The sequence below is a fragment of the Phaseolus vulgaris genome, chromosome 9, assembly GCF_051622355.1.
Source record: "Phaseolus vulgaris cultivar YP4 chromosome 9, ASM5162235v1, whole genome shotgun sequence".
Lineage (NCBI taxonomy): Eukaryota > Viridiplantae > Streptophyta > Magnoliopsida > Fabales > Fabaceae > Phaseolus > Phaseolus vulgaris.
Window position 1 is genome coordinate 22969144 of NC_143506.1, and position 72089 is coordinate 23041232.

The 72089-nt window shown below is 30.6% G+C and overlaps 7 protein-coding genes across 11 annotated transcripts in view; 4 read left to right on the forward strand and 3 right to left on the reverse strand.

Moving 5' to 3' along the window:
* The first annotated feature begins 10196 nt into the window (after positions 1-10196).
* LOC137821832 (Tetratricopeptide repeat (TPR)-like superfamily protein) lies at positions 10197-14213 on the forward strand. The gene is made up of 4 exons (XM_068626603.2): positions 10197-10981; positions 12197-12343; positions 12508-12588; positions 13751-14213. The coding sequence occupies exons 1-4, from the start codon at positions 10343-10345 to the stop codon at positions 13934-13936; spliced, it is 1053 nt and encodes a 350-aa protein (XP_068482704.1). The 5' UTR covers positions 10197-10342; the 3' UTR covers positions 13937-14213.
* A 5549-nt stretch (positions 14214-19762) lies between these two features.
* On the forward strand, positions 19763-21751 carry LOC137822494 (O-Glycosyl hydrolases family 17 protein). Its single transcript, XM_068627391.1, has 2 exons — positions 19763-20177; positions 20477-21751. Exons 1-2 carry the CDS (start codon positions 19807-19809, stop codon positions 21579-21581), a joined length of 1476 nt encoding a protein of 491 aa, XP_068483492.1. The 5' UTR covers positions 19763-19806; the 3' UTR covers positions 21582-21751.
* A 5881-nt stretch (positions 21752-27632) lies between these two features.
* Positions 27633-30138, forward strand: WRKY51 (WRKY DNA-binding protein 51). Its single transcript, XM_068627404.2, has 3 exons — positions 27633-27978; positions 28080-28225; positions 29796-30138. Exons 1-3 carry the CDS (start codon positions 27742-27744, stop codon positions 29992-29994), a joined length of 582 nt encoding a protein of 193 aa, XP_068483505.1. The 5' UTR covers positions 27633-27741; the 3' UTR covers positions 29995-30138.
* An 11448-nt stretch (positions 30139-41586) lies between these two features.
* Positions 41587-44360, reverse strand: LOC137821711 (programmed cell death 2 C-terminal domain-containing protein). 2 transcript variants are annotated; one of them, XM_068626437.2, is made up of 5 exons: positions 44165-44360; positions 43601-44018; positions 43269-43506; positions 42526-42727; positions 41587-41991 (listed from the first exon to the last, which is right to left on the reverse strand). In XM_068626437.2, the coding sequence occupies exons 1-5, from the start codon at positions 44258-44260 to the stop codon at positions 41875-41877; spliced, it is 1071 nt and encodes a 356-aa protein (XP_068482538.1). In that variant the 5' UTR covers positions 44261-44360; the 3' UTR covers positions 41587-41874. The 2 variants fall into 2 exon arrangements, with proteins under 2 accessions (XP_068482538.1, XP_090151669.1); XM_090295543.1 differs by having other exon boundaries at positions 43601-44039; positions 44165-44359.
* A 1769-nt stretch (positions 44361-46129) lies between these two features.
* Positions 46130-51725, reverse strand: ABCF5 (general control non-repressible 5). 2 transcript variants are annotated; one of them, XM_068625608.1, is made up of 9 exons: positions 50406-51725; positions 49365-49706; positions 48825-48965; positions 48542-48721; positions 48259-48414; positions 47743-47844; positions 47529-47657; positions 46479-46583; positions 46130-46366 (listed from the first exon to the last, which is right to left on the reverse strand). In XM_068625608.1, exons 1-9 carry the CDS (start codon positions 51258-51260, stop codon positions 46271-46273), a joined length of 2106 nt encoding a protein of 701 aa, XP_068481709.1. In that variant the 5' UTR covers positions 51261-51725; the 3' UTR covers positions 46130-46270. The 2 variants fall into 2 exon arrangements, with proteins under 2 accessions (XP_068481709.1, XP_090151556.1); XM_090295430.1 differs by lacking the exon at positions 50406-51725 and adding an exon at positions 49811-49876 and having other exon boundaries at positions 49365-49726.
* Positions 51726-54391: 2666 nt separating this feature from the next.
* Positions 54392-57617, forward strand: LOC137823169 (sorbin/SH3 domain protein). Of its 2 annotated transcripts, XR_011083074.2 has the most exons (4): positions 54607-54727; positions 55680-55922; positions 57030-57111; positions 57263-57617. XR_011083074.2 is itself a non-coding variant. In XM_068628320.1 (3 exons), the coding sequence occupies exons 1-3, from the start codon at positions 54710-54712 to the stop codon at positions 57308-57310; spliced, it is 309 nt and encodes a 102-aa protein (XP_068484421.1). In that variant the 5' UTR covers positions 54392-54709; the 3' UTR covers positions 57311-57617. The 2 variants fall into 2 exon arrangements, 1 of the variants encoding a protein (XP_068484421.1); XM_068628320.1 differs by lacking the exon at positions 57030-57111 and having other exon boundaries at positions 54392-54727.
* Positions 57618-68738: 11121 nt separating this feature from the next.
* Positions 68739-72089, reverse strand: part of LOC137820557 (GTP-binding protein-like protein) — a 9666-nt gene continuing 6315 nt past the window's right edge. The window contains exons 7-10 of one of the 2 annotated variants that reach the window (XM_068624698.1): positions 70341-70640; positions 69544-69735; positions 69284-69335; positions 68739-69162 (exon numbers count right to left, since the gene is read on the reverse strand). In XM_068624698.1, the coding sequence (XP_068480799.1) occupies positions 69112-69162; positions 69284-69335; positions 69544-69735; positions 70341-70640 (595 nt within the window). In that variant the 3' untranslated portion in view covers positions 68739-69111. Of the gene's footprint in view, positions 69194-69276; positions 69336-69543; positions 69736-70340; positions 70641-72089 lie in introns of both variants that reach the window. The other variant, XM_090295024.1, reaches the window with a different exon arrangement.

Here is a 72089-nt window from a genome sequence, read left to right on the forward strand (position 1 = left end):
ATAATGTATGGAAAATTGAAAAATAAAAAGCATGAAAGCATGAAGGATAATGAATATTTAAAGACTTATGACATTCATAGTAAAAGTCATTATAACAATGTAGAGTTAAGATAAAATTATCAATTGTAGAGGATAAATGTTTACAAGTTTCCGCCCATTTAAGATCTTTTATCTGTAAATTTCAGTTTTAGAGTATAATAAGGATTGCAATAGTTTATCATATAAAATCGGACAAAACATACAAACTTGCCACTCATATCAAAGAAGTAATCAAATGGGTTTCAAACAAGATTTTGATAATTTTATTTCAGCCACCATTTCAATTTCTATTCACATTTCACCACTACCATCGTTTGCTTTATTATTCTAAAGAGACAAGCTTGTCTTTTATATTATCAGTCGATTGTTTTCTTTTAATTCTTTTTATTTTATTTCGGAAAGTTCTTTATTCTTTATTGTTTTATCTACTATTTAGTTCTTATAATATCGTTTTTTTTTTCAGTTGATGCAAACTTAGTTTATATCTTTTTATTCAATTTCAATAGTTTTAGTTTTATCTTATTTACTTACCTTTTTCAATTTTTCCCTTCTTTTACAATTTATAAGATCTTTTGATCAGTTTTTAAACTTGATGATTTTCTTTTATTAAAAAGTGAATTTTAAACTTAATTTAATTTTATAAAATCAATTTATAAGATAAAATTTACATTTATTTATATATTATAAAATATTTCAATTTTCTGAAGTTTCCTAACACAGAGAAAAATCCTTTACTTTCTTTCCTTTTAATAGATATGCATAATATATGTGAAGACACAAAACACGTAAATTTTCAGTAGTGATTTTTTTCCTTGAATTGAGATCTGAAATCTGAATTATCATTTAAACTTAAAACGTAGTCAACCATGTTAAAATATATGATCCTTTAATTAAACTCTGCTTTTTTGAATTCGATCTCTAATGACATGAAAAGAAAAATACGTTGGTTGAGTTTCTAGTTTAATGGCTTTCTGTATTTTGGGAGATTAATAGGTAGTCTTTCAGTTGGGGGACAAAGGATACTTTGAAAATAACATAAACTAATATTTAATTAAAAACGCAATAGGAGTCATAATTACTTCTTTTAACTTTTACGTTAGTTAATTTTGCCTATGGGATTCGTTTGCCTATAAAGTGACATCCTAATGAAACAATGGTTTTCTATAGTATAATAGCTCCCTTTATAATGCTTCTATAAGTCTATGTGTATAAAACAGCCTCATAGTGTGAAATCTTCTATTCCTCCTCTTTCAGGGTATTAATTAAATGCTAGGTGAAAAGGTCCCTAAGGGAGGATTATTATCCCTTAAAGTCTTTGTTATTATTACCTTATTTTTATGATTGCAAGCTACCAGTTTTAAATTTTCTGACTAATCAATTACATTACATAATAAGCTTTGACATTATACACAAAAGCAGAATAATATTATACCTGAACAAATGACAAGCAGACAAAATCTCAATTCTTTTCCTTATCAGAATAAACAGTGAATATGCATATATATATATATATATATATATAATGTATTCCCAAACTTCGTTAATCTGTTGATTCATGATGCTCATAACGATAACTACGTATCTTTCTCTTACTTTACTCATTTTGAAAAGTCTTGCATATTTTATATCAAAAATTTAGTAATATATTTTTTAACAGATAATTTATTTATAAAATTAGTAATATAATTTATATATATAATTAGTAATATATTTTTAACCGATAATTTGTTATCATGAACTCTACCCAATTATTACTCCTTATCCTTGATGAAAAAAATGCAATCGGTGATGTGTGCATATGAGAGTTTTGTTTGATTATAATGAGTTATGGGATATTGTTGAGAGTGGAGTGTTTGCATTAGCTGTTAATGCAAATGAGGCACAACGCATCGTGATCAGAAGAAGAAGAAGAAGAAGAAGAAGGATAATAAGACTTTGTATCTCATCCATCAAGGGATGAATGACGAGACGTTTGAGCAAATAGAAGAAGCAACAACTGCAAGTGATGCTTGGACCATTTTGTCAACCAATTATAAAGGTGATGACAAGATCAAGAAGGTGCGTCTTCAAACCCTAAGACGCCAATATGAACTGCTATAGATGGAAACCACATAGACGGTTGATGTCTATATAAATAAAGTTCTTGCCTTGGCAAATTAGATGAATACCATGGAGGCGCTGAGCAAAACAACATTGGTTCCAATCACATTCCAAGTTCAAATAACTCTTGGCGGCGCGAAAAACGTGGTCGCGGAGGACGAGGAGGCATTTATAATAAATCAAATGTGGAGTGTTATAACTGCCATAAACGCGACCATTATGCAAATGAGTGCAGATCAAAAGGTGATAATCATGCTGCCAATTGTGCTCAAGAAGATAGTAATCACGTACAAGATGAAGAGGATCATGCAGTACAAATGACAACCACATCAAATGAAACACCAAACAATCAGACTTGGTATTTTGATACAGGTTGCACGAATCATATGTGTGGTCAGAAGGAGCTGTTTGCAGATTTTTGGATGACTCATTTCGCACACAAGTGAAATTCGGCGATGGCAGGTTCGTTTCGGTGACTGGAAAAGGGCGAATTCTTATCACACTGAATAACAGTGCATCTATAATGTTTTCTATGTACCTGATATGAAAAGTAATCTATTAAGTATGGGATAGCTGACCAAAAAGGGTTACGTGTGATGCACATAGTTGAAAATAAATTCTCAATTTTTGATAAAAAAAAGGTAGTTTGATTCTTAAAACCTTTTTTATCAAAAAACCGCATGTTTCTAGTAGATATTCATATGGGTGATTTCAAGTGTTTGAATGCAATAGTGAATAATAAATCGTATGGCATTTACGCTTTGGGCACTTAAATTTTCAGAGTTTGAAAAATCTCTCCAAACGAAATTTAGTGAATGATTTACCCCATATTCATCACCCTAATCAATTGTGTGAGACTTGCATTTTTGGAAAGAATCACAAGATACCATTTGTTAAGGAGTTTTGGCATGCAAAATTTTCTTTGGAGCTTGTTCATACAGATGTTTGTGTGGCCCGATGAACATATCATCAATTGGATGTAATAAGTATTTTTTAACCTTTATTGATGATTTTTCAAGGAAAACCTGGATTTATCTATTGAAAAGCAAGGATGAGGTATTTCAATGCTTTAAAAGATTTAAAACATTTGTTGAAAGACAGAGTGGTAGAAAAATTAAGATGGTGCGTAGTGATGGAGGAGGTGAGTACAAGTCTAATGAGTTGAAGAGGCACTGTGATGAACTTGGGTTGCAGCATAACATAATATGTCCCTACTCATCTCAACACAACGGAGTTGACGAGAGAAAGAATAGAACAATCATGGACATTACGAGGAGCATGCTTAAAGCGAAAGGTATGCCAAATTATTTTTGGGTTGAGGCCGTAACATGTGCGGCATATTTGATAAACAAATCACCCACTCGGAGTGTTCCTAACACAACTCCGATTGAGGCATGGAGCAGATTCAAACCCAATGTGTAGCACTTGAAGGCATTTGGGTAAATTACTTATGCTCATGTCCCCAAGGCAACAAGATCGAAGTTGGATGATAAGGCAGTGAAGACCAATTTCCTTGGATATAAGCATGGGGATACAAACTGTACAATCCAATCACAAAAAAAAGGTGATTATCAATTGTGATGTTACATTTGTCGAAGATGAGGAATGTCAATGGAATGCAGCAGCTGAAATGGATTAAAAAAATGATATATTTACGTTTTGAACGATGATATGGAAGATGGAGTCAGTCTTGAAGCACCTGCAGTTCAACCTGAAGCTAAAATTCAACTTGAAATTGCAGCTCCAATTGCAACTATGATGGAGCGATCAAGAAGGCAGCATCGACAACCTGTACACCTTCAAGATTGGGAAGTAAATCTTGATGATGAAGTTGAGGACAATGGAGATTTGGTTCACTTTGTTTTTCTTGCAAATTCAGAACTCGTGAAGCTGCAGTTCAACCTGAAGCTGAAATTCAACCTGGAGTTGCAGCTCCAATTGCAACTATGATGGAGCGACCAAGAAGGCAGCATCGACAACCTGTACACCTTCAAGATTGGGAAGTAAATCTTGATGATGAAGTTGATGACAATGGAGATTTAGTTCACTTTGCTTTTCTTGCAGATTCAGAACTCGTGAGACTTTTGCAGATGTCATTCAACACCCCAAATGGCATGAGGCTATGAATGAAGAATTGATGACGATTGAGAAAAACAATATCATGACTCAAATTAATTTTAATCTAGATGTTCCAATTAAGATTTATGTTGACAATGTATCTGAAATTAATCTTGCAAAGAATCCAGTTTTTCATCAAGTATCTGCAGATTAGAAGATCAGATTGCAGATATTTTCACTAAGCCATTTGAATTGAAAATAGATGTTTTCATCAAGTTAAGAGATCTGTTTGGACATGAAGGTTGTTCCAAATTAGAATTAAGGGAGGATGTTGGTTATTAATTCAGATTTTATTATTATTAATTCTTATTTTATTATTTTTAAATTATTTTACTTTATTATTGCATTAATGGTCAGTTTACACATGACTGTTAGTATTCCTATTTTATAGCTGTCAACAATGGTAATTTTATTATATATATTATTGAAGTCTTCTCTTATTTCTTTCGATTAGTTCATAAAGTAGTCAATCCTATTTTATTATTGATGTATGTAATTATTGGGCAAAAATACTGTATCACCTAAGTCTAAATATAAATGGGTAAAATAACAATATATTGAACAAGATATTATACAGTGATGTAAGTAAAATCTTTTCTTAAATTAAACTTTTGGCGAGTCGTAACCTGGGGTAATCGTGAATTTTATTTAAGTCAACTCTCTCTCTCCAGAAAAATGAATTTTAAAATATTTGTGTGGGAAAAATAATTATTTTTTTTTCTAATTTCTTTTTATATTTGGTATTATAATCAGTTTAGATAGTAATGATAAGATATAGGTTGAGAAAAGACAACAGATGGAGAGCCCAAAATGTTAACAAAACTATAAGGACGTTTCTTCTTCTTTCACCCCTCGACTGTTTTTCTCCCACTCCTCTATTATAAAAATAGACCAACATGTCTCTATTATAATATTTTTTTTATATATTTTAGGATATATTATCATGTAATTTAAAATATATAAAAAATATTTTAAATTATTTAATTTAAAATAAAATTACACAATCTAAAATATGATTTTGAATTGCGTATAATTGAAATAAAATTATATAACCTTGAATTATTATAACCCAAAATATAATATTAAACTACACAATGTATAAAATGTTTTAAATAATTATAGATTATAAAATTTAAAAATATCTCAAATTTCATATTTTTAGAATGTAATTTCAAATTAATTATAACATTTAAGTATAGGGATACGTTAGTCACTTCCAATACCATAGGATGCAAATGGGGTATAGAAAGAAAAGTACATCAAAACATTGAGCCCATATATAAATAGACGTAGACAAATAGAATAGGGGTTCCTTGGAAGCTTCTTCTTCCTGCACTCCATACATTCTGGAGGCACCCCAATACTATATGTGAAAATACATTTTTGTTCTTCTAAAAAAATTAACTTTTACAATCCCCATATTCTTTATATTCTAGATTATATAATTCGAAAAATGTTTTTGAATTCAGAAGTGTTCTTCGAATTTATAGAATCAAGAAGCAATTTAAAAAATAATGCATAATATATTTTTAAAAAATTGGTATTTCAAATTACATAATTCAGAAGTCTTTCTGAATTTGAGAGTAGTTTATGAATTATGTGATCTGAAATGTAATCCAGAAATCACAAATATGAAAAAAAGACTTTTGGATTAATTTGAAAGCTATTTTACGAATCTGGAAAAATAATTTCAAATTACATAATCCAAAATATAAACTACATTTTAACTTTTGTATAAATCAATATTTTTAAAATACAAAAATTTATAGAGATGACAAAAAAAATTTGAAATACAAAAGTTTATAGGATTGACAAAATAACGTATGGAAATGAAGAAAAAAACCATCTTCCTTAGAACATGTTTTTGCCTCATGCAAGGTTTAGGGTAATCTCTCTTATGAGAGCTTAACAGATAACAATCGCATTATTATGAACAAAATTAGTCCATAATTCAATGAAAAAAAAATACAAATTTTGAAATCGCATTATAACATCATTTGCATTTTCTTTCCATGTCCTAAATCAAGAACAAACACTCATCCTCATGGAAGATATTAGTAGTGCACTCTCTTGGACATAGAACCCCTGAATAAGAAAACTTAGCCTTTAAAGAGAGGTTATACCGTTTGTTTTTTTATTTTATTTGTCATCTTTTAATTAAATTTTTTTACTTTTAATAAATAAAAAATAACTTATTTATTTATTTAATAAAATAAAATAATTGAATAACTTCTTTTTATTTCAAAATAACTAAATGATTTTTTAAAATAAAAGCTATATAATATTCTTAATATTATTTTTACAAAATTATGTATATATATATATATATTTAAAATTGTGTTATTTTTTTTATTAATTATTCATAAAAATAATAAAATTAGTATATATTTTTATGTTATAAAAATGTACATACACATAAGTGTTTTTACTAGTAAAAATAAAGAAAATTATTTTAATTTATGTATATTTCTTTTTTGAAAATTACTTTCATTGACTTTTTACATTTTCAAATAAAAAATTTATTAGTTAGATAACTATATATAATATTTCCTTATTACCATTTTAAATTTTTATCTAAATAAATAATTTTTTATTTTATTTTTTACTAAAACTAGTTAAATAAAAATATGTTATCTCAACCCTTCATAGATGTTAAATAAAAATAATTAAAATTATAATTATAATAAAAAAAATTAAATAATATATAATAAATATTTTTCATTTTATGTATATATTTTATATTCATATTTATATTTAGCAATATTTTAAATATCATAATTATTTTATAACTGTTAATATAAATAAATAAGAATATTAAAAACAAAAGTAATTTATTTTTCTTGAAGATATATATATATATATATATATATAAATATATATTAATTTAATATAATAGAAATACATAATATAATAGAAATGCATGCACCTATGTTTTAAGGACATTCTAAATTTGGGTATTTTTAGTTCCTTTTAAAAAAATTGATCTATTAAAATTTAAAATATTTATATTTTTTAATTTAGTTTTTATCATATTATTTTTTCTATTAATTCTGTGATGTTGTTTTTGGTGTCTTAATAAATATAAAATTTTATGATTAATATAAAATTATATTAGAATTAATGTAAAAAAAATTATTATTTTGAGTAAAAAAGATGTTAGATGATAGAATATTGTAATAATTACCTATTAGTAGTAATGACGAAAATGGTTATCATAGGTGACAACTTAAAAGTTATGATAAACATAATTATATTATTCAAAAAATTAAACATTTAAATATTCAATAACAAATTTATTTTATAAAAACTCAAGTAAAAATAATAAATTAATAAGATAGTTAAAACTGAATTAAATATTATAAAGTTCTTTTTAGTAATCTATATCTATATATCTATATCTATATATATAACAATTGAGGGAGCACAAATAGAGAACTTTCTACACGTGTCGCTCTCACAAATTTTTGAAAAAAATAAACAAAAAATCAAATTTACCATAAGAAGGATGTTTTACCCGTGACACATTGTGAGGCTTTAGCTGGGAAGAAAACGAGTTCATGTTTCTGCTGATCCAAAATGAGTGAACAAGCCCAATGTGCATGCATAGGTGAAGAAAAAATTAGGGTTTCTAAACGTGTGTTCTGTGTGGCTAGCAATGACTTCTCCAAAACTGTGAAGATTGGACATGACTGGAAGAACTTTTGTCAAGTACATTCTTTTCTCGGGAAGACGATAAAATAATATTTGAGTGTTCTAACAAGCCCTCAATGCACATCAGAGTTCTTTTAATTATGCGTTGTTATTATAAAAGCCAATGAAGCTAATTGTTTCCATGTGCGGGAAACTTGAACAATTTATGTTTTTGTTAAATTAGGGTTATAACTTTGGATGTTTACTTTTATTTTTATGTTTTTGGATTCGAATGTTTTTTATTTTTTATGTTTACATTTAGGACTCTAGATATTTATTTTTACTATTATGTTTATGTTTATTATACTGTTTTATTTATGATTTTTTTACAATATTTGTTATGTCCATGTAATATACATAAAATAAGTGTTATATGATATTAAAGTTGTTTTTTTCAGATTTCACTTAGAACATGATTTTGCTGGAGTTTGTTGAGCTGAAGACATAAAGTTTTTTTTTTTATTGTTGTAAATAGAAATTGAGACAATATGTAATTCAGAATTTTGTAATGTGTAATTTATTTATTAATTTAATTAGGATGTTTTCTATTTTTAATTTTTAATTTTTAATTTATTATATTTATGTTTATTACACTTTTTATTTATGGTTTTCTTTATGGTATTTGTTCTGCACATGTAATAAAATAACTGTTTTATGATTTCACTGTTACTTATTTTTCATATTTCACTTACAACATTACTTTTTATTTTACTTTTATAATATAGTTTAAATCTTACATCATTTTTTTTATATCAATAGAAACATCAAAATCAATCAATTTTTTATAAAAGAAAAAAACCAAAAAGGAAATCATTTTTATGTCGTAAAAAACGTAACAAACACATAAGCAACAATATGAAGAACAATGGAGGAAACAAATCGATAAAGAGATGAAAAGAATCAACATAAACGATAAATTTATGTTGTGAAAAAACATCAAAATCAATCAATTTTTTATAAAAGAAAAAAACCAAAAAGGAAATAATTTTTATGTCGTAAAAAACGTAACAAACACATAAGCAACAATATGAAGAACAATGGAGGAAACAAACCGATAAAGAGATGAAAAGAATCAACATAAACGATAAATTTATGTTGTGAAAAAACATAACAAACAGATTAAGAGAATCCGCGGAAAAAATAAAAGCAAGCAATGTAGAAAAGAAATGATAAAGAATAACCTGTTCTTCAAAGAAGGAAAAGAAGAAGTGAAAGAAACGTGAATCATAAGCATAACGGAGGAGAGAAACGTGAGAGAGAGTTTTGGATGGAATGCAGAGGGTTAAGGTTTAAGAAACAGAAATAAAGAGAGTGGAAAGAATGAACGTTTATATGAGCACTATGTGGCTTCATGTGGTTACGTCATTTGTCAACGTTTCATTGGTTCCTTCCTTCAGATTTTGCACATTTGGTAAAAAAAAAAATTACTGAAATTTCTTTATTATTTATTAGTTATTTGTTATGTAATATTTCTTTTATATTTTTATTAGGTGTCATTTTTTTTATAGAATATTCAATTATATGTTACACCTTCAATTGTAGTTTGAAGTTAAATTATATTGTGACATTCAATTTATATTACAAAATGACAACATGGATATGTCCCACAATTTTTATTAGAATGGTGATTTATGCCATCAAAAAATGTTTTGTAATTCAATGTATTGTTTTATGATTTATCGGTCAATAATTAAATGTTATTTTACTAAAACAGTTTAATACTTATATTACTGAAACAATAGTATAATTAGTAGTATAATATGAATAAAATTCAATTTTATTTTTTTAATATAATGCTATGATTAATACTGTTATATTAAATGTGTATAATAGTATTGTTATAATGTAAACTCAATCTTAAAAAATGTATAATACTTTTTTTTTATTTCTACTTCATAATAAATGTATAAGAGCTAACTAATTAAAAATAAAATAAACTATTTATCTAATTGTAAAAGATTTTTTTATTATTTTAAAACTAAAAATATGATAATTAAATAAAATCAAAATATATAAAAATTAAAAATAAAAAAGAAAGTGCTATATTAAAATGTTATAATATGTTTCTTTAATTAGAATTATTGGATAAAGATAAATGGATATTTAAGTACTACAAAAATTATTTATTCGCATATTACAAATTATTGAAAAAAAATATCATAAAAAAAGCAATAAAATAATAATATAAAAAATTATTAATATAGTAATAATACTTTATAAATAATTATACTTGTATTTCTCACGGGTTTAGAAACACTAGTAATATACAAAGGAGAGAGTTTACCCGTAAGAGATTTTGGGAGGGAGGGGGATAAAAGACGAAGAGGAGGTGTCCTTGGTTTCAAAGGAGGACGACAACCGGTGAGTATTTTCCCGGCAAAAACATCTATGAGAAATGGCTTCAACTTCAATCACCACTTTCTCCATCTACTCCGAATCCCAATCAAAGTTCCGCAATTTACTAGGCCATCCACAGATTCATAACCGCAACAGACCCACATCAATTCTAGTTCAGCCAGCCATGGTTCGCGCTACCCTTTTCTCGACATTCACTTGTTCCCGTACCCCTTGCACACCTTGTTTGAATTTTTCTCCGAGAAGAGCTTTATTCAAGTTCCTCTCAGAAAAGGTGGCATTTTTCCTCATTGGGTCATTTCTCTTGTCGGGTTGCTTCAGCAAAAGAGCTGCTTTAGCAGAAGCAGCGCCTTCTGTGAGTTCTGATGTTGTGTTGGAGGAGAAGGTGAAGTCCGCAGAAGAGAAAAATGAGGAAGAGGAGGAAATGTGGGAGAAGGTTTTGGAGAAGGATCCGAAAAATGTCGAGGCTCTCAAAGTGGCTTTGTATGGGAAAATTAGGAGAGGGAAGTCCAAGGAGGCTGTGAAGTTTGTGGAGGATTTGATTGCTGCGGAGCCGAAGGAGGTTGAGTGGAGGCTTTTGCTTGCTCTTTGTTATGAGACAATGGGGCAATTGAGTAAAGCTAAAAGATTGTTCAGGGAAATCTTGAAGAAAAGGCCTCTTCTACTCAGAGCTTTGCATGTATGTTTTTCGCTGTCTCTTTTTGCTAGTGGAATTTTGAATGTTTACTGTAAAGTTTGAATTTTGGTTCTGGTTAGAAAGGTGGGTGGATAAATGGGTAGGCTTCGGTTTGGTTAGTTGTATGTGTATTCTCTCAGTGAGAGATTAGCAATTTTTGAAATTGTGGTTTATATTAACAGTCAAAAGCTTTAGAACATAAACTGGGAAGCATTCCTATTTTGCTTATATTTTTATAAGAAGCTGTGCTTGGGTAATGGATTCATATCAATACTCAAAAGCTTTAAAAGGTAAACTGAGAAGAGGGTTTGTTTGGCAGTATATTTATATGAAGAATATTAGTGGCAGTTATGATGGTTTCTAGTCAATTGTTTAAATAAATACTACAACTAAACCGAAATGTACACTGCTATGGAAAGGGTGGCTGGAAAGATTGATTTTGGGATGAATTCAAATTAGAGGTGAGTGTTACATAAACTTGTCTCAGTCTGGGGTATTAAAGGGTAATAATATGGTAGAAACTTAAATGACGATTTGAGGAGAAGGCTGATCGTAAGTTGCACCCAAGTCGAGAGAAAGTAAACGGAAAATAAGAATATGTTCTTGTGTATATTGTAAATTATGCATTATTCTTCTTAGAATACCCTCTAAAACAAAATCAGTTTTGGAGAACACGTAACTCTGCATCTTCATTACCTCCTTTCCCTCATTTTCCTAACAATCGACTGCTTCATTGGAGGCATGCTAGCATATTCATTACTTAACTGTATTATTTTCAGTTTTTAATTATGTTGCGTGCTGGTATTATTATTTGTACTATTTCTGGGAAAACGCTTCATTAGTCATTGTCCTGTAAACCTTGCTTCAACATCTTGTAGTGAGCTTCCTGATATTGGTTATGTACCATAAATAGTATTGAAGTGTTATTTTATTTTGTTGACGTTGGCCTTTTCATTTTTGTTGTGAGTGTTTTTTAGGTAGGATTTTATTAGGTTAGTTGGAAATTCATTCCAAGAGATATGTTGCATACTTCAGCTTTGAATGTAACACGTTAAATTACACTTTGCAACATTTTGTGGCTGCCTGGTATATCAAAAGAAATATGGTTATCATATTCATGTTGTATTTCGATCCCACATCATGCAATAAGTTACCATGTCACTTAGTTTGTTACGTTTTTCCATATATGAATGAGATAAGTGATACTCTCATTTACAGGGTTTGGCTATGGTAATGAATAAAAACCACGAAGGTCCTGCTATATTTGAAATGCTAAATAAGGCTCAAGAGTTAGCTTCTCGTGAAAACAGAGTTACTGAGGAGAGAAATATAAGAATCTTAATTGCACAAATGCATGCTGTACAGGTAAACTGATGATCCATCAACTTAGGGTGGGATTCTTTCAAATTTTTCCCATCACCAATCAAGTTTCCACTTTCTCTGCTTATCTGCTACCAATTCAGGATAAACCAAGCACAATATCTCTTAGACTTAATAATTTAACATGCATAGCATTGTGTGCTTTGCAGGGTAATTTGGAGGAGGGCTTAAAGAGATTGCAAGAATTGATTGATCAAGATCCTCGAGATTTTAGGCCTTATATTTGTCAGGTGAGTTTGTCCGCTAGTTAATAATGAGTTGTGCATACAGTGGTACATTGGTTAATCTTTGAGACTCATTCCGAACATGTAGGATAGTACCAATGCTTTATAGAAAAAATTGTTTTTTATCACAGTATTGCCAAAATTTTTATTCATTTGGTTTTATAACTTCAAAATTGGAAACATTTTATGACCTCAAGCACTTATTCTGATAAATAAAAAATAAAGAATTGGGTTCAGAAAATGATTGACTTGGTCCCAAAGTTGGCTCAGTTGAATCCTTTGATCTCAATCAAAACTTAGTGAACCAGGAAAACAAAGAAAAGAAAAGGTAAAAATCAAAACCAAGAACAAAATGCTGATTAAATGGAAACATTTGACATTTTCTATTAAGTTCTAGTGTTACTCATGAAATACTTCGACGCAACATAGCAAAATCTAACATTGTCTCACAACTTTGATAAACAATATAGAGACCTGTTTGTTTATGTTTTTTTCCATTTAGGGACCCAAAGTGTTATTTCATATGAGGATTAAAACAAACAAAAAAACTGTTGGTTGAGGGTACTAAATTTTGAATTTAATATCATTTTCATTTGAAACTTCAGAGCACAAACATGGATAAGAGAGGTTTTCAAGAGACTCTGCATGTGTAGTCTGTGTGATCATAGTTTGATTGTATGTAACAAAAATTCTAGGTGTTAAGAGTAAGAAAACCTCGTAGAATAGTTAAACTAAACAGTAAGGGCTTTCTCCTATAGCCGGTCTTTTAGTCCAAGAGGGGTTAGTAGGACTACTAAATTGTTATGCCGTATCTTGAGAGAAAGGAGTTAAATGATTTTAGAGTCCCCCCATCTTGTGGCTTTTCTCCAGCGTTCTTCACATAGTATGGCTTCCTTCCACTTCTGTTTTTTCTGTGTCTGCATTGCGTGCTGAAGATGAGCTAAGCTTCAAAACTTTGTTTCCTTTCAGTGTTCATGGTGCAAACTTTTATCTCCATTTTCCACGTTGCACCTATCTGGTTTTTTTATGTTTATTATTTGTGTTATTGCAATTACTTTGCTAGTCTAATTTTATATGATAATTCACAGTGAATGACTACTTTATGTGGTCATAGAACCTAAAGGAAGAGACATAAGTGATTATGGTTGATTTTAAACAAAAATTGCAGGGAATAATATACAGTCTGTTGGGTAAAACTGAGGAAGCTGCACAGCAGTTTGAAACATATCAAAGTCTCGTGCCTGAAGAATTTTCTCAGAGGGGATTTCTGGATGATGTTGCCATAGCAGCAAAAAAGACGTCCCGGGAAAAGTTTAATAAAGCATTTAGAAATCAATTTTCTTATCGGAAATAGACTTGCTGTTTTGGCAATTGTCATCAGTGCAATTCAGTAGCAGGCTCTTTAGATAGCAAAAAAGTTTGATTACTTTCATGATGTATAGCAGAGTTTGATGTTGTGTTTTTCTTTTCCTGAGCTTTATTAATATTACATGGTTTGGATAGGATTTTCTTGTTTTACTTTGCTTAGATAATGTATCACAATCCTAAAAACAATGGTGCTTTTTGGCACAAGCTTTTGGGCTCTCATTTGAATGTGTTAGTTCCATTGATGATCGACACTTTTTTTCAAATGTTATATCTTCCTATTTATCTGATACTTTTCTCAATACACTTTAATGCAACAATCTCGTATCATAATGAGAAAATTATTATATATATTATGCCATATCCTCTTATATTACTAGTATTCTTATTTATAATTTTTTTAAATGCCTGGTGTTTCTATTTATAAGTAAAAAAAAATTGGTTATTAAATTTATAAAATATTACAATCTAAAAATAAAATATAATTAACTTGTCTTATGATTGCTTCTTATTTACTATATGTGAAATATTTATTGTTTGTATTATTTTTATTTATCTAAAACAATAAAATTAGTAATTTATTTTATACCATTACGTTATAAAATAGATACAACATTTAGGAGTTTTACATAAGTAATGATAATTATATTACTGTTCTTTATAATATAATACAATAATATAGGAATTAAAGTTATTAGTATTATTAGTGGAATAAATGTTTATATATATTAGTAATTCAATTTTAATATAATTGTATATTAAATGATAACTTATTTAAAATGACAGTGGATCTATTTGATATCTATAGATGCTTACATTTTTTAAATATCTTTTTATTAGTATACTAATAAAATTAATACTCCTAGACATTTGGAGCACGAACTTGAGAAGGAAGAAGAAGGAAGTATTCCCAAACTCTCCACATCCCAAACATGCACCTATTTAAGTTTTTAGTTCTCTAAAAAAATATGAAAAATTTAGTAATATCTTTTTCAAATGCAATCTTAAATAAAATAATTAAAATACTAAATAAACTAAAAATAATTAAAATACTTAAAATGATTAAAGTAACACATCATCAGTAGCACTGTCAATTAAAATACTTAAAAACTTTTATCAATTTAATAAAAACCAAAATGTTGAACCATTTTAAAAGAAAGTGAGACACAACACAACTGAGTTTTTCCATTTTGTTGTACAACTGGATAAGGAATGAGTTTAGAAGGAATGTAAAAGGAAGAAAATGAAAGTAACAAAAAGGTATAAGGTTTTTTTTATTAAGGGAGAGAAAATAAAAAGTAAAAGGAAATGAAAGTAATATTTTTAAATGATTTTATTGATATAATAAATTTAAAATAATAAATTTATAAAATAATTAAATTATATTTATTATTATAAATTAATATTTATTAAATATTAAATTATCACTAAAAACATTATTAAATAGAAACCAAATTTAGTGACGAGAAATTATGAGTAATTATATTAACTAAATTAGATACACTATTTTAAAGATTAAAAAAATATTAGTATTAATTATTTTTTAATTGATATTTAATTAGCTACCAATATTTTAACTAAATAATAATTAATTATTTTTTGTCTCTAAAATTAGTTTTTATTTAATTATTTTCTTGTAGTGTATTATTTAATAAATTTATTTATTTATTAATATTATTTTTAATTGTTATTAATATCATTATTAACAGTTTATGATTATCTTATAATTTTATTATTATTAATATTTTTTATTTTATAATTTTTTATTATTATTATTGATATTGGTATTGGTATTATTATTAATTTTTTTATGACTTTATAATTATTAATAGTATTATACTATAATTATTATTTTATCATTACTATTTTCTAATTTTTATTTGAAATATTATTAATATTTTATTATATTATATAATATAATTCATTATACAACATAACATAATAAATGTATACAACATGTAACATAATAAATCACTCCTTTATTTTATATTTTGCAAGATAAACATGTAATTCCATATAACCTAAGTTGATTTTCTTTTAATTTTTTCTTGTGGTGTAAGAGTGAAAACATATACATGCTTAAACTTGTCATTATTTTTCTTTGTAAATCAACAAAAATAAAAATAAAAAAAATAAAAATAAATAAAAATAAAAATATATATATATATATATATATATATATATATAACACAATAATCTTCTTCTTTTTTTTGGTCTATACATTAATAGTGTGTTATTGGAAAAGAAATTTAAAATTCTATGAAAATAAATTTTTTTTAAAAATTATATTCTCAAATTTGTGTTTTTTCTTCATATTTTCTTATAAACATTCAATTTTTGTTGAAGTTTAATTAAGATTAGAAAAATGTTGAAATAACTACTTTTTGATTAATCTTGACTAGTATTTTTTTTGTTAATACTGTGAATAAAACATATTTTTTTATTTAAATTATTTTGAATTTTTGTTGTTATCATATACTGTTTTCATTTGATATGAGTTAGGTTTTATGAGACTCAGACACTTTTCTTAAGTGACGTACGACACTCATGTATCGGTGAAATGTCTAATTTAAAAAAGATGTGTTGAATTTCTAATAATTTTAGTACAGTTTTAACATAATTTAAAAAATGGAAAATATATTAATTTTTTAAAAATTCAAATTTATTGTATAAATTTTTATTATAATTATAAAAATAAAGAATAAATCATTTTGAACCAACCATAAAAAAATATTTATGAATTTTTATTATTAATTTATATAATTTATAATTATTTAATATATAAATTAGTGCCCGTATTCTATATTTTAGAAATTCTATTTTTCCTGTTTGTATGGCATTAGTGTTTTACTGTATAGTAGTAGATAGGTTAGATTCTCAATAAATCAATGTTTTTGACAATGTGAACTAAAGTTTTTGCAATGACATTTATTTATACTTATATTTTTATTAAAATTTATTGTGCATGTTCTTTTTATTGTTTACACCAATGTTATTTTCAATTAACAGTTTGTTAGGATTGTTCTTTCTAATATTAATTGAGAACACTTTCCACTAATATTAACTATAATTGTCTTGTCAATATCAGCTAGACAAAGTTTTCACGATAAAAAGTTTAAAAAACAAACTTCAACGAAATTGTAAGAATAACCTCAATTCATGTTAGTATAAATAGTTATAATCAACGACAATTAAAAATAATTTTAGATAAACGATTAAAGAAACGAACTTAGTCTAATATCAATTGAAAAGATCTTAATGATTTTTTTTTAATAACATTTGTATTACCTATAAAATATTTTTTTTTCTTGGTTGTGAATTTTCATCTCAAACCATTCCAGAGTTCAATGTGTTTGAACTCCAATTCTCATTGTTAGACCCCTTTAACTTTCATATAGTTACTATAGTACTTGTATTCTAAATTTGTGTTTTGAAAACTCAACCATTTATTGAGTCAATTACATACTAATTCAAGATTCAAAAGTGGAATCGAAGTTCAAAGGGTATTAATAAAATAATACTAATAATTAAATTATATACAAAATAACATAAGAAAACATAATATCATAATTTAATAATAGTAAAGACAAAAAATATCATATTTTATATAAAAGTAAAAAAAAATTGGATTTGAGTTTTAAAATTATATAAATATTTTTAAAATAATAAGTTTTTTAAAAATAAAATGAGACACCTTACTTTCTCTTATTTTTTACATAAATAAAATCAAAGTAACATTTTTTATTTTTCAAATTTCCTTTTTATTGTGAGGTATGAATAAAAATGAAAAGAGAAAATTAATTTAATTTGATTCACTACAAGAAAATAATTAAGCAAATACTATTTTTAAAGATAAAAAATAATTAGTTTAAGTTAAATATTATTTTATAGACAAAAAAATTATTATTTTAAATTAGCTTTTATTATTAATAAATAGTTTTTAAATTAATATTTAATTAGTTAGCTAAAATCTTAGTAATTAATTAGATATCAATTTATAAATTATTTATAAATAATAAAAATTAATTCAGATATCAATAATTTTTTAATTTTTAAAATAGTATCTAATTTACTTAATAGAAGAATTAATTATTTTTTATTATCTCTAAAATTTATTTTTATTTAACATCTTAGTGTTTAAAGTAAAATCTTATATTGATCTTATTTTTTTTATATGATAATATAAAATTTATATCTAATTCATATTTCGTTAGATAACATATATATATTCATATCCACACCATATCCATTTAAATATTTACTAAATAATTATTTTCATAAAATATAAAAATTAAAACAAAAAAATATGAAAAATTTGATGTTAAAAAATACATTTTTTTCTCTCTTCAATACTCAACAATAAAAAAATTATAACTATATAAATTTTAAAATAAAATACTAAATAAACTAAAAATATTTCAACAAAAATAAATATAAAAACAATATATATATATATATAAATAAATACTTATTTCCGTATTTAATTTAAAAGATTATGTATTAGCATGTCATAGTCCAAATCAATTCAACAATTTTTTATTAGTTAAACCAAACCCTATGACAACATAATCCATGTACGGCTCTTTTTACGATTTATGATGTACGGGCACTAGAACCAATACGAGTATAAGCCTCATCATGCAATAAGTCTAGATTATTAGCACACTATTAAAATCTGTAATTATTTTGAAAACAAATTTTAACAGTATAAATTCTGCCAATTTGTAAATGTTGAAAATAGTCTAAGTACCCAAAATATTCTTAACAATATGACTATGACACAGTAAATAGATTAGTTTGAAAAGTGTGAAAATGCCTACTTAGCCACAAGAAGAAACAAAGTTTTGTGGTCACCTAAACCTGCAAAAGTTAACTCTAACCATACTTAAACCTGGAACACCGAGAGACAAAACCTAAGTCATAAGATCGGAAATGTCAAAAAATCGGAAGACTGTATACATCCTTAACTAAGTCTTTATCGCCATCAATCTTGAGTAAAACGACCTAATCAATAACTATTTATAGAATAATAAATAGTAATTATGTGGCTAATTCAAGGAACTCATAATGGTACACTCAGATTGGTACTTAAAACCTTAGTAATTAATTAGATACCAATTTAGAAACTATTTTTTAATCTCTAAAATTATCTCTAATGTAATCAATATAACAACTAATTTTTTTTTTTCTAATATTAGTTTCTATTCAATGATTTTATTCTAATGATATGTTTACGACAATAATTATAATATTTGACTCTTAGTTTTGGTAACAAACATTTGGACTTGAATATTGGGAATATTAGATAAAATATTAAATTTATTTTAAAATGAAGTTATCGTAATTTAATTGTTTATAAAAAAATGGGTGGACTAGTTTTGTTCATACAATGAGTTCTTAAAAAAATATAAAAGCTCATAAATTGAGCCTGGCTTACAGGTGTTGTGGGCTATTTTCAGTGTGATCCATAAAAAAAGTAAAAAAGTAGAAATGGTTCAGGAAGAGGGGGGAAACTAAAAACACCCTCATTTTCGCATATCTTCTCTAATACATGCTAAAATATATTTTATAGACATCATTGACAAAACTTATTTCCCTTATTTTAACAATCACACAATGCTAATTATTATGTATGAGTATGAAAACATCTATTAGAGTGATATTGGACACTTTATTTAGACATAACAACTATGAACATCTAAGAAAAACAAAACCCATATTTGGTTCAGACGTTAATTAGTTGTAATTGTACTGGAAACAAGTTATTTTTGTTTTCAGCACTCCTATAAACACCTCTTCAATATTTTTCACTCTCATCATTCTAATATCCACTAATTTACCATTTGCAACAACTCAAACATGGCTCAAGTCGAATTTTCTACGTGGGGCCTTTGTTTGATGTTGGTGCTAGCTCATTACCAATTTCAAGATGCCCAAGGTGCAGAGTCTGTACCAGGTCTTGGCATCAATTGGGGTGCATTAGCATCCCACACTTTGAATCCTAATATTGTGGTGAATATGTTGAAAGACAATGGGTTCATGAAGGTAAAACTTTTCGATGCAGATCCTTGGACCGTGAGTACTTTGTCTGGAACAAACATTGAAGTCATGGTGGGAATTCCTAATGATCAATTGAGTAAATTTGCTGGAAGTAGCAGCAGTGCAGAAGATTGGGTCAAAGAAAACATCACCAAACATCTTCGTGGTCGTCATGAAACCGTAAACATCAGGTATATAACATTAAGTTCCATGCACCTTGCCATCATGGTAAACCAAATTACTTCTCCCAATTTAAAAATATTACTTTGGTAAAAAAACAAAACAATGTCAACAACCAAGAAAAAAAAGTGTTGCATTTTTAACTTAAAGTAGTCTCTCACAATATGATGAATTGATGATCCAATTATCTCAATCAGGATTGTATCTGAAGGAGATATTTGTGGGGAACCAAAGAAGATATCATGAACATCTTTAGTAAAAATTAAAAAAAAAAATCCTCTAATTTTCCATAATCATGCTATTATTGCAGATACGTATCTGTTGGAAATGAACCATTCATGAAAGATTACAAGGGTGCGTATGTGCAGACCACATTCCCAGCAATGCAAAATATTTATAGGGCCATCGAGAAGGCTGGTTTTGGAGACACGGTGAAGGTTACTACAGCTTTGAATGCTGATGTTTATGAATCTCCTTCAAACAAGCCATCAGATGGAGATTTTAGGAGTGACATTCGTGACTCCATACAACAAATACTGAGTTTCCTTCACGAAACGAACTCGCCATTTCTTGTCAACATATACCCTTTCCTTAGTCTCTACCAGAATGACAATTTTCCAGAAGAATTTGCCTTCTTTGACGGTGAAGGAAGAACGGTTGAAGACAACAACGTGCAATATAACAACGCTTATGACGCAAATTTAGACACCCTTGTTTGGTCATTGAAAAAAGCTGGGTACCCTGACATGAGAATTGTGGTTGGTGAAATTGGATGGCCAACTGATGGTAACAAACATGCTAATAACAAAAATGCAAAAAGGTTCTACCAAGGGCTACTCAAGAATATGGCAAGCAAGCAGGGAACCCCACTTCGCCCTGGAGCCATGGAGATGTATCTATTTTCTCTCACTGATGAGAACATGAAGAGTATTGAACCTGGTAAATTTGAGCGTCACTGGGGAATTTTTGGCTACGATGGAAGTGCTAAGTTTCCTTTAGATTTTTCTGGTCAGGGACAAGACAAATGGCCTATAGCAGCCAAAGGGGTTGTGTACCAAGATCGTGTATGGTGTGTTCTAAGCAGTGATGTTAGGAACTTGAGCCTTGTACCAAGTGCACTGGACTATGCTTGTGCTGGTGCGGATTGCACAAGCTTAGGATATGGTTGTTCTTGCGATAATTTAGACCTGGCCACCAATGCTTCATATGCTTTCAACCAGTACTTTCAAACAAGGGACCAAAGTGTTGAGGCTTGTAATTTCAATGGGTTAGCCACTATTGTAAGTCAGGATCCATCCAAAGGAAGTTGCATATTCCCTGTAGAAATTGAGAGCAGTGGTGATGTGCTAAGAGCAATTCATACTCTCGGAACCCTTTTGATTGGATTGGCGTTGTTTTCTATGACATTTACGTAGAGATTATATCGATGTTACTGGTGTAATGTTTGATATGCGATTTCATTTAGGATATAGATTGTCAATCTTATGATTGCAATTTTCAGTTGTAAGATTTTTCTTATAGCATAAATTTATGAATATTTTTCATCAATATTTATGTTTAGTCAAATAAGATTTAAGATTTAGTTATATCCAAGAGTTATAATTCTTAAAATTCAAATTGCACTTTAGTATGAAATTTTTTCAATTAAACTAAACGTGTCTTTTAATTTGTACTCTCTACTACCTATCGAAAGGTTGGCGGAGAGGTGTATCGATAGGAAAATTAAAAGGTTGACCACAAAATGAAAATTAAATAAATAAATAGTTATTATGACAAAATCCATTTAAATGACTCAAAACATAAATGGTGTATTTAAAGAAGATCAGACGCAAAGAGTAAAAGTTCAACTGGGTTTTAAGTCCAATAAGAAAGTGTTATAAATAAGTGATCAACCCAAGAGGCAAGTAGAGAGAATTTATCTGATAATTAACTAGTATCAATCATGACTTTGACATCAAAGCACTTTTCAAGTACACACTCATCCGTGAGAGTATACCGAGATAAAAAATCGAGAGATCCAATTGACCTAACCCAAAGAAGTGAGAATCTACAAATCATATTCAAATCCAAACCAAAAGTCATACCAAAAACTCGCACTGAAAAAAAAAAGACAAATGTTGGAGATCCCACATCGACTAGAGATAAGGACATTTCATAATATATAAATGGATGCAAACCTCACCTTATCGAGCCGATTTTATGGGGTTGAGTTAGGCTTAAAGTCCACTTCTTAATATGGTATCAGAGCCATCTTCGAGCCTATCCTAGCGAGTATTTGTTGGGCTTATCAGGCCACCCGCTATCGGGTCGCTATCGGACCACCCAAAATATGTAGTCCCACGCACGAGCTTCTATGGGGTTAAGTTAGGCCTAAAGTCCACTTTCGTAACAACAAAGAAGTCAATAGGGGTTAAGTTAGGCCTAAAGTCCACTTTCGTAACAACAAAGAAGTCAATAGTCTTAAGAAGAAAAAAAATTGTTTTTAGTAACATACACATGTTAACTAGTCAAGAACATCTGAGAGAAAAAAATATATAAAATAAGAAAAAAAAGAACGTTTTACATTACTTCTATTTTTCTTATGTTCTTTGACTTATTTTAATTTTTAAGGTTATTTCCTAGTACTTACAGCTATAACATGGGAAGTTTCTCAGCTGTTTACAGGTAGTGTGATAGTAATACAAGACATTTGTCACAGCCACACCTTTTTCTTTAACATCAAAATCATGTAAAGTCCAAAAATAAGAATTTATGGAGCATCCTTGCACACTTTCTGCATGATCATTTTGTCGTTACATGGCCACGTCGAACTTGAATTAGTTCATGATAATAGTATGATACATTGAATCTTCCCTTCGTTCGGATTTGTCCCTTTAAATTTGGAGTTCGACTTCCAGTCCTAGCCGAATCTATTTATAATAGGATATTTTTAAAAGTTTTTATAAACCAAATTTACATATTTTAGAAAAAAAAAGGGATAGAAATACATTGATGAAATTTAGTAAACTATAAATTTAAAGTTCTTGTTCATCTCTCTTTTCTCTCTCTCTATATATATAATTCACGTGTTTACGCTAAAAGTTATTTTAAAATTTGTTAAGGGGTAAGAATTTAATAAATAAATAATTTATGATAATTAATTATTTTTAAGGGATTGTTAGAATTAATTTTTAAGAACAAGGGATCGCTAATAGATATTGTTTAAAACTTTGCGACTAAAAAAGTACAGTTAAAAAATATACCCACTAATTTAATCACACTACACTTATCGGTGAATTTATATAGTGCAAAGTTAATCGGTTGATTAATAAAAAATAGTTGTGATCTGTAACAAATTGCATTGGAACTTATTTATGTGATGAGTTTTTAAAATTTTATTGCTTATAAAATAACCGTGTTTAACAAAAGAATGAAAAAAATGTAAATAAAATTACGAAAGTGTGAATGTTTTTTACTTATAAAATCACCATTAAAAAAGTTCTTAGTCTCACCTGTAAGCGATCAGAAATAAAAATAAGAACAGAAATATTATTGTAGTTATTATTATTATTATTATTATTATTATTATTATTATTATTATTATTATTATTATTAATGCTATTCATGAATAAAAAGTTAACTAACTAAAACGAGAATTTAAACTTTTTTTTGGAAAAGAAAGGAAGAAATAAAAAAAGTTAAATATATTTTTTGTCTTTAAATTATTATTATTATGTTTTGTTTCCAATTGAGAGTGTAGATTTATTGTATTCATGCACTTTATAAAATCATGTAACACAAACCGACACTGTTAACAAGTTTTTGATGTGGTAAATGAAATTTCAACATATACTCTAATATAGGGTCCACATGGTTCTGTACGACTTGACAATGTCAGTTTTTGTAAGAAGAAAAAGAAGAAGGAGAAACCTATAAGATACCAGAAACAGATGACCAAAGGGAGGTAGTAATAAGATGATTAGAAAGTTATGTTTGTTATTTTTGTAGTGAACGTCCAACATCATGACACATGTTCATTCATTTGGTATAATACTAGTAGAATTCATGGTATGATTCTGGTATCCAAATGTGAACGTTCCAAGCACTATATGGTCTTCCACCACCAGGCACTCCTTCCGGGTAATAATCCACCAACATCACCCTCAACCATCATACAAGATCAGACAATCTTAGGCACTCTTAAAGAAAACCAACGTGCAAGGAAACGTATGGTTGAACAAGAAAAAAAGAAAAGAAAAAAGATAAGATCATACCTTTCAAGTCCATCACTTGGTTTGGTTGAAACTCCAACAATATGAGGAAGCAATTGTGAGCCAATAGTCATCTAATGAGCTAGCTTAAAAATACTTTGCACCCTTCCAAAGCCCTAATGCTAATCAGGTGAGGAAGACTTTTTATTATTTCTAGATTCGGGAGAGAGAAGATATTTTGACTTGGGACTTTAACTTGTCTGCTCCTTGCTAATACAAAGAAAATTTAGGTGTAAAGTTAGGATAGAAAAAAAGTCGCTTTTCTTCATCTTGCCGTGCCCATTTTAATTTGAAAATTTATTTTTAAAGTTTTCAAACCAGGAAGAATATACAACAAAAATACGATTGTGTTGACTTCATTCAATAAAACTCAACCAACCTCTCCACTAGTTTGAGTTGGTAAAAATACACTAAGGTATTTATGGTACATGGTATTTAAAGATGGATGCAGAGTATCTAAAAGGCCTTCAAGAAGGTAGAACTATTAGAATGTAATTGACTTGGTGCCACATATACGACATTTAAAAAGAGAAAGAGAAAACTAAATATTGAGTTCTTTAAAAGAGTACTCGTAGATATAAGTGAAGTCCCCAGCATCTGCTTGAGGTTTCATGAATACTCAGTCGCTCTCAGTGCAAGGTTTGGTTTCATTGAACTCATACATCATGTCAAAACATACATTAAAGGAGGATACAAACTCCTCCACCTTATCCTTCGAAATAAACTCAAAGACATAAGAAGTGAGTTCCCTAAGCACCCAAGAGTACTTGGGGTCGAAGATCACAAGGAACTCCTTCCTTGCCCTCTTGGCTAAGTTTGGCTCAGAGGATTCCCAACTTCTTGGGAGGAGGCTTTGTGCCTAGTCGGAGTGGCGCTAACCTTATTCCTTCCTGACGTGGCAACAATCGTTGCTGTCACGATATGAACACACTAAGAAATTTTTTTCTCTAAAGCATCCCCTCTATGGAAAACGAGTCAATGTGACTCAGGTAGAAATCTTCTCCAATGGAAACAACCTCTATTCACAATAGGTTTATTCCCAAAAGAGAAAAGGGGTTTAGAAGAAGTGAAACAGAGGAAGGAACATAAGAGATAAACATAGAACGTGCCTAGAAGTGAATGAAAACAATGACAATAACGGAAGAATAAGAGTGAATTGTCACCAACAAAATCAAGCAAGCCAAAGAAGATGAAGTAATGGTGATATATTGATTTTATATGATTTTGGAAACATTTCCTAACATTAAAAATATAGTATGAAGAGACAAGTGCAAAAAATGAAGTATTACATTTGCCTATGGCAACGTGTTTTTCGAGGAGAATAGCCTTTTTATCAAATGATAGTTGTCAAACCGACAACACCTCAAAATCATATAACACATCATTAGAAGTAAAAATCTTTCATTCAATCTCTAGTTATAACTCTTGAAGTTTTGTTCCCCTTGTTATGATATGTCATTATTACTATTTTAATTACCATTTAATTGAAATAAATATCGTTTTAAGTGCATTTTAATTTTAGTAAGCTCAGGCTAACAAGTTAGATAAACCTAGACCGAGCAATATAAGTGGTCACAAATTCCGATATGGTTTTAGTCATGAAAATGCGACCTATTTCTAAGAGCTCGACAAAGACAAAAAATAAAGCAAAAGTTCAAGTCCTATAACCCTAAAACGAAGTTCCCAAGCTTTGGAGGCTTGTGTACTACCCAGTACTGAAAAATACTAGATAGTTAATATCGACTTGCAATAGTGGAAACTATATGTAGAATTCAAATAATTCAAATATACTGAAAAATTTATATCTAATTCATATTTTGTTAGAATCAACTGAATTATTTGATAATGGATATCATTTTAGAGATATTTTCGTAGGCCAAAAAACCTATAAATACCACCTCAAGAAGTATTCATTTAATCTCAACACTTTCATTTACTTCTCATTCACCTATTCTCTAAAACTCTTATTGACTTGAGCATTGAAAAATCTTTTAGAAAAGAATCATCATTCAATTTTCATATTCAAAGCTCCACAACTCTTTATAGAAGAGGTAATAAACTTGTGCTGCTCGATCATCCATTTCTAACAATTCCAACTCATCCTTGTTGATAAAAAAATTACTTATATTATCATGAATAATTAATAACCTTAAATTTTGTCTTTGTTGTGCCCTTATTTGGAGCCACTTGATTGGTCGCATTCTCGATAATCCTTTGAAATTTGCTCGACTCTCCATTGTAGATCTTCCTCCCTCTCAAGAATGACTCTAGATTCAACTTCAAAGTTTGATTAGCTTCATATGTATCCCTTTCTCTACTTCGTCTTCTTCGGATGTCATTGTTGCTTTTTCAATTGTGAAGCCTATATCATGTTTGAGTTTTTTTTCTCCATTCGGCGTAACTATTCTTTTAATTGTACTGGCTACTTTAACTCCATCTTTCGACTCTGATGGTGTAAGCTCGTTCCAAGAACTTCATTAGTTCGATACGTTCCGCTTACTTAGTCTGAATGTGTATGATATAATATTAACCCAACAATCTTTTAATTTATTCAAATAAAAAATACTTTAAAAATTAAATAAAAAAAATCAATCTAAACTAATCAAAAGTTGTGTTGGACAAATAATTTCATTGGATAAATATTAATTTTGAATTTTAAAAATTTTAAAAAAATATGCATTTAATCTCCAATTTAAATCTAATTAAATTAGATTGAAATTATAAAATAAAAATTTAGATTTGAAATAGAATCATTAAAATAAAATAATTTGGTTTAGATTAGTGTATGATTTTGAAATATGCTTTTTGGTGCTTAACAACACATAGATGAGAGACAAATACGAGTGGGTGGAGTGATTACCCTGGAATATGTAGATAAGCAGGGATGACCCTTGCTCAATGGAGAGCCACTACATATTTCATAAAAAATAAAGAAAATTTGAACTATATACATGGATAACACCACACTCAGTATCCATCATCGTCTTAAAAAAGCAATAACATATCACTGTTTTCATGGTCCCATTACCCATTCTGCAAAATAAAAGTGGTAGGGAACCCCTACTTGCTAGCTCTACGTCATCACACTGACATCATCTTCACCTGTGAGCAAGTTCGCAGCATCCTCCAAGAAGGTGTTTTGAAGTATCTTCTAATTCCATCAAACGTATTAAAAAGCAAAGAGAGACATCAAATAATTATTCCGATATTATTATTTATTGTTATTACCATACATTATATATATATCCAGTGACAGCATGCTTTGGTCCTTGTCCCTGGTAAAAGGCCAAAGACTCTGGGGTCTCTGCAACATCACCACACCACCATGGAATACTATTTTGGAAACCCTAATTTCCGTCACTCTGCCGTAGACAACATGGCAGCATCTCCCTCCTCTGAGTTCATGATATCTGATTATCTCATCTTGGAGGATGTTGTTGATTATCATCACGAAGAGTGTTGGTCACAAAGCACTGAAACTGAATCATCGGAGAAAGCAACCTCCAGCGATGCCAGTCATGGATTTGGTGATGCAACCTCCACCAGCACCAACAACATGCAAGTGCTTTTTTCTTTATTTATGTTTATTTTTTTCTTTCATTAAACAAGTAAGCATAAGTATTATTAATTATTGCTGAGATTCAACCTTAATTTGACAGAAAGTGCAAAAATAAAGGGCTTAAGCGAAGGAAGGCAGAAGTGAGTCAAAGCATCACGCTTAGAACCAGATCGCAGCTTGAGATTATGGATGACGGATATAAATGGAGGAAGTACGGAAAGAAGACAGTGAAGAACAATTCCAACCCAAGGTAATTACTCAAAACTATTAATTTCACAGATTAAAAGAACAAAATAACTCTATTTTTTTAAAGAAAAAACCATTCTCATAAAAGAATTGGAATATTGCTGCGAATCGATTTAACTACTTAGATAAGATACTAGTAAATAAGGCTTGTACTGGATCAAAATGATTAAGGGTTTTATTTTATACACTGATACCCTGAGACAAATTAAAGAAACATATAAGGTAATTAAGATTTAAGGACCAGTAGCAATAAAACGAACCTGATGTAACATACTTAACTCAATGCTCCATTGCTTGCTTGGACTTTTCTTCCTGTATCATGATCTTATATAATGTATGAAAAATTCATGTCTTTTGAATAGCTTTTAAGGATTACGTTAGGATCCAAGTTGGTGAAGTTATGAGGCTGTGAAATAATTAAAGAAATCAATGTGGTGTAAGACATGAATGGAGGGGGAAGTGAGGGAATCATGTCAACCATGCACTATAAAATAGGATAAGATATTGGGCCCTATAGCTAGCCAGAAAGATAGAGATGAAAGTGGTGGCGGCTGAAATATACATGAACATATATAGTGATTAAAAGAGGGGGACAAGGACAAGGCCTGGGTTATTGATGGACCCATATTAAACATAGATCGATGTATGCAAATTTGGTTTCTTAAGAAGCAAATGGTGAAGCATATATTTCTTTGTTTGTGCTTGATTATTATAAGTAACATGCTTTGCAGTGAGATTGGGACTGCTAAGTAAGTAATCTTTCTTTATGAACACTCCACTGATGCGTCTCTGACACCGTACATGACGTAGTTTTGCTAAATTATTGGCATTTTTCTGACTTAGTTTAGTTCCCTCGTGTGCCTGTTTTAGCCTATAGGAGGAGGAAGAAGAAGATAAGGGTAGTTAAAAACACAAAATGTTTACTATTGTTAGTTTCATGTACGGAAACTGTTAAAATGTTTTTGAAGGCTGTGAATTCCTCTCCAAGCTGGCATTTTGTGAATAGAATATGTTAGGACTCATATCTAACTTATATACACTGTACGTGTATAATTATTCAAAAAATAAATAGATTATTGAAAAGGAAAATATATTTTGATTAAAATGATGTAATTTTAAAATTGTATTGTAAACTAGTGTTTTAACGTAGCAGCTGTCAAAATAATATTTTTCATAATTTATTCACATTTATTTATCAAATATATAATCAAAGAGTTGTGTTTACATAATGCATATCTTTGTCAAAATTAATAAACAACTCAAATTTAATAAGTTAATTTGTAAATATAAAATGACATATTTAATTATTTGAAGTAAAATTAGATTTCAAATACTAGTATATATATTAAGCTATACCAAATGCATTTTATATTAAATTAATTTTAAATTTTATCAATATAATCTATTTGATTACATTCAATAATTTTTAAAGTGAAATTATGTAATAAAAATCATTAAATATAATTCTCTCTTTATATATATGCAGTAATTAGTTTTTGTTTAAAAGTTGTTGAGCTAGTTTCAGTTAATAGAAAACTAATTCTGGTTTTGAAAAATTGATGATGAGAGTGCAGGAACTACTACAAGTGTTCAGATGAAGGATGCATTGTGAAGAAAAGGGTGGAAAGGGACAGAGATGACTCCAGCTATGTTTTAACAACGTATGTAGGGATCCACAATCACGAGACCCCGTCTTCCTATTACACCCAAATGTCTTTGCTGCATTCTGATGATTGGAACAGTCACCCTTCTGCAACTCAAAACTCATCCTAGCTCCTCAATATACATATACATATATATATATATACACATATATATATATATATATAGTTAATCATAATTATTGTGTAATTAATTTTCTCATTCTCCATGGAGACCTTCCAATTTGAAGTTTAATTATGTGTGCATCTATTGATCAGGCGGCGTGAATGTAACTGTTAAGTATACACTACACAAAAATCATTAAATAGAAACTAATTTTTTTAGACACCAAAATAATTAGTTGCAGTAGTAACTAAATTAGATACCATTTTAGAAACTAAATAAAATTTTGGTTTCTAAATTAGTTTATATTATTGTTAAATAGTTTTTAAATTGGTATCTAATTAGCAACCAAGGTTTTAGAGACCAAATTTAGAAAGTAGATAATTGGTAGTTAAAACCTTTGTTGTTGATTAGATACTAATTTAAAAACTATTTAAGAATAATAGAAACTAATTTAGAAACCAATTTTTTATTTAGTTTCTAAAATGGTCTCTAATTTAGTTACTATTCCAACTAATTATTTTGTTCCCTAAAAATTGGTTTCTATTTCATGATTTTTCTTGTAATGATATATATTAATGATTTTTTTTATCAATAAGTATATTAATTGATGACTCTGGAAAAGATGGAGAAAGGTATATCAGATGATTTTGTGACTAAACTGTTATGTATTAATACTAATATAATCTTAACATATTTTTTATAACATGTTTTTTTTATCTTGATAACTATGGTTTAGCAATTAAATTAATTTGAATAAAGATTAATGTAGTGTCAGACGATAACATAACACTGAAAAAATTATTACCTAAATGTAGTCAAATGAACAAAAGTCGTCTCCCAATAAATCTAATAATAAATCTAGTTAAGATATATTCAAAACTTGCTTATAAAAAAAAATTATTACAAATAACAATAAAGTAAATGGGGATAGAATTTGTTTAGCAGAAAATAAAGTAAACTCGTCTCCAAACGTGTACTTGTGAGATGTTTTTCTTCTATTTCTTGATTAAGCAAATAAGAGATTGATGAAAAATAAGCAAACTAACCAAGAATTCCAATTAAAGAGAATTGAATATGAAACAAGCGTTCAAGAATAATTCCTTAACAAAAAATAGAATTCAAAAAGACCAAATCTTCTAATACAAACTGCTACAGAGAATTTTAAAAGTAAAACATAATTAGATAGAAACCTCATAATTCATTGCGAAATCACAAGAGAATCGATGAAAAGGAGTTTAACCTTTCATGTTGAGAAAAAAATGAAAAGATTACAAAGAAGAAAATAAGAAAAGTAAGAAAATGATAATGCTTTATTTTTCTAACGCATATATGAAGTTTGATTCTTTCTCCATGAAGTTTTCACCTTTTCATAAGTTTCTATTTCAAGGATCTCATAAATATATTTCTGTTAAGATATTGTTCATATTATTAGTTTTCAATTTTCTAAAATTTGGTTTCCAATTTTATCACGAACTATGATTCGGTCCATTGACACTTTCTTTAAACAATCTAGTCAAACACTCTTATCAAACGATCTTACTCTATGTGACCACTAGACCGTTGATAAGTGTCTAATTTCAGTAATATTTCGTATTAAAATATAGACACTTATGAGGATTTATTGCTAATTTACATATAAAATAATCCCTAATTTATGAATTTATACATTTTTACATTTTTTATGAGCTTTTTTTATTCTAAAATTTGGTGTTAATTGCAAATTTATAGGGAGGATTGAAGAATTGGAGTAAAGGAGAATAATTTGAGCTAAAAAGAGAAAGTTGTAAGGTCCCATAATGGAAAAAGATGCAAAGAAAGATTGAGTCTTTTTTTATGTTTTATTTTAGTCATTAGCGCGACACAGGAAGCAACCTAACCCTAGAAAACTAGGATAAATAGAGGGCTAGAGGCTCAACCCTAGAGTGCCAGATTGAGAGGAAAACACCATAGAGTAAATTGTAACCCAATTGGGAGAATTGAAGGTGCTAAAAGTATGCATGGCTAATCTACCATTTGGGATTGAGAGTAATCTGCTCAAACTCTTATGTATTAAGGTGATATTTTATATATTAATATTCAGTTCTTGATTGATTATTGATATTGTTGTTTTAGTTTTAATTTTACGTGACAGATTGAGAATCTTAAATTTGTGTGGGAGGTATTTTTAGGGTTTGGACCTAAACAACAATACTTAACATATTTGAGTGTTAGAAATAGACTTGAAATGTTAATTGCTATTAAACGTGTTCTAAGTTGTTCTTATAATTATGCGAGGAAGAATCGATAGTTGGGGACATTCTTAAGAATTTTATATGCGAGGAATCAAATATAAATGATTTTTATAGGGACATCAATTTAATATTGACATGCTAATCAAAATACATGAGTGAGAGAGAGATGAAACATAATCCCTATTTTTCCAATTGAAACAACTAATTCTTTATCTGTTTTGTTATTGATCATCGCCAACACAACCAGTTTCAATACACTTTTAATTGTTTTGTTCTATATTTAGCGATTATTGTACTTGGATAATTCACTGTTTCTTGTGAAATCGATATTCGTCCTTAGGGACAATTATTACTTCTGACAAAGCGGTGCACTTGCCGTAAAAAGTCATCAACCGTCTAGTCAAACTATCTACTTTGACTACAAACATAACACTACAAGAAAATCATCAAATAGAAATCAATTTTTAGAGATCAAAATAATTAGTTGCAATAGTAATTAAATTAGATACCATTTTAAGTAAATTGGTTTTTAAATTAGTTTTTATTATTGTTAAATAGTTTCTAAATTGGTATCTAATTAGCTATCAAGGTTTTAACTACCAATTATTTAGATTATAAATTTGGTAGCAAAAACTTTGGTTGCTAATTAGATACCAATTTAAAAACCATTTAATAATAATACAAACTAATTTAGAAACAAAAAATTTATTTAGTCCCTAAAATGAAGATGAATATTTCTTGTCTGATGTGATGCTTTAATGTAGCGTAAGTAATCGCACGTAATCGTAATGAAGAAATAGAGGTTTTGATGAACCCTAATTGTAGAGAAAAATAAATATAAAAGAAACTTTTATTCACTTGTATATTAGAGAGAGTAAAATACATGGTGTATATATAAGAAAAAGATTAAGACCTAGCTGAAACAGAAAAAGGAAAGTTGGGTCAAACAAACAAAGCCCAATAATTTAAAATAGAAAATTAAATATATTAACACCCTCTCAAGCTGGGGAGTAGATATTTGTCAGGCCCAGCTTGGATTTGAGAGTAGAGAATTGTGCGGAAGCAAGGGGCTTGGTGAATATGTCAGCAACTTGCATTGCAGAAGTAATGGGTAGTAGTTTGAGGAGACCAGAGTTAAGTTTTTCACGAACTAGGTGGCAATCAATTTCGATATGCTTGGTTCGTTCATGAAAAACTTGATTGGAAGCTATTTGAAGGACAGATTTGTTGTCACAGTACAGGGTTGCAGGCTTGGAGAGAGGAAGATGTAAATCCTGAAGGAGGTAAGACAACCATTGTAACTCACATGTGGTGGTGGCAAGGGCTCTATACTCGACTTCAGAGGAGCTGCGGGATATAGTTGACTGCTTCTTTGATTTCCATGATATTAGGGAGTCTCCTAAGTAGATGGAATATCCAGTGACAGATTTGCGTGTGGTAGGACATGTTGCCCAGTCAGAGTCACTAAAACTACAAAGGTGAAGTGAACTAGTCTGAGAAAAATATAGTCCTTCACCAGGGTGCCCTTGAGGTAACGCAAAAGACGTGAGACAGCTTGTTGATGATGAGTTGTGGGTGCAGATATGAATTGGCTTAAATTGTGGACAGCGAAGGCGATGTCTGGTCGCGTGTTGGTTAAGTAAATTAGACGTCCAAGGAGTCTTCTGTATTGAGAAGTGGCATCAGCATCGAGAGGTGAGCCTTGGTCGGGAGAGAGATGGGAGGTGTGAGTCATAGGAGTGGCCACAGGTGCAGAGTCAAGCATGCCAGTTTCTTGAAGGAGATCAAGAGTATACTTGCGTTGACTTAAATGAAGACCAGTACTAAAAAGTAAGTGAGATTACCTAAATTTTTTATCTTGAAGTGATGGTGAAGGGATGCAGTAATTGTATTGATTTCCTCCGTGTCATCACCAGTTAAGAGCAAGTCATCAACATAAACAAGAATAACAGTGAGTTTATCATTATTATATTTAAGAAAAAGAGAGTGATCAGCAACAGAAATAGAGTAATTATTTGATAAAAGAAAAGTAGAAAGTTTGGCGTACCATTGGCGACCAGCTTGACGAAGGCCATACAAAGACCGTTGAAGCTTGCAAACATGCTGGGGAGAAGGAAGAGAGAGGCCAGGTGGGGGGTCATGTATATCTCTTCATGGAGATCACCATGAAGAAATGCATTATTGACATCAAGTTGTTTTAAAATCCAATTTTTGGTAGTGGCAATAGCAAGCAGAAGGCGGAGGGTAGTGAGTTTAGCAACAGGTGCAAAAGTGTCTAAGAAATCAAGTCCTTCAAGTTGGGTAAACCCTTTGGCAACAACTCTAGCTTTGTGGCGCTCAACAGTGCCATCAGAATGGTATTTGATTTTATATACCCATTTACAACCAATAGTTTTCTTTCCTGGAGCGAGAGGGGTAAGTTGCCAAGTATTGTTAGCAGCAAGAGCTTGAAGCTCATCTTGCATGGCAGATTGCCAAGAAGCATGTTTGGAGGCTTCGTTATATGTCCGAGGTTCAGGATGAGAATTGATAGAGGAAATAACATTTCTAAAATTGGAAGATAAGGAATTGTAAGACAAGTAATTATGAATAGGATATCTACTACTTACAGTGTTGGTTGCAGTGTGGAAATCTGCAAGATAGGCAGGTTGTCGGTGAGGACGAGCTGATCTTCTTGGAAATTGGGGTGAGATGCTTCCTGGAGATGCAGGCGGTGATAATTCTGATGGAGGTGCAATGTTGGATGCAGGAGCAGAGGCACTATTTGTTGGAAGATCATAGGATAATGAGGCTGGTGGAGGAACAGTATTGGGTGCAGGAGTAGAGGCACATGGCTCGACAGGAGGTGCAGTATCAGAAAAAAAATCAAAAGCAGAATTATATGCATTAGAAATAGGGAGAGATAAAGTGTTAGGGTCCTTAGGCAAGCCACTGTCCAATTTATATGGAAAGTGGTTTTCATGAAAGATTACATGTCTTGATATCTCTATGCTATGAAACTTTAAATTTAAGATAATATAACCTTTTGTATTTTGCGGGAAGCCAAGAAAAATACCTTTGATAGATCTATCATCTAATTTTTTCCTATGTGCAGTAATGGTACTAGCATAACAGAGACAACCAAACACTTTTAGAAAGGAAATGTCATATGGTTTTCCAAACAACTTTTCATGAGGAGTGATGTTATCAAGTAATGGAGTAGGAATAACATTTATTAAGAAAACAACATGATTTACAGCAAATTTCTAAAAAATAGGAGGAAGATTTGCTTGAAAAAGTAAAGCCCGAGTTACATTTAGTATGTGTTGATGTTTACGTTCTACAATGCCATTTTGTTGTGGTGTTTCAACACAAGATTTTTGATGTATAATTCCCTTTGAAGCATAAAAATTTGACATAGAAAACTCAACACCATTGTCAGTACGAATCGTTTTGATATTAGTTTTGAAATGATTTTGAACGAAAACAGTGAAGTTAATGATGTGCTGACGCACTTCAGATTTGTTATGCAGCAGAATAACCCAAGTATAACGCGAGTAATCATCAACAATAGTCAAGAAATAACGAAAACCTTGCATAGAAATTATGGAACATGGTCCCCAAATATCAAAGTGTACAAGATAAAAAATAGCAGAGGTAACAGTATTACTTAAAGTGAAAGGAAGTTTTTTCTGTTTTGCACGACTACAAGTGTCACATACATGATGAGTATCAACAGTAATAAAAGAGTATTGTTGCTTAAGACATGTAATCTTTCATGTGAAGGGTGTCCTAGTCTATAATGCCATAGTGTTTTGTCTGTGATATTACAATTAATAAAAGGAGCAAAACAATGCGGTTTAGATTGACTAGAAGCAGGCAAGGTAGTGACAAGGTACAAGCCAGCGGTGGCTTTAACTGTACCAATCCTCTCTTGAGTGAAGTGAAAGTTAAAGTGCATTTAAGTTGGTGTGTGAGTTTAGAAACAGATATTAAGTTTAATTGAAAATAAGGCACGTATAACACATCAGACAAATAAAACTGATCAGAAAAACGTACTAAACCAGAATATGTGGCATAAACAGTTTGGCCATTTGGAAGACTAATTAAGACAGGTTTAATTTTAGTATAAGTAGTAAAAACGTTCAAATTGTGACAAACATGATCAGTGGCACCAGAATCAATAATCCAAAATTCTTTTATAGAAGATAGTGAAGAGAGAAACTTACCTGTTGAAGAATGCTCAGTATTGGGGATTTCATCTGTAGAGATGCTGCCGACTTGATTAATTTGAGTGTGAGAGGCAGGATCCTCAAGGTTTTGCTGACACAAAATGTTGGTAAGGAATTGACACTGTTGTGATGTAAGTTGAATTCCCATTACATCCTGTTCTTTAGGAAAAAGCTCAGAAAAAGTGTCAGTAGTAATCATATTATTGGCTTGGGATGTCCAATTGGTGAATTTGTAGCCAGGAGGAAACCCATGCTTTTTATAACAGGTGTCAACAGTGTGGCCAAGACGATTACAAAAAGTGCAGACTTTTCTAGTAAAAGAAAACTTTGAGGTTTTAATATTACCAGAAGGAAAACCCACTTTGTGAAAACAAACAGCCTCAGTATGACCATATTTACCACAAAAATTGCATGTAATAGTGTGACTACTATTAAGACTATGAAGACTAGGGTTTTCATTAAACATTGCCTAAAAGATTTTTAAAACCAATCAAGATTTTGAAAGAGAACAGAAAAAAAAAAACCAAGAACAACAAAAAGGGAAATAAAAATTAGAGAGAAGCGCAGCAGAACTCTTCATTCGAAGAGTTCTGATACCATATTACAGTAAATGAAGATGAATATTCTTTGTCTGATTTGATGCTTTAATGTAGCGTAAGTAATCGCACGTAATCGAAGAAATAGAGGTTTTGATGAACCCTAATTGTAGAGAAAAATAAATATAAAAGAAACTTTTATTCACTTGTATATTAGAGAGAGTAAAATACATGGTGTATATATAAGAAAAAGATTAAGACCTAGCTGAAACAGAAAAAGGAAAGTTGGGTCAAACAAACAAAGCCCAATAATTTAAAATAGAAAATTAAATATATTAACACAACTCATTATTTTTTGTCTCTAAAATTGATTTCTGTTTCATAATTGTCTTGTAGTGTAATATTAACAAAAATAAGGGTTAAAATCAAAATAATTTTACTTAGATAATCTTACATAAAACAATAAATTTATACCAAATTATAGTTCAAAACATTTATAATTAAAGCTATTAAATAAAGTAAAATTACGTTTTCATCATTCTATATCTGTAATCTAATCATGGAGAGTAAACAAAGTCGACTGAATAAAAATATAAACTGAAAAAAATGAATTTAAGGAAAACAAAACTTATATTAAGATAAAACTAAATGACCTATGCAAAAATCAAGTCAAAATTATCAAAATCATTGGTCATGTAAACAACATAAGTAAGGAAAACAAACATGTAAAGTTGTTGTCTTTATTAAACTCGACATGATAAAAGGAACAAATGTAAACTTGTCTTTATTCCATAAATTATGTTGTGTCAAGGGATTATACGATTATGGACAATCATTCCAACCACCTTTTTATGCTTTTCCCACATATATTGCATGGAAATTTATTACGGAAATTTACATATTTGAGAAATTCTTTTACTAGAAACTGCATCAAGGTAAAACATGTTGATGGATAAAAATGATGGCTAATTTTAAAAAAAGGATAAATTATCATTTTCATCTTGAAAGTGTAAATTGATAATAAATAGATTTTATTTTTTATGATTAAGCTATATACAAAAAAGATAATTATTGCCTTTTTTTACATATTCACAGATTAAACCAGAATTTTCATTTTTTTAATACTAAATGATATATATATTTCAAAAAAGAATATATAAATGACATATTAATAGTAAAAATTATATATTAATAATTTTTTTAGTATTTAATAATTAGTTAATATAGTAACTAATTATTTTTTATATTTAAAATTATTTTTTATTTAATGATTTTCTTGTAATAAAAGTAGCTTTAACACATATAGTATTATTCAACTTGTTTTATTTATGAAATTTATTAGGAATTATAAAAAATATAAAAATATGTGATTCATACCATGATTTTGTCTCTTATAGAATCATACTATTGTTCAGTGTGCATCAAGTACAACATCAACTCCTATCAACAACACTTTTTTTCTATAATAAACTTTCAAATATTGTTTGTCGAACCACCTAACAAATGTAACATATTCAATTCATAATCAACTATACAAAAGATCGTCAGTGTTATTAATTTCGTACACATTTGTAATTGTTGTTGTAAGTATGAAATTAGATTAAAGTTCACACAAACAACATTGTTATCCATGTGTCAAACGTTGAAAAGCAAAGATCAATCTATTTCATCTTCCATGTTAAAAATGTCTTTCACAAAAACAACCATAAAATTTAATATATTGTAATTAATTAAATTTGATAAAATATATTTGATGTAAATGTAAATATGGATTTTAACGTCTAATATAAAATATATTTTAAATAAATAAATTGTATTCAAATTATTTTATTTCAATATAAGTTTAAGTTTGCAATTGAGAAACATAAATAATATTTTGGGCTTTATTAATATTTTATATTATAAAATTTTGAAATAGAAATCAAATTTCATAATTGGGTAATTAACAATTTTTTTGAACTTGAAACCCAAATCAATAATATTGTATAATAATTTTAAAATATTAACATAAATATATTTAAATTAAATTCATATAAATTTTACCCTAAAATACAAAGGAATACAAATAAAAAATAATGTATTTTTATTATAATATTATTTTATTTATATGCTTATTGTTTATATAATTTTATTCATTACTACATTTACAAATAATTTAAAATAAAAATAATATAATGAATCTCATAATAAAGACTAATCAATCAAACACATCCATCACACCAAAAATACGGTAATTAATTATGGGTGACACATAACTTATTTTCATTTTCACATATATGGGATGGACTATTTGCTTACCAAAACACCTCTCTGCACTTTCTTTAAGTAACTCCACCAACTTCACACACGAAACAAACTGATGAGAGAGCCCCAATTACACACAACCACGTAATAAGAAGGATGAAGATCTAGAAGTTGTTTATGGATTTATTTACAAATATGGATCTAATTGGACATTTGTTTATTTTTGTGGGTCCAATAAAAAAGACAACTCTAGGATGAAAACGTACAAACATATCTAAGAAGACATTCGACTCATTAAAACATAAACTAGAGTTTTGGTCAAAAGAACACAAGAAGATTGAGATTCGACTGACTAGTCAACATTATTTTTGGGCTTAGTTTTAGCTTAAATAAATTGTAAAAATTTGTTTAGGATTTCATGGGTCATGTATTGGACCTGATAGCATAAAATAATTGGACCAAATATTTGGACAAGTAGCATAGATTTTTGGGCTTGTATTTGGACCAATAGTAAAATAGGTCTAGTTAGAGTTAAGGCAGTTTCTTCCTGCACCCTGCACCTCCACAATATAATGCAAAGACAAAAATATCCCTATTATTTTTTAAAAACCCCAAAATAGACATAAGACCCACACTACTATTTCTTCTTCCGGACAATGCAATTCGGTAATTTTACAGAATGGGAAATCCGCATTTATTTTTTTGCATTCCGGATTGGGAAATCCATAAATCTTCTGGATTGGTGAATCCGGTAATCTTCCGGATCCATCAATCCGTAACAAAAATTAGACTTCCAGATTTAGCAATCCGGAAATCAACAAGTTGCTTTTGAAACACCCCTTTATTTGAAAAAAAACACGAATCACTTCCGGATTGATGAATCCGTAGCACACACTTCTGGATCCCAATATCCAGTAACCTAAAAAACTCTAATTTTTTCAAATAAAAGGTGAAGGTCAGTTTTGGGATTTAAAAAATTGTGGGGGTGCAGGAAGAAAAACGTAGAGGTGAGGAAGAAGAAGCCTAGGGTTAAAAGTGTCTGGTTAGGGTAATAATTGGGCTTCTTTGAGCCCAATGTAGTCCTAAAACGTCTAGGATATATTAGAAGAAGAAAATTACATTGGCATGGAGCACATGGACGTCCACATGGCAACCTAGAAGTGGAGAGGATTTAGCTTGAAAGGTGTGAGCTAAACATGGAAAACATGAGTCCACGTGACATCTTCTCATTGGAGAGTTTTATTTTGAATTTTCAAAATTTGGCTCCAAAATGTTCAACCCTCTCTCCTATAAATTAATGTGCTTGTCTCACATTTTAATAAGATCAATATTAAATTTTATGCTGCCAAGTTGCTAGCTCTGACACTTCCTTGTCTAAACCTCTCTAGGATAGACACATTTGGTCTTCTTCTTCACCTCTCCAAGTGATATGGCACAACCAATCACTCTTCTTACACTTCATGCGCCTTCAAGGAATCTATAGTTCCATTGGAGTTATTTTTGTTCCATTTCCTCCATCAAACTTTCGCCAGTCATATAAAAATTCCAAGGAAACAAATTGACAATGAAGGCCCAAACCCATCACAAACTCAACTCACATGAATAATCACAACCACCAACTTTGGCAAGGAAGAACGAAAGTTTAAAGTTCTAGCAAATGAACTCATTTGTATTTAGGGTTTACATTTTCATGCATGTACAACCAACTTTTTTTTCCGTTTCTTTCACACAAGAGCGAAGCATTCCTTTTTACATCTTCCTAGCACATGCACGCCTTCACTTCCTTGCAAATCAACAAATACAAGGACGTGAGTCTTCCTCAATCCATCTCCATGAATAGTTCTCACTCGGATATGATATTTATAATTATATTTATACGTATTATTTTATATATATTAACATATGTCATGACTATTATATGAATATTAATGATAATTTTTTTTCATATTTATTCCAGTAATTTAAAATTTAGTTTGATTTTTCATATTAGAAAAAAAAAAGTAAAGTATTATAATTTTAACTAACCAACAATCCGTGATAGTGAAACTCATTTTCTCTTAAATTCACTTATCAGTGAGTCACATGATATTCACCACCAAGAGACCAACCCATAATGAGCCGAATTAAACCGCAGATAGGCAGAAGCCAATTTTTGACAGCTCTAGTAACTGAGTAATCAGATTTAGCACCGGGATCCTCTGTACTCATATCAGCTTTATTATCACCTGTGAAGATATCGATCTTGATTGTTTAAATTCTGCGTTCAGCTTGTAATGTCCATATCATAGCACTATGATATGGACTACATATGCTCACGAGTGAAAATTAGCAATCTACAAATTCAAACGAATCAGACACTGAATTCACAAGAGTCGATTTGAGAACCGAGGGAAGTCATGCTTCAAAATTATAAACAAATTAAAAAAGGCCGCGGAAGGCCGGGAATGCAACATTCATCTTGTTGCTCCCGAGCTCAAGGCATGAATGGTATGTGAAGCAGGCCACAAGTTCACCACACCAAATCTTCATTGTAAATACAACTCCAATACTAAGTAACACACTCTTCAAATTCCTTTTCTTGATCAACCTATAACATTTTTAACACTTCAAAATTATATATCTGTTCTGAAAAATGAATTGCATTGTTTACACCAACACCAGTGATCATGAGAAAAAGCCAGGCTGAACGAACATGGATTCTTCACATTGAGCTACAACTGCCTCCTCTGCTACCATCCATCCCATATTGGACTTTCCTTGTTCAATCTCTACAGAGCAACTCTAAGAAAAAGAAAGACATAAATTAAAACATAATAGGCCCAATAAGACAAATTCACAATATCCATATCATTCACTAAAAGATTTAACCCTACATCCATGCATGAAATAAAGAACAAATCTCAAAGACATAAAACCCAAGTTCTCTGCAACTGTACACGTTGATGTTAATTGGCAGCATCATGGTTGTCATGGCAGATTCTTTGCTAACTAACTACCACAAGCAATTTGTTAAGAGAGGTCTGCTATAGCAATGTCATAGACCACAATGGTGTCTTTAGATTGAGGAATTTTGGCCTTCCGCCACAGATAACACTTGCTGTGCTTTATTCAAACAAAACAAAGCTAACTTATACTCCCATTCAATCTGCATTTCCTAATCTGTGAGCATCTTGCTGACAGAACTATCCGGGTAGACACTAAAGACACAATAGCCATTTAACAGCTTTATCACCCGAGAGCCTTTCTTATATTCTCAAACTTATAAATGGGAAAGGAATTGTGATGTAGACCAGTTGGCAACGGAAGAATACAAACCTCGGAACAGGTATATACAATAAGGGTCATCCAATTCCACTTTTCCACCAAATGTCTTCCTTCACCAAGAGCTTCCTGAAGGAAGTATAGTAATGGAGGCATCAGCTGCATCTCAAATTGTCTTGGTCTGCCACATAGTCTGCAGTTACCAGGGTTTATTTCATTGACTGCAGCTAAAATGGGCCTCCCACCATACGAATATCTACACAAACAAATGTTATTAGGCCCCAAACACAGAAGGGGAGAGAAAGATAGGGGGGATAGAGCAGAGAAAACCAAAATATCAAAGATCTGATGCTATGAAAAATATATATAATTGAATGATAGCTCGAACGCACGACCAATCAATGTATTTAACAACCGTAGTTGCTATGCTTCCCCCTTTAAAGGGAGACAGAAAAATGGATGGAAAAACCCAAACTTTATCCAACTTCCTCGAGTCAGTTGGTTTATATATTTATTATTGCCTGTTCATAAAGCCAAGCTCAGGTGCAACTTTGGCAACTCCCAATCATTACAATGACTGGGAGAAATTATATATTTTTGACAAATAATTCTACAACCAATACTTAATGCCAAATCAGAATCACACACTCCAATAAAAACTCTATCCAACTTTATCACCCAGGTGCGATTGCTCTAGTAACTCAAACTAAAACAAGGATTGAGATTCTAATCAACATTGGGGAGGGGGGCATCACATTTGACCCCATAGTCTACTCCAAATTATCATTTGTTCATACCTAAAACATTGCTCAGGATATGCATCCAATCGTTTCTTGAACTTGAGGTAAGTTCTATCAGCAGTCAAAGCTTTATCATACTCATAATGTTCCTTTTCCCAGGCTTCTTCCGGTTGTGAAGGATCCTCGGCATCACTTCCATTCTCCTTGAGAGAAAGTGAAGAATAGCTAGAACATATAGGACTAAGATCCACAGAGGACGACTCTTCCTGTGCGTATATATAAAAACAGGGCACCACTGAAAACAACCACCCAACAAATAAACCAATTACATAAATAAAAAAACATTAGAGTTGCACTAATTAGCAACTACCAATTACACAAACAATTACCAGGCACGTCATTTTGAAAAAAAGCTGTCACTTTTGGATGTAGAGAAGATAAAGGGGGCTTGTTCTGTCGTTTTTTCCGCGGCTTCTTGCGCTTGGTGTTGGAGGCCGCAGTCCCGGCTTCAAAGAGAGCCTTACCCAGTTGTTCAAAATCCATGTCACCTCCGTCTTCGTCATCCGACACGTTGGCACACGGAACTTCACCGTCGGACGGAAGTTGTTTTCGTTGAGAGGAGTCCACGTCAACAATGTTCTGAACTCGGAGAACGCGCCAAGCGGTTCCGCATTCGGGCGAGACGCAACCGAGAAGGAAGAGGGTGCGGTGTTGAGAAAGGGGAGCGTAAACCTGCGCCACCAAGCAGACTTGGCCGGAGCACGCGGCGCAGCGTAGCAAATCGGCGTTTATGGGAAGGGGCCAGTCCTGTCAGAAATGCTCAAATCACTTCAACGAAAACACCGCAATATTAAAACCAATTTGACAGAATTGAAAAACTAACAAGAATTTAGCGTTGGAAAAGTAGTTGTGAGTGAAGAGAAGAGAAGAGAAGAGAAGGGTTAAGGGTGTACAGGGAGTCCTCCGATTTTAGTTGTATAAGGATCAGATGGTTCGCGATAATCCTCTGCCCATGGGCCTGGCATGCCTAGAAAAGTTGCTGCCATCATAATCTTCTACTTCTTCCGCCAATCTTCTTTTCTTCTTGCTCCAAAACAGAAGGACATTTATCAGAGCTTCAGTAGGGTTAAGTCCAACCATAATTAGTCTGGGTTTACAAGGCTAGAATTTATTTATTTATTAAATTACTAATTTTATCCTTTTTTTTATAGGATTTACTTATTATTTTTAAAAAACTTAATTCAGTTTTTATGTTTGTCAAAAGGATTAAACCATTCTTCTTTTAATTTCTAATTGGCTTAGTTAAATTTTTATTTTTTATAAATTTGGGATTTTTCAATTGAATCTATGCTAAAAAAAAACATTTCAATCAAATTAATATATATATATATATATATATTAATTGAATCATTATTATTTAATTTTTTTTATTGTGATTATTATTTTGTATCGTCATCTTCATTATTTGTTTTCATGTATTAAAAAATAGTATGATTATACAAAATGAGATAGCATTTAATGTAAAATCATAAATAACTTTTATGTTTTATGTAAATAATTACTTATTTACCAAATATATTTGTTATACATACTAAGTTAACTATTTATCCTATTATTTAAATATTGAGATCGAATACTTATGACCTTGATTAAGAGACCATTGTCATAACCACTATTGATGTAAGTGATGACAATAGTCTCTTGTTATCAAACATGTTTCCATTAAAAATACTAAAAGTAATAAAAGTTAGTTGTCATTTTATATTAGTCATAATATCTTTTATATTAAAAAAATATCAAATTTAATTAAAAATATAAAAATTATGAGTATTCAATAAACCAAAATAAATAATAGAAACTCAATTAAAAATATCCAAAAATTTATGAGAAAATTGAAACTTTAATTAAAATTTTATAATTAATCTTGATAATAATTTAAATACATCCTCAACTAAAATTATCATCAAATACACTTCTTTTGTAAATACTTCTCTATATAATATAATCCTATTTTAATTGTCAAAATTTTAAAGATTAAAAGATTTTTTTACTGTATTCCAATCTAGCCATTTTTTTAATATGTGTCGTAAATGGTGAAAGAAGAGAAAAAATTATTAGAAAAAAAAAATTAAATTTTATAGTTGTTCTTATTTGGATTGAGTAGGTCTCCTCCTGCACTATGTTACTATATGTTGTGTCAATTCCGCATAGATCTCATTATAAAGGTTGCTCTTATAAGTCTCATATCCGAAAGAATGGGTGACAAACCTACAAAAGATTTTCAAGGATGGAATTATGAGTAATAAATGTTATTGAAGTCTTATAGAGTTGTCTTAGTCCTTTATGTGAATGGCCTAGATTAGTATGGAGAAGGCAGAACTTCTTTACCAATGGATGAGTGTGGGGAGCATAGTAGGTGAGAGACGACGGAGTCAATTTTTACTTCCCTTAAATTTGATACATAAAATTATTTTTATTACAGTCAATCTAATAAAACTAATCTTATATTAAGAACGTATTTTAACATTTAAAATAAAGCCTAAATCTTATATTAGGATGAACTGGCCTTGTAAACACAGGCAATTCTAATAGTGAAAAACAATGGGTATTTCTTCCTCTATTTTTTTTGGATGATCTCCTAGTCAAGAATGAGTACTTTCCAGAATGAAAAATAGACCAAGACATTAGCAGAAGTTAAAGGGAGATGCCACATTGTTAAGCCTGAAAATGGACAGTTTCTAATTTGAAATGTAAAATTTCATTACTAAATAGGTGACTTTCCAATTACCAAAGATAAAAAAAAAAAAAATACATTCCGGATGCATTTGCCCAAAAAAATGTTTTTCCAAACGAAAAGTTATATATACGTCTACCCAAAAGGAATTGGTATCGTGGTATCGCAGTGGAGAAACACAAGATGGGAAGAATGGGGTAGCAACCTTCTATATTTCCCGTAAATGAGTTAGTCAATTGATACATGAATATACAAAGGCTGTGTAGCTAACCCAAATATGCTACATCACCTTCTGCTAAATTAGTCTAACATTGGAATGCTTCACTCAATTCCATCTCTTCGCATTTTTCACACCTTTAGACTTCTGTTTTGCTGCCTGAAAGGCTTGCACCTTTTGCTTCTTCCGTGCTTCTTTCTCAGCCTGTTATTGCAAAAAAAATAAATGAATTCACAAACTACTTATAAATTCTGCTATACTGGTAGTAACCGCCCCATCTCATGAATTTAAGTATTTATAACTAACAAAAGTTCACCTTGGACATCTTGGATTTGGCTTTCACTTTAGGAGCTTTGCTATCAAGTTCTGCCTCGCGTTCAAGTTCTCTTTCCCTAGCATCAAGATTCTTCTCTAAATAATACTGCAATTTTTTTAGATTCAAACATGTTAAAACCAATAATGAGCCAATGCAATATAAGAAAATTTAAACGACTGTACCTGAAGCAAACATATTACAATTCCATGATCACGAAGTTACCATATAATAATATTATATGAACATAAATTTAAAGTATAAAACATAAAATTTTAAGAATAAAATAAAACACTATTTTGGACCCTCTCAAATCCAATAGAGTTATTTTCATTTTGATCCCGCATTAGATGTATTCCCAGTATCATGTTGGCCCATTACATATATCTTTCTTTTATTTTGGTTCCGACATCCTTCCACTTGTGGGGAGAAGGACTGCAACAAAACGAGAAAAGGATCCAGAAGGCTGTTTGCTTTATTATATTATTTTACTTTTTTGAAACCTTGTCAATTTGAAAATCCTAATAAGTTAGTGAAAATGTCAAGTCCCTTAGCTGAGAAATGAAATTGAAATAGAATACATACAGGAAGGACTAAAATGACTAAATGAGAAAATAATCTGAGGGTCCAAAAAGAAGTTTAAAAAAAATCCGAGAGGAAAAAGTATTTTACAATTTTTACCCTAATAAAGATATGATATATGATGATACTATACATGAACAAGATAATCGAATAGGGAACCGGAATAACATATTAGAGAAGTGAGGACCAAGCAATGATACCATGATAGAATTGAGGATCAGTTAGGCATCCAAAATCATCCCAATATAATATTAAACTCCAAAACGCTGTCAATGATTCAAACATCAACAAGTTTTTAAAAAATTAATTACTGATGATCATTGAGTTCCTAGGACCAACTGTATCGTGAATAAAGCTAACCCATTTTATCCAACTCCAATATTAAAATATATAACAAAAATAAAAAGCTTACTATCACACTCAATAAGACAGGGAGGGGTAGAGAAGGGATCAAGGGATCGATTAACTTACATTGTAATCACCTGCATAATCCTGTATAGTGCCATCTTTAATTTCTATGACCCTGTTAACTATTTGCTTTATGAAGTATCTGTCATGAGATACTGTGATAACAGTGCCCTCGTATTCACTTATTGCCTCCTGTGGGAGGAATTAAATACTATTAGGCCGATACGTGACAAAAAGCTTTTCATAAGGAGAAAGCAGACGACAAAGAGAGTCATACCTCAAGCATTTCTTTAGAAGGTATATCCAAGTGATTGGTTGGTTCATCCAACACAAGCAGAGTGGATGGTTTTACCATGAACTTGCAAAAAGCCAGCCGTGCCTAGTAAAACATAAGACAAGATAAATCCAAATAATTTTGCATCACCATATGCAAAGAGTGAGAAAGAGTGGAACATTGCAATGCAACTAGCAAATTAAAAATTATATATATGCCGTGAGTAAATCACGAACAAGAAGAATTAGAATCTTGATGCTACAACAGTCCATGACACCTGAGACTACTAAATACATTTAATGCGATGGGGAATCACCCCCAGTAAATGTCTTAATGTTGAGGTTGGAGCCTATGTCTTAATAATATCATTTAACAAATTCAATTATTCTTGATTCATATATTTCTTCAAATGCAATCATCTCAAAGCTTTTACTCAAGCAATAACATTTCAAACATCTAAAGGCTCAGAAATGTCAAATAAAAGTCAACTGAAAAGGATGACACAAATCTTGAATTTACCTTCTCACCACCACTTAATAGTGAAACTTTTCGGTCAAGCATATCAGATTTAAAATTACAACGCCCAAGAAGTCCTTTAATATCATCTATCCTCCAGTCCTCTGCTGCTTCCTCTACTGTCTCAAGCACTGTCTTGTCTAGATCAAGTGCCTCGGCCTGTTAAACAAATGAAGTCAGCACTAAAAATTTATTAACCACGCAAATTGTGACCTGAAAAACTGGAACTGAGAGCAAATTCATCAGTTTAATTACAATTAACATTTCTCTGATTAAAGTGGCACACCTGATTCTGCTCAAAATAGTTAGGTAACACATTATGCTCCCCAAGCAAAACTTCACCCCCAGTTGGCTTTTCCAAACCCATAATCAATTTCAGTAAAGAACTCTTGCCACATCCATTTGGACCAATAATGGCAATTTTTTCTCCCCTTTCAATTGTAAGATTTGCCTTTTTGAAAAGTGGCTGGCACAGAAAAGCATGATCAGTTGATATCATATAACTAGGACATAAAGACAGTCCACATTTTAATGCTAAGGTTTTCAATAATGAGATCTTGATATCTAACCTTATCCTCAAAGCCAAATTCCAAGTTCTTAATTGTTACAACAGATCTTCCACTCTGTCCACGCTCAGGGAACCTGATTTTCATCTGTTTGCGTTCAAATGGCTTCTCCACCAGTTCCTCTTCCTGGAGTCTCTCCAGCTTCTGTTGCCACGCAAAAAAGAAAGGAAAACCTTTTAAGCAAATAAAAGAAGAACAACATAACATTAAAATATTCGAAACAGAAGGATGCAATGCAACCAATCTAAAGCAGTTAACACAAGCATTGTTTTTATTTGTCATCTCAACTGCCTATTACTTAATGTTGCTTATACATTGTTAGAATAAAAACATTTATGAACTCTCAGCAATTAGCTTAAGCTTTTGGGAGAGTTGATTCTTGACACGCTATTATGAACTCTCCCAAGGTATTATAAAGTGTACAAGCCTGCCGTACCTTGCCCTTTAAGCCCAGAGAACTCTAGCATGAAGGACATGTAAAATATAAAACCATCCATGCACAACCTTTTAATAAGCTATTGGAAAAATAGATTCTTGATGTACCTTTCCAGCAGACGAAGCACGGCCAGAATTTGCTCCAGCACTTAATCTACTGATCAAGTCTCTTGTGTGCTCAATTTCTTTCTGCTGCTTCTCCCAAGCAGCATACTGTGCCTCAATCCATGCTGCTTTTGAAATTATGTACTGCGAATAATTTCCCTCAAACGTCCTGGAGACACCCATGTCAGTTTCCACAATTTTTGTACACAGTTGATCAAGGAAAGCTCGGTCATGGGAAATGATAACCATCGGCACATCCTGCTGGTTAAGATACTCCTCAAGCCACTCAATGGTGTCAAGATCAAGGTGATTTGTAGGCTCATCTAACAGCAACAAATCAGGATCCTGCAACCAAACACAGATTCCTATTCTTATCAATAACACTTGTGACACTCAAACCCACATCGTCTACACAACAAAACAGTGTAGTCATTGAGAAATTTTATCACCTAGGTAACTGAATTATTCCTTTCTAGACAACGAAGCTTGTGTCAAGGTGCAAATATATACATAACCTAGACAAAAATAGCAGCCTGTTGTGAAATATCAATGTATTTTGGATCGGCTATTTTAGCATTACGTATAGTGTATTCTAAATCTTTCAGCTCAAACCAAAATAAACCGCAAAATCTACAAATAGTAGCTTTCAGCTTACCATGAATGTAATGTTATGAGACATCAAACCAATCATACACTTTAACTAATTGGATAGCTCGGTAAACCTTTGTAAAATTGATTTTGAAATAATGCGATTTATGTTTGGATGTTTTCACTCTTAAAACATACAAATAGTTGCTTTCAGCTTAACATGGATCCAATGTTTTGCGACATGAAACCGATGGCAAATGTTTGTACAATTCATTTAGATTATATTTGATTATAAAGTGATGGGATTTATGTTTGGATGTTTTCATTCTAAAAATAAGTTACTAAAACAGGTTACTACAAACATTTTTATCTAACTATAAAACTAGTTAGAGTTGCACAAATCTACCTCAACATTGCAAAGCAATTCTGAACAATCCAACGTGAATTCAAGCGTACCTGGAGTAGAATCTTTCCAAGACACATTCTCATCTGCCAGCCTCCACTGAAAGACGCAACCAACCTATCAGAATCCTCAGGAGCAAAGCCAAGTTCAGGCACCAACTTATTTATTTTCGCATCAACCTCATCGAGGTCCACAGACTGAGCCCTCCGCTGAAGCAAATCAAACTCATCCAAAAGCCTTCCCATCAACTCCAAATCGTTGACAGAACCCTCGAGCGCCTTCTGCACCCTCTCCAACTTCCCCGCCACCTCCATTTCCTCCTTGAACGCGCTCATGAACTCCTCCCTCACCGTCCTGCTCAGCGAGACCTCGAACTCCTGATTCAGAAACGCGATTTTCATGTTCGACTTCGCCTTTATCACGTTCCCGTAATCCGGCTCCTCCAATCCAGCGATAATCCTCATCTGCGTCGTCTTCCCCGCGCCGTTCACGCCAACCAAACCCACCTTCTCCCCCTTCTTCACCTCCCAACTCACGTCCTTCAACACTGTCACGCCCTTGTACGCCTTCCCCACGTTTTCCAGCTTCACCCCCGACGACACGCCCGACGCGCCTCCACTCTGCTGCTTCCTCCCGCGCCGCGGCTCTTCCGAGACGGTTTCGGAGAAGAGAGACTCGATGTCGTCGTCGACGGTTACAGTTGTTACGCCCGAAGAGGAAGCGGAACTGGGCCGCAATGGGCCCGAGAAGCGGCTGGTGTAAATTAGATTGGTGCTGATGTTAGTGTTGTTGGTGTTCGCTCTGGTGGTGACGCGTGGCGGAAGGTGGCGTAGCACGGAGGGCTTTCGTGTATCTAAAATGACCGCGCCGGTGAGGTCTAAGTGATGAAGCTTCGCGGCCAATTCCATTTTGAAGGGAATCGAAAATTCAGAGAATCGAAATCGAGGAGTGAGAACAGATATGGTGTGAGTTCTCTTCCCCGCAAATGCTGAACCTGATTTCAACCCATAAACCGGTTTTGCGCGCTGTTGGAAACGTTTGCGGTTCCTTCACTGGCTTTTCTTCTGTATCTTTCTGTTGGGTAGAGAATAATCGCTTATTATATATATTTTTATTTTTTAAAGGCAGAATAAGAATAAGGAAAATTAAGAAATTGGTAGGCTTGGATTAAGAATTTATTGTGGCCAGAACCAGATGAGAGATAGAAAAATCGGACATAGATTTCAGATAGATAAGGATCCTGGAAGAACATGGACCGTGTGTGGTGAAGAGTAGCTCAAAACGGCCCTCACGTTTTTGTGACGCGTGTCTCCTTCTGTGGCTCACATCGTTCTCTTCAATTCACATCCACCACCGTGAACAACCAAAATTCTGATCTTTTTTTTTTTCTGTTCATTATTATTGGGGGTCAATATCATGGTGGGCATTTTGCTCCCTTTCGTCTTGGCCCAACTATTATGGGCCGAACTGACAGCCCATAAGAAACATGACTATTTCTTCCTGCACCTCCATATATTTTTCTGCCATCCCATATAGAACATGAAAAATACTTTTTTATTCTTTTTGTGTCACTCCTTATTTTGGATTACAAAATCTGAAAGTTAATCTCGGACTCGGTAATAACTTACGGATTATATATTTTTTTTTAAAAAAATATTATGGATTATATAATTTAGAAGTCTGAATTTGAAAGTAGCTTCTGGATTATGTAATCTTGACACACATTTGAAAAAACGTTTATGGATTACATAATTTGGAAGCTAATCTCATATTAGAAAAAACTTTCAGATTATATAATTTAAAAATTAATCATGCATTTGAAAAAAATTTCTGGATTATATAATTCAAAAATTAATTACGAATTTAAAAAAATACTTTCAAATTACGTAATCCAAAAATATTACAGAGAAATATTTTTTTTTAAAAATTATGAAGGTGAGAAAAGAATATATGGAGTTGCAGGAAGAAACAGTGAAGAAACATTGGTGAAGCCTTGTATTTTCTTTGGGTGACCATATCTTGAGGGCAGTTTCTTCCTGCACCCCCACAATGTAATGCAAAGACAAAAATATTCCTACTATTTTTTAAAAACTCTAAAATACACATAAGACCCACACTACTCTTTCTTCTTCCAGACAATGCAATTCGGTAATTTTACGGAATGGGAAATCCGCATTTATTTTTTTGCATTCCAGATTAGAAAATCCATAAATATTCTGGATTGGTGAATTCGGTAATCTTCCGGATCCATCAATCCGTAACAAAATTAAAATTTCGGATTCAGCAATCCAGAAATCAACAAGTTGCTTTCGAAACACCCCTTTATTTGAAAAAGAACACGAATCACTTCCAGATTGATGATTTCGTAGTACACTCCCAGATCCCAATATCCAGTAACCTAAAAAACTCCAGTTTTTTCAAATAAAAGATGAAGATCAGTTTTGGGATTTACAAAATTATGGGGATGCAGGAAGAAAAACGTAGGGGTGTAGGAATAAGAAGTCTATCCTAAGAACCATCGTCCAAAAAAACATTGAATAAAAGATATTTTTGGTTGTTGTTAATTTATTTTGTAAAATCAATTCATTTAAAACTAATTAAAAAATATGTAAATAAAATTTTACTAATTTTTTGATATATATTATTTTGTTAATTTGAAATTGTTTTATGAAATAAAAATTTGAGTTCCTTTGTTTTAGGTCAACCTCTTAACCCAGATCCAACTCTTTCGAGTTAGGGATCTTGAGCCTAATGTTCGGCGACAAGTGAACCAAAATAGAAAAGACTGTTTGATGTTAAAACATAAAAAATTAAAAAATTACTTATATGGAATCTAAAACTATTAATTTGACGATATCAAGTGTCACATCAATGTCAAGTTTTTTAATGACAAAATCCAAATTGCATCTAAAAGTACTTCTATAAGAATTAAAGCGAATAGATTTTTTAGTGTAGAAGTAATAGATAAATTTTGTATAAATTGTAGAGAAAAACATAAAATCATCTTTAACATAGACACTAACCCATATCATCTTTATTTCAACACTTTATCAGTATATGTTAGTTTTTTTGTTAACATTAACAACTAGATGAATTTGAAATGGCTTGCACAGTAAAAAAAAATGAACATAAAAAAAATGTAATTACAAAGTTCAAATAAGTTTTTTCTCTATGTAATTTTTTTTTTGCTTTCAAAAGACGCCATCTAAAAAGTAGCTATTATTATCAATAAAAGAAACGTCTTCTTCGATTGCTTTTATTTGTTATTAAAGTTGTACGTACAAATAAAAGTAATTAATATTTTTATTTATTAACTTGTAATGCCTTTTAGTATATATTCAATTTCTTATTTACTATTTTGATAGTTTACTTATTAAAAAATCAACTCCTTCTTAAATTTTAAACAATAGATCAATAAAACTAATTTTCGTTATAAAAGTAAAAATAATACTGCTATATTCATACTATAGTTTTCCTTCCACGGTACCCAACTTGTTTAACTATTTCCATGATGAGTATAATAATTCACGAGTTCACAGTTCAAATAATTGAAAATTAAAAAGTTGAAAGAAAAATTGAACCTAATAATTAATGTTCTTTACACCATAGTTTCATTACCTGCTTGTTTGGGCAATGATTGTTCCTTTATAAGTTTATTTTTTTTTTGGGAAAAATGTTTGCAACTCTTTTGTTATCTGTCATTGTCGAGACACGACTTTATTGTTCATTTAATTTTGAAGCAGAAGAAATAAATCCACTGGTCCCCATTATATAAAACATTAAATTAAAATAAAATATTGAATACTAATTATTATGAAATGAAAATGTCCACACAGAAAAATTGGTGAATAATAAAGTATAATTGTGGTTGTGGGTTCGAAATGGAGAGAATATTTTGTGAGGGTAAGACAGCTAGAAAAGAGAAAGCAAGTGGCGGGTGCTTCAACACGGAATGAAGGTACAATCAATTAAAACAATAATAAATGAAATAAAGATATCTGGTACATAGTTATATACTTCCAACAAGGTAACTAAGCATAACTTAGATATAAAAAAAATGTTTCATTTTGGTTATTAAATTAAATAGATATGAAAGAGAAGCCTATATTTTTATAACTATTTTTTGGTTTACCAGCGTGTTCCTAATAAATAATAAAACATGTTATTTTGATTTGATGAAAATTGGTAAACGCTAAGAAAGAAAGGTAAGGAATATGAATTTTCTTTGTGGTGTATAAATAGAGAAGATACATGCCGAAACAGCTATGCTTATCTATCGTTTCATTTGGTTAGAAAAGGCTGTGCCACATTTCTCAAACCCTTTCTCTCTCTTAATTCGAGATCTGAAATCACTCAGATGGAGCAAAGTAAGGAGGTAAGTTCTGTTCTCTCTCTAAACGCCTGCGTTTTGCCCTGAAACGAACATCAAACGGAACGAACGATTCTAGTCGTTGCTCGGAATCCATGTTTCCCTGTGTTTTGTTTCGTTGCAATTCCGCTCCCTGAGAATTGCGAGCTGCGGCCTGAAAACCTTAGTACCACGCGCAGCTAGTTCATTTTGTTTGATTTTTAATTTGTTTTGGTCGTTGAAAATCATTCGCATACTTTGATTAGTTGTATTTGTCGTTTTTCTTGCTTCTGCTATTGAAGTTTTGTTGCGCTTCGTGAATAGACGCGACTATGATGATAAGTGATAATACTATTTCGCTTTAAACTCTGTTTTATTTAATTTATCCATTTGTTTTGTGTTTGAAGTTTGATATGATGATATTAGTGTTGCAGTAGTACAAGTAATTGTAAATCCCTTTCAGAAGCAAATGGATTATGAGATGGAAGAGTACTTGGGGTTTTTAAATTTTTACAGCAGCCGTGAAACTGCCTATCTTTGTTTTTCGTTATTTGTCTCTTGTATGAAACTAACGAGTTTTTTTTTTTATCTTGTAAATTACTTCTAATGAATATAAGTAGAGGGTGTGTTTTAGTGCAACTGTGAGATTGCTGCTTGTGACTTGGTGTTCACAGTTCGAAACAGCTTTCTGCTGAGTGCTGACTGTCGTGCACTTAAGGGTATTTTTATAGGAATTTATTACATGCTATGTTTTTGCTGAAAATGTATGGTGAAGTTAATAAACTTTGCCTCCACATTGGCATTGGTAGATGTAGATGCTTGTAATGGTTCTTTTGGACAGGAGTCAAAAACAGGTGTTTTGTGAAACCGTTTTACTGTGTCGTCATTTATTGTATTGTTATTCTCTTTTATTATTATGACGAAAGACAGTTTTGTTACGGTTGATCAACCATCTAACCCATAAATCTTTTGACTGTAGAAAAATGCTCCTTGGTTATCAGTGCCACAGTTTGGGGACTGGGATCAGAAGGGACAAGTGCCAGACTACTCACTGGATTTCTCTAAAATTCGGGAAATGAGGAAGCAAAACAAGACAAATATTTCAAGGGCAAGTCTGGGTAATGAAGAGGAACTGATGGCTTCTTCTACCACTAACAATACAAACACTGTCCACAGTGATGAGCACCAGCACCCTCACTACCACCAAACCAGCTCTCCAACTGTAAGATCCCTCCCCAGCTTTATCATTCCTTTTGTTATTAGCTATATTACGGTATTAGCTACTATTTAAATTTTCCTAAAAATTTATTCATCCATGGTGAAGTAGTCACCACCATTGCTCGCCTGTAAGTCTTTTTTTAAGGGGATTGGTGGGTGGTTATTTTGGGAATATAATTCGCACTGATTGCTGCAATAACTAACAGCTTAGGGAATGACTGTGTCTTGCATCTTTTATTTAATGGGTGGAGTAAGAATATTTGAAATAGGTTGCAGTTTTAAACACACTAATCACCTGTTTTTGTCCATCAAGTCAAGTTGTGAATTAAAATGACTTTTAAATTGTCTTGAGTTGATTGTGAGAACTCCTTATCAATTTTTTTTCTTACTCTTCCTTTAAAAATCTTCTACACTGATATCTATTTTATTTCATTTACCTCTTTTCCAGTTAATCAATTTTTCTTCTTTAAATATCTGTGTAAAAAAGAAACCTAGCCTCAAATCTTCATTGGGTTGGATTAAAAACAAATAAGGAATAAACTAAACTTGACATTTCAATCGTCTCTCTTGCCCCTTCAATGCCAAAATATATTTGAAGAAAAAACGATGGAAAGCAAAAAATTCAATAAAACATAAATCTGTAGGATTCGACATTTCTAGCAACCATACTGTATATTTGTATAATATTGATCTTGATTTGAAGAGAATAGAGATAAAGGGAGAAGAATAATAAAGTGGAAACCTTTTATCAAAGAAAAGTGTAAAACAAAGACAAATACCATACGGCGTGACACATCTTGCCAAGTAAGCTCTAGTAACATAAGAAAACAACAAAGCTCACTAAGGCCTGCCTGTTGATGACAAATTCACGTAGTAATCCATCTTCTTCTTTTAGCGAAAGTAGTCACCAGAAGCTTATATACTAATATTTTTCAACCCAAGGAAAAAAAGGATATATTAGATTATACATTAGAGGGAATTATATATATATATATATATATATATATATATCCGAGATAATCTTCTTCCTTTTTTAAAATAATGTTTTGCACTAATTTGAGTGGGCGGTGGTTAGGTTGAAAAGGATGTAAACATTAATATTTATGTGTAGATATATTCTATTTGCTAAGGCAACACGCAATTCTAGTCGCTGCACATGGATGAATGTTGGGGCAGTTGCATTCATTTCATTGGTAAGAGTGCTATAAAATATGATGATCATTTATGATTAAAAAAATATAGTTGTACTTTGAGGTCGTATTCATTCAGTAGATACTCCAAATATCGAGTAGGATATATATGGGGTCTAAATATTGCATCTTTCTTTGATTTTTTCCCTGACAGACAAGGAGGAGTTTCCTGAGCTACTTCAACTGTTGCGTAAAAGCTTGATGCTGCTGGGAATCTAGAAGCTTTTTTTGTCTGCCTAAGGCCATGGACAGGAACAAGTATTGTTTTGCGCTTGGTGATCATTACTTGGTACTTGTTTTTGATTTAGGAAAGCAAACCCCTTTTTAAGCCTTAATCTTCATTTGTCGATTTTACATTACTTGCATCTTAGTTTGAAATTTGTGTATCTAATTAGAGGTGAAGATGGTAATCATGTAAATCGCGCTCTCAGCAACTTTTGAACCTGTACCACCTGGTCCAAAATGTGATGATAATTTAATCCAGCATAGCAATGTTGTTGAGCTTCAAATTTTCATTGCTCTTGTTCCTCAATTAGTTCATTATTCAGTCCCGAATCGATTTCCTTCTTTCAGTTTTAGTATCGGTTTATTAAGGTGTCTCCAAGAGTAATCTGCAATCATTTCCAAACAAAGATGAATTATGTTTACTGCTATTCATCCTGGTTGGTTTCGTTTATTTGGCGTATATCCACATGTTGGGGGACCACGTACATTTCAGCACAATCACTGTAGTTGTATGCAAGTTCATGTTTGTTTCACCTTAATTACAAATTTCAAAGTAACGTGACAATTGTATGCTTTTATTCGTCGTTTTTGTCTTGAAAACAAAATGGAGAAGTTTGATTGAATGTGGTTACAACAAAAAACAAAAAGAAAAGTGGAAAAGTTTCATTGAATGTGGTTACAAGAAAAAACAAACATACCCTTAATTGTTAAATAGATCAGTATCACATTGCTTGCCTTCTACCCCTGCCTGCAATTTTGTTAAAGAAAATTACTGTTTATATAAATATTTTAACATTTTAATCATTAAAAATTATGTTAAGAATTAACTCATTAAAAATCCTATTAAATGTGCTTTTAAAGTAATTATTACAAAAATAAATTATCATGTACTAGTGGATAACGGCGTGGAGAATAACTTGACTCTATAACCACCGATAACTTAACTCTATAACCACCAATTATCGCATGTGGGACATCTTATATACCAAGGACTTATTATCCAAAAATAAATATTTTTTAAAACTGAATACATTGTCTTTTTTCTTCTTTTTTTCAAAGAATTAAAGAATTAAAATAAATGGGACACTTTAGGGGTGTTTCAACCCTTATACAAACTCATCCAAACTGGGCTAAGATGCCTGGACAAAACATACCCCTTACAGCATCATGTAAAAAGCCTGTTTGAAATCCCTTACAAAGTCTATGCTTCTAAACACAATCTAATCATGACAGCAAAATAGGTAAACTCTAAAACAGTATCCCAAAAACCTTCACACTCCAGCAACTATAACTTGCTTTCAAAAGCCAAAAAGTAATTTACTACATGCTCTAACAAGACATACTTTGTGTAGCAGAACACATTCTCCAAAATTTTCATATATAACCAAGACCTATCATACCACCTATTTGAACAACACCATCGGTAGCAGCAAAAGAACCATGCGTGAAACCACCAAAGATAGTCTTGGTTTTATCTAGCTCCAGAGGGATTTAGAGCATGTTTAAATCTCCACCTTCATCAAACAACAGCATCTTCAGACCACCATCTATTCACACTTCCATCTTCTTTTATAATATTAATACTCTGCTCCCCTTCAGCTATACCTGCACCATCAACACAACCTTTCCCATCTCTCAAACTGACTTAAACAAGCAAAACGAAACCAGAACTTGCTCTTGAAAGAATTATAACATATTTATTACCACACCCAAACCAGTCATTTAGAATATGAAGAGAGTTAAGATAGCTCCTGTAAAATACATTCATCAACATATGAAAAAATAAAAACACTTTTAATCCCTTACCTAGTTACCATGTTGACACAGGTTAATGATGATAAGATCCAATCAGAGAAGGAAAAGATAACTTTCTTTTCTTTGTTTCAACCAAACCCAAGATTGTACTTGCGCCATAGTGAAAATCTCCTCTGCATCTACCTTTGCTTGGTTAAAGATAACCCTATTTCTATGCTTCCAAATGCTCCATATTATGGAGACCTAAACTAAATACTATTGACAAACAAATATTGTTTTAAAATAAATATTCTATTCACATAAACATAGTCCTAATGTAAATTCTTACATAAATATTGTCTTAAAAACATTTAACTAGCTTAAAATTGTCCTAACCTAAATATTGTTCTAAATATTGCTATATTACAAAATAAAAATAAATAAAAAAACAAAAACATGTAGTTGGAAGAGGCATGACTTGACAACGAGGAAAGAAAAAAAAACTTTACTTTTGGTTTGGAGATATGATAATGTTTGGTGTGGTATAATGGAAATATATAAATGAAGTAGAAGAGAAAATAAAAAAGAAGACAAGAAAAAATGAAAAAAACTTCTTCTATTGAAAAAGAAATAGTTAAAAAATAATGTTTATTGTTAATAATTTTATTATTGTTGTTATAGTTAAAAGAATAAAAAATGGGAAAATATTTTATAATCTTTATAGGTGTTAGTCATAAAAAAATATTTTTATATATATAAATATAATTGAATGTGTTGAAAATGTAAGGGATGCATTCTTGTTATTTAGTCTTTCTTCTTTTCGTTTGTGCCGAATTACTTTGTGACGGATTCAACACGACTTTTATTTTCTTTGGTAAATGTGGCGTCACAACTCTATTCTCTCTCTTTTCTCCGTTTTTGCTTTTTTTTTTTCCTTAAAAAAAAACATAAACGAGTGGAAGACCGCAATGAAAAAAAGTATACATGATAAAAATTGGCAAATAATTTCACAAAAATATACATGATAACATTAATATATATTAATTATTTTATTTTAAATAACATTTTGGTTAAAGATGCTTCAAATAATTATTCAAACAACTTTTTTTTACATATATTCTAATTTATCTTTTAAAATTAAATTTAATTATAATTTTCTAATATAATTGTAGGTTGAAAGATGTATTTGCATCAACAACGCGTTACAAAAGAAAAACTTGTGACTATCTGCATGACCAGACTCCCACCATATTTTGTTCCTATAAAAAATAAATCGAAATATAATATAGAAAAAGAAATTACACCATCTGATTTAAAAAACCCTACTAATTTAAAGAATATGTATTTATGATAATAGCGTGTAAAAGAATCTTACATTAGTTCACTAATACGTATATGAAAAATTGTAACTCTTTACTCCTAACCTTTGTTTTTCGTAGGAAGATTTGCAAATACAGATATAAAAAATTAGAAACAGAAAACAAATAAGATTTTTTGCAATTATCTTTCTTTGCATAGTGGTCAAGATTTACGAAGAAATGAGATTAATTGATTTTATAAATAATTCATATTATTAATTATTAACTTGTTAATATTTATAATTATTATAATAAGAGAAATATAATTAATAAGATTGTATAATATAATTAAAATAATAAAATGTAAATTATTATTATTATTAAAATAATAATAATAATAATAAATTTATAAAGTAATGATAAGATATTAATAAACATAAAAAACAAAAAAAAAATTATAAACATAAAATAACATAAATAAGAAAAGTAACAATAAAAGAAAATAATTCCATTCCGGTAAGAAATAAACAAGCAAAAGAAAAAAAATCGTTAAATAAAAAATGGGTCTCATTCAAATTCGTCATTCTAATAAATTATAATCAATAGAAAAATATGTTAAAAACTGTGTGATAGTCTTACTTGCATTTTTTTTTCTAGACAACGACAGAAAGCAACATTGTCTAATATACTTTTTTTGATAATTTGTGAGAGATTTCAGGAAAGAGATTAAATATCTTCATGGTTTGTGTGATAGGAAATTAGTAAGGAAAAGTGATAAAAATATGTGGAACCTACCACATTTAATTTATTCCTCTATACTAAATTTGAATGAGAATTGGAAGTTTGGATGTAGTTTAATTATGTATTATATTTGGAAATAGAAAAGTTTCTTTTAATTTATGGGTTAGTAATTTGTGTCTCGTTTGTATGATTTTATTTTGAAGAAATCATGATAATGGTTTAAGAACTTCAATTACATCTCATACGTACATCAAAAGGTGTGTCTAATTAGAATGAATTTGATTGGAAATATTTTGTATAAAATTATTTTATGGGGACAAGATTTTGAATAAAAATATCATTAGATTAAATGAAGTTGTGGATGTGTAGCACAACTTCAATGTAACTACAATGATGTGTGACTAAAACTAAAGTCGTGGGAGGTGTTCATAATTTTAGTCTTACTTTTAAGGAGTATCTACTTCTAGGAAGATACTTAATTTTGAGGGTTGTATTATGTCAAATAGAATTTTATAAGATGGAAAATTTGGGTGAATCCTTAAATTTTCTTGCTTATCAAATTCTATCTGGCATAATACAGCCTCAAGAATTAAACATTTTCGTAGGAGTAGATACTCTGTAAAATTAATACTAAAGTGAATGCTCTCATAACTTCAAAATTTTAATCACACACCACTATAGTTACACTGAAGTCATGTTATACATGAACTTCATTTAATCCTAATGATATTTCTAATCAAAGTTGTGCCACCATAAAATGATTTTACTTAGTATTTTTAAATGAAAGTTATCCTACTTAAACACGACTTTGGTGTACATATGAGATACAAATGAAATCATTTACCACTATCATGATTATTTTGAAATAAAGTCACGCCTTACAAAAAAATACATAAATAAAAATTGTCCATTCTCATACTATAGAAAAGAATTTTCACCATTTTTACGAAAAAACTGAATTAGTTCAAATAAAGAACCAAATACATTAAAAATAACACAAGCCAATCACAGTCAAATAAGACTAGTACCTCAACCAGGACCTGTCATCTTCAACAATTGCACACTCTTCTTTTCCTGCATCTTCTTCTTCACCTTTCATAACTTCATCTCACTACTGCCTCATCTCTTTCAACCACTCATTCATCATACCACTGAATTCGGCATCGCGCTTTCTTTAGTGCTCAAACAGGACATTGCCATCTCTGGCGAAGGAGTCGAGATATCTGATAACTATTTTATAACAAGTGTACCATGTCATAAGTAATAATTTGTCTCTAAGGATGGATATCGAACCCACAAAGAATGGTTGAAATCTTAAGTATAAGATTCACTACAACTTACAACTTGTCTTTATTATATATGGACCTTCTCCAGTTCCTTCGTCCAATGACTCTTATTATTATATTGCTTTTCTTGATGCATATTCCAAATATGTGTGATTGTATCTTATTCACAAAAAATCGCAAGCATCTATTGTTTTCAAATATTTCAAATTATATGCTAAAAACCAATATGGTTTTACTCCTAAAAGTATTCAAATTGATAATGCACGTGAGTTTCTTTGTCTTAAATCTTTCTTGCATGATACTGACACACATCATCATCCAACGTGTTCTCATAACCATGAACAAAATAGGTCCATAGAGTGGAAACACAGACATATAATTAACGTTAGTTTTTTCCCTCCTTGCAAGTGTGTCTCTACCTATAATGTTTTAAGGAGAAGCTTTTGTTATTGTTTCTATTATTAGTGTTTTACCTTCTTTTGTTTTACATCATGACACTTCATATAAAATAATCTTTCATAAATCTCCATGCTATACTTTCTTTAAAAAAAAATTGGATGTGCATGTTATCCTCTACTCAAACCATATGATAAACATAAACTAGATTTTCAATCCTCTATTTGCTTATGTTTAGGTTACACCTCCACGCATAAAGGTTATGTATGCATGTCCACCACCGATAGACGTTATATATCTTATCACGTAATTTTTAATGCGACTGCTTTTCCATTTGCTTTAACCTCAAATTCCTTTATTTCTAATTTTCATGTTTCTCCTACATCTCCTTCATCATCTAATTACTTAATTGCTATTCAATCAACTCAACCACATCACAATATTAATAATGATTTTAATCTTGATAATTGTACTACTTTTCCTTCCTCTACTATTTCATAAAACACATCCTATGATAACTCATGTGAAGGTTGGTTTTAAACCACACACTTACATTGTCTCTATTGATACTTCTGATGTTCCAAACACAACTAAAAACGCACTTCATAATCCTCATTGGTTAGTTGTTTTGCAAGAAAAACTCAATGCTTTACGTGTTAATCACACTTGAACTCGTACACATCTTCCTTTTGGCATTAAACCAATTGGTTGCAAAAAAAAAAATTAAAAAATATAATGCATATGACTCCTTTCATAGCCAGACTTGTAACCAAAGGTTTCCATCAACGAGAAGTTTTTGATTGCTCAAAAATATTTAGTCTTGTAGTTAAACCAACTACGATCTGTATTATTTTGACTCTTGTTCTTTTGCATCAATGGCTTGTTAATCAAATTGACATTAATAATGTGTTTTTGTATAATGATCTTGATGAGATTGTTTACATGATGTAACCTCCTGATTTTGACATTGATACTTTACATGTGGCTTGTAAACTTCATGAGGTCATAGATGGTTTTAAACAAGCCTCTTGTTTATTGTTTCAAAAGCTAAGTACCACTTTAATTTCCTTTGATTTTATTTATACTAAGAGTGATTTATCCTTATTTATCAAACATTATACAACTAATATTTTGTTTATCCTTATTTACATTGGTGACTTTATCATCATAGGAAGTTCATCTCTTGTTCAATCTCTTATTATCTTTGTCAACATTTTGGATTAAAAGATCATGGAAGGATCCATTATTTTCTAGGAATAGAAGCTTCCTCATAATGGAAATCTTCATTTATCTCAAACAAAATATATAAGTGATCTTTTCCAGAAATCCAATATGCTACTGCCAAACCACAACCAACACCAATGGTTTCTTTCACAATGACACTACTAATATTGAAGATCAATCTCTCTATCGTTATGTTGTGGGTTCATTGCAATATATTCTTACTACCCGGCCTGAACTATCTTAAAACATCAAAAAGGTATGGCAATTCATGAATAACCCCAACAACACCACTAGAAAGTCGTCAAGGGCATACTTTGTTACCTTGTTGGTACTTAATCTCATGGCTTTCTTCTGCACTAGTGCAATTCTCTTAACATCACTGCCTTTATTGATGCCAACTGGGATTAGATCCTGATGATCGCAAGTCTACAACTGGCTTCATTGTTTTCCTTGGCTTGAATCATGTAGCTTGGACGTCTAATAAACATAAGGTTGTTTCTCGAAGTTTAACTAAGTAGAGTATCACAATGTGGCTGCTACTTTAGCCAAAATCAAATGAACAACGAATGTTCTTCATGAACTATGTTATCCTTTCTCTAAAACAACCATTTTATATGATAATTTAAGTGTTGTGTTACTTGTTGCTAATCCAATAATGCATTGCAAGACAAAATATTTTGATTTGGAATTACATTTTGTTTGAGACTCCTTACAACAAAAACAACTTCAACTATTACACATTCTTGATCATCTACAAATGGTTGATGTCTTCACAAAATCATTATTTGGTTCATCTTTATACTCATTCAAGGATAAACTAATGGTTGCCCCCAATTCAACCATTAGTTTAAGGGGGATGTTACATACACTTTATGTAATATGTTATACATTTGCATGTAATATATACTTATCTTCTGTATTGGTGTATGTGAAGTGAACCCATAATAATAAACTCGTTTTTTTGTTTTCTCTCTTTGTTATTCGCCTATCTTTCTTCTCTCTTTTTCGTTATTTTCACAAAGAACTTCTTGGCGTATGGATCGCCAGAGGAAAAGGAGGACGACAATGATCAGTGCTTCATAAGGTTATTGCTGACAACAGAGCAGGGTCACTGACAATGACAGTTAGTGAGGTGCAGCATGAAGAGTGACTATGTAAGTTTCACCATTTCTTGATTTTGATGATCACATTCTCATTTTGAAAACCAATTTTTCTTATATTATACAAATATTTAAATTTTTAAAAGATTTATCTCAAATGACAACTTTAAGTATTTGTAAAGAGGAGTAATATTTTGACACACATAAAATAAAATATATTTATTATACAACTTAAAATATTAATATTTTGTTTTGTTTTTTAATTTAAAATATTAATATATATTATTATATTATTAAAGTAATTGTTAAGTGAATGTATTTTTTAAGTAATGTAAAATATAGTTTTTGATTCGAAAGGGATGGGTGAGAATTTTAACCGGAAGTCGTAGAATGACATCACGAGTACGTATATTATGAATTTTCTTGCATAAGTTTCTATTCTTTTTGTGTTCTTTAGTTGAATGGGTACCTATAAATAGTATAAAACAGTTTTGCATTGTTAATGAGTTAATAGATAAGATGATATTACTACATAGCCTAATTCATTGACAACTCCTTCATGCACATGGGACAAACATCTTCTAGTTTTACCCAATACCCTTCATTCTACAACCAACATTCTTTATTCCTTTTTTTTCTCTAACAACTAATAAATGCTCAAAATTTGAACTACATTTCAATTATTGAAGTACATATATAACATAACAGCGATTTTTGCTTCCTATATTTTTTAAAATAATCTAAATTAGTCATTTATTTACGTGGTAGATAAAGAATGTCTATGTGCCGGAGAGAGTATGTGCCAGAGAGAGTGTGTCTTTATGTGGAGAGAGAAGTGAGATTAAGAATTATTATTATTATTATTATTATTATTATTATTATTATTATTATTATTACTCTTATTATTATTATTATTATTATTATTATTATTTTTATTACTATTATTATTAATATTAATAATAATAATAATAATAATAGTAATAAAAATAAAAATAATAATAATAATAATAATAAGAATAACTCTCAATCTCATATCTCTTCACATAAACACACTCTTTCCCACATAAGCATTCTCATTCTCTCCCCGCCACATATCCCACATAAGCATTCTCTCCCCGCCACATAGACATTCTCTCTCTGCCACGTAAACAACAACGTCACTTTGATACATTTTAAAAAACATAGAAACTAAATTGATTTTTTTTTTTAAACTATAGTACTAAATTGAATATTTACCACAAATCTAAGAACCAATAAGGTAACTAAATCTTAATTATATTTCATTCCTCCAATTTGAACTCTTCCTTTGCTTCTTCTTTATTACTTTTTTTTCCATTCTGGAAATGAAAATTGGAGTGGCGGAGATGTTGAACCTAACGGCTATTGGAGAGTTCGCGATAAGGTAGGTACTTTTGTTTCAGCTTGAAGTGAACACTTTATTATTGTTTTTTTTTACACCATATTCATATATAAAAAAAATCCATATTAGAGTAAATAAATTATTATTATCTTTTCGTTTGTATGGTAATTTTGTTTATTTACGTTAAGAAAATTGAGTTAATACTTCGATAATATAAGAGATATGGTTTGTTTTGGAGTTCAAAATATTATTATAATTTTATTTTTTAAAATATATGAAAAAAAATTAAAGAATGAAAATGTATTTAAATTAGTTTTTACTCTTAAACAATATGTATTAGATCTAAAAATAGAAATGTATTAAATATAATATATGTTTAAATTGTTGCTATCTATGTTTATTTATTAGTTCTAATGAGTGTAAAACGGAACAAACACAATAAATAATTAAGAAGAGTTGAATTATTTTTTCAAAAATTTTAAACCTTTTTTGAAATCTTGGTAAGTATTCTTTGAATTTTCAATACAAGAAAGATATGAGACTATACAATAGTGCACAGAAGTTGATGTCCTTACAAACACTAAAAACACAATTCTAGATTATTTATAAGGATTAAAATAACTAAGAACAAAAAAACTACATGAATATTTTATATTAGTTTACCTTAATGAAAGATTGTGTCAATTATCCAAATTTTACTATCAATTAAAAGAATGAGTATTCTTCAAGGTCATTCTTAACTTATAACACAAATATTAATTAATTAACTTCTCCCACATAAACTACTCACAAGTATTTTTTAGAACACAGGTTACTTCTTATTTACTTAGCAAAAAGTATTTAAAAGGATTTAGAATTGTTTGCCCACACAAAGTTTAACTCTAAATGTCTCAAAGGTCGAATATAATTAATATAGACTCACTAAATCTAGAACTAGACACAAAAAGAAGCTAGAGGTTTGTTTTACGAAGATTTGCATGAATTTTTTTCTTTTTGAGTTGACTTCTATTTATGTCTTCTTGTTATTGTTTATATATTGAGGGACTTGCAAACTAGTTATTTTCTTTAGTAGTTTGAGTTTCATCTTCTTATTCATATTCTTTCTCTTCTTCTTTTGTATGTTTAGATTAACATTGGAGTATTGCGTTGATGCAGTAAATATTTACCTAAAGATTTATGAAAAATGATTAATATTGTGTTAATAGTGATTCTCTTTTCTAAAAGTACAATGTGCTTATCTATATTCAGCTACACATTTTACTTCCTTTTTCAAGTATTGTCACTTCACCATATAAGGAAGTAAATGCAATCAAAATCAAAATCTTAAAATGGGTGTATTAATCTTGGATCTAAACCTTAAGTAGCTCTAAATCAGGTATCTAATTATCTACACTTTATTAATCATTCTTATTACATTATCATTAGAGTTTTTTGTTTAAGTGAAGTAAAATATTAAAGAAGTAATATATCTAAACTAAAAATAATTAGTCAAAATAATTGATCGACAAACAAAAACATGATTAATTATTAAAACAAATGTTATCAATAATTACAAACTTGTTCTTTTAATTTATTTGATTTTTTATAAACTAAATTTTTTCAATGTAAATTAAATTTGAAGTAATATTTATTTTTTAAAAATCATTATAATTTAAACCTGTTATGATTTTATCAATAAAAATAATTGAATAATGAAAACAATAATAAACAAGTGTAACATTAAATTAATAATAAAAAAAGTGCAAAGATAAAACAATAACAAAAAATTATAGTCAACTTATGTGATAAAATGATAAAATATAATAAAAATAACTTATTTAAAAAAAGCTAAAAACTATTGAAAAGGTTCTGGAGTAATTTAAATTTATTTAAAATTTCTTAAATATAAAATGGAATAATTAAAACAGTAAAAAGTATAATAATGTATTAAATAAGTTAATGAATATTAAATGAATTGCTTTAATTTTTTCAAAATTTTAACCAAACAGACTACTCCAATGGAGGAGAAACACAAATAAAATAATTTTTAAGAACAAAAAAGTATAATTTATAGTAGTAAAATCACTACTAATTAACTAAAAAGTACTTTAAATATAGATTATAAACACCTTTTGATGCATATTTATATTAAAAAAAAGGCAATGTAAAAAGATACATTTTCACTATCACCACATTCTAATTAAATTTAAAAAAAACAAATTACGTAAATACTGAATCAAACTGATGGTATTAAAAATGTCCAGCAGCATGCATGGAGAAAGTGAAATCCACCTGAATAATATAATATCCATTCAGCAAACCATATCAATGTTTACAAGTAAACACAAAATTACTCTACCCATTATTCTTTTGACACGGATAGTCCCACAAGATACATCATTCCATAACTTTAAGTAAATGTCGTCCCCTAAAAAACTAATGATTTAACAACGCACCATACTTTAATGTACTCTTTTACCCCCAACTTAAAAAAGACAAGTAATTTGGAGTGTAATCTAATCTAACCATCCTGGAGAAAGTGTCACGGAGGGATATTGATTCTGTTCAGAACATCCTTTAATAATCTAAAGAGAGTGCGTGCAGGCATTCTGATCGACTTTCACAAAATTTCATCTTCGTTTCCTTCTGATTATAACAAATTAAACTTTCTTGATAATCTGGACCACATCTTCATCTTCGAGTTCATGCTCCTGTGACGCAGCAACATATTCCACTTAGTAGGTAGAAGACGAAAGAAAGTAGAAGAAACACAAGGATAAAAGATAAAAGATATTAGAGCAAAAAATATAGTAAATCGAGTAGAGTATCAACCTTGCCAACTCTTTGAGGCTTGTGTTTCGCACTTGAACCCCAGACCAAAGCACTGCATTATTTGGTAAATGTAAGGAAAAACATAACATTTGGAGGGCCCTAACTATAAAACTAACTAGAATTCAGAACTTCTAGTTGAAAAGCAAATTTAATCTCCATATACATTTGCTGCTCATTAACAGAAATGGAAAAATCCCTCAACATTCTGAATGAACAAAGCTAGAGATATTATGTTTTTTGGGAGAAGAGAAGGTACTCACTACTTAAACTGTTTAAGCATGTCCTTGTGAATACGATTACAGAAGTCTTCAACTGTCCTCTTCTTTGAGGATAATATTACAGGATCTTCATAGTCAGGATTCATCCCTTTAGGTTTAGTATAGATACGAGTTAAGCTGAGATATTCCCAGATTTTGTCCAGAAGACCATCAAGGTTCCACTCCAGGTGTGCACTGAAGAATAGATAGAAAATTGTACATAACTTTATTAAGAAAACAATTTCATCAATGAACTATTGTAAATCACGACAGAAATGGGGGAACGTGACAGGGGCTAGCCATACGGTGCTCTACGCTTTCCTTTCTCTCTTGCATAGTCCTAAAAAATTTGGTCGCAACGAAAGATACTTCACATAGTAATCCATGCAACAATATGGCCTAAATTATTATAGATGCAATGCAAAAGGGAGACCACCTAACATCAATTAAAGACATAAACAAGGATGGAAACACTAATTTACACAATCTAAGGAGTTTGTCAGAATGACTGTGAAGAAGATTAAACGGGCAAAGTAACTATACTGAGCAGGAACCAAATCAATGCAACAAAAGAGACCCTAACAAAAATAAAACAAAAGTAGAGCAAAATCCCCAGTATTTTCTGTTGTGTGGAAAATACCACCAGAATGCTCCAAAATCAAATCCTAAAAAAACGGAAAAACAAGAAATAACAACCTAACCGCTTTCACATAAGGATGTATAAAATTATTTTAATTTTCTTTTGTTCAAAGGGAAAAAAGGATTGAGATAACAATATGACCAATGATTTGAAGAATTACCTGACTGGGCAGTAATGAGGTAGCTTATCCAAGATCTCCAGTTCTTCAAGTGTAATCTGATCAATCTTGTTCACAGCATAGATACAAGGCATATATACTCTACTTCCCTCAATGACATCAATAAGGTCATCAGCAGTGGCATCATACCGGAGAGTAATATCAGCATTGTGAATTCTGTACTCACTACATATAGCCTTCACAGTCTCAAGATCCAGAAGTGTTGTGGTGACAGTTGAGGTGAGATTGATTCCACCTTTATCTTTCTTCCTAAAAGTCAGATTTGGTGGCTCTTTGTTCAACCTACAGTCATAAAGGAGGAACAAATTGTTATGAGGTTGAAATTAGACATCTAGAAAATCTTAAATTTTAATTGAAATACATGGAAAGAGCCCATAAAAGAAAAAGTAAAACAAATTAACTACTTAAACTGAATTCCTCTCCCAACTGATCCTACCCGGCCTGCCAGGTGCACAGTTGGTTACACTTCTCTTGTTGCTTATTCAGAGGTATGACCCCCTGCTGCAATTCTATCCCTCCTTTTTTGGAGCAAAGTCCAAGTAGAATGCTGCTATATGTAAAGGGCTTAGCCCATGTCTTTTGCATTTTTCTTATTTATAAATTTGTAACTCTATACGCTCTATAGACACAAGGGATTAATCCTAAGCTTCTTTATTTTATAAGGTCAAATCCTTGCCTTCCTAATGAACCCACTATTCACCACTAGAGCTAATCCTCTGCTGCCACCACTGCCATTTGGTCCAACGACACCTCTGTTCAAATCTTCCAGGATAGGTAATCAACACGCTGGAAATCAAAGCTCCAGCATGCCCACACATGTCTCACTAAGCTTCGTCATTATCGCAACTTTCTACTTCATGTGGCAGAGCATCAGACCTTGTCTCCAGCGGCTACCACCAGGGTTAGGCTCTCCTTTTCGTCCTATTTCTAGATCTATGATTGTCATCTTGATCAGAGTTCATTGGTATTTTAGGGTTTTCTCTTTCCTCTTCAACATGCCTATTTATTAATTGGATGTCAAAAAATGTTTTTCTTAATAGGGATTTTGCAAGAAGGATTGGGTATTTAGTCTCTAGTGTTATCAATATCGGATAACGAAAAAATATCAAGGACCCAAAAATCTTATGAGCTGGTTTTGTAAGGTTGAGTTAGGCTTAAAGTCCACTTCTTATATTAGATTAGGGTTTCCCCTTTGCAGCAGCTCATTTCCAACTTAGCCACAACACAACTCATCTCATCTAATTTCTTGATGACGCCACAGCCTCATCGAACCTTGTGTAGCCGCTACACAATCTCATCGGACCTCACGCCGCCACTGCAAGCCTTCTTCTCTCCGCCTTTTTCACCATTTATGTTCACTACTAGCATCCCATGATGCAAAAAGCAACTGCCATGGGCCGCCATGAAAAGCCCGCATCACCACCGCCATGTTGTGGCAGCAATCAAAAAATTTGCCACCGGTTTTCACCATGGCATCGCCATGGACGATTTTTTATAACATTGGTTGTCTCTGCAAATCTTTATATGGCCTCAAGCAATCTCAAAAGGCTTGGTTTGGAAAATTTAGCAATGTTGTTTAGCAATTTGGTATGACTCGTAGTGAGGCAGATCATTTTGTTTTTTACTGTCACTTGAGTGTGGGGTGTATCTATCTAGTAGTATATGTTGATGATATTGTTCTTACAAGCAGTGATCACTATCGCATCTCACAGGTAAAGCAACACCTTTGTC

Bases quoted from the DNA above. Each gene is read 5' to 3' on its own strand.
- LOC137821832 (XM_068626603.2), top strand. From the start codon at position 10,343: ATGGCTTCAACTTCAATCACCACTTTCTCCATCTACTCCGAATCCCAA. The intron at 12,344-12,507 runs GTAAACTGATGA...TGTGCTTTGCAG, and splicing joins CACAAATGCATGCTGTACAG to GGTAATTTGGAGGAGGGCTT. The intron at 12,589-13,750 runs GTGAGTTTGTCC...CAAAAATTGCAG, and splicing joins TTAGGCCTTATATTTGTCAG to GGAATAATATACAGTCTGTT.
- LOC137822494 (XM_068627391.1), top strand. From the start codon at position 19,807: ATGGCTCAAGTCGAATTTTCTACGTGGGGCCTTTGTTTGATGTTGGTG. The intron at 20,178-20,476 runs GTATATAACATT...CTATTATTGCAG, and splicing joins CATGAAACCGTAAACATCAG to ATACGTATCTGTTGGAAATG.
- WRKY51 (XM_068627404.2), top strand. From the start codon at position 27,742: ATGGAATACTATTTTGGAAACCCTAATTTCCGTCACTCTGCCGTAGAC. The intron at 27,979-28,079 runs GTGCTTTTTTCT...TTTGACAGAAAG, and splicing joins CCAGCACCAACAACATGCAA to TGCAAAAATAAAGGGCTTAA. The intron at 28,226-29,795 runs GTAATTACTCAA...ATGAGAGTGCAG, and splicing joins AAGAACAATTCCAACCCAAG to GAACTACTACAAGTGTTCAG.
- LOC137821711 (XM_068626437.2), bottom strand. From the start codon at position 44,260: ATGATGGCAGCAACTTTTCTAGGCATGCCAGGCCCATGGGCAGAGGAT. The intron at 44,019-44,164 runs GTACACCCTTAA...CATTTCTGACAG, and splicing joins CTAAAATCGGAGGACTCCCT to GACTGGCCCCTTCCCATAAA. The intron at 43,507-43,600 runs GTAATTGTTTGT...GGTTGTTTTCAG, and splicing joins TTTTCAAAATGACGTGCCTG to TGGTGCCCTGTTTTTATATA.
- ABCF5 (XM_068625608.1), bottom strand. From the start codon at position 51,260: ATGGAATTGGCCGCGAAGCTTCATCACTTAGACCTCACCGGCGCGGTC. The intron at 49,707-50,405 runs GTACGCTTGAAT...GTTTGGTTGCAG, and splicing joins TTGGAAAGATTCTACTCCAG to GATCCTGATTTGTTGCTGTT. The intron at 47,658-47,742 runs GTATGACTCTCT...TTCCTCCCACAG, and splicing joins CTTCTAAAGAAATGCTTGAG to GAGGCAATAAGTGAATACGA.
- LOC137823169 (XM_068628320.1), top strand. The intron at 55,923-57,262 runs GTAAGATCCCTC...TTTCCCTGACAG, and splicing joins ACCAAACCAGCTCTCCAACT to ACAAGGAGGAGTTTCCTGAG.